Genomic DNA, 72089 nt, shown 5'->3' with positions numbered 1-72089 from the left:
AAGTTTCATCTAGTTCCTGATAACAATACATCAACACTCCTTCCTCTTTTGTTTCTAAATATTTGTAGGGGGTGAAGCAAAAACATGATTGTTAGAAAAGTAGCCGTTTTCTTGTCTCATTTGACAGAAAAATCCGGGAGATTTCATGCAGTAGGGCAGCACAGAGCTAAACCTGCTGATTATATTCAAGGTCTAAACACCAAGAATACAGCTATTACAAAATATTTTTAAAGTTGATTCATTTTCCCAAGATAGGTATCTTAATATTAATTAATCTGGTTTGGGGAACATGAAATAGACTATTTAAAGGTGCTGCATTTGCTATACAACTGATCATCTTCTACTTTAAGAATTTTTTTTTGCAAGATTTATGGCATTTTACATATTTAAAAGAAAAGTGAATAATGAAAGTTTTCTGTGAGTATGAATACAAAACTACCTCAATCCTACACCTTTGCTAGTGCTGAAGAAAGTTCAGTGCTTAGTTCTGGAAGTAAGAAGTCTCTCTTGGATTACTGGAACTGTTCATATTCCTTTTGCCTCTACTTTTTTGTTGTTGTTGTTGTTAATGAAAGAAACACACACACACACACACACACACACACGCACACACCAAAAATTTTAGCAACTGAAATTTAACAGGCTGCTTTTGGCCCTGAGGGCAAACTCCTTAGTTTTAAAAACAAATGTGATTATAATAAGGAAGTTTTTACAGAAGAGCTTCAAAACCTCTTATAAAATATTTTAAAAAAATTGTTTCTTCTCTCATTCTCATAAACAACAGTAAAATAACCAGCACATAAAATTGTAGGAAAGCAGGTGACTTAAACTAGATTTTGAGATGAGGGAGTCTCAGAGCAACTCATCTTTTACTCACCTCACTAAAATCCTTAGCATTATTTTAATTCCTTAAAGCAAGTTCACATTTCTCCCTGACCACTGTGTTGATGCTGCAAAGACTCCCCTGAATTCAAACATATAGCACTTGTCTAATTATCAAAGAATTTTCATGACACTGAAACATATGTCCCCGTCATCTCTGTAGAGAGACTTGTAAACCAAGAGCATTTGAACCCCATGAATACTAAATGAACATTTACAAAAGTGAAAATATATTTCTACCGAGAAGCCAAATGGATTTCGAGTAGCAAAACCTTAGGTCTCCAAACGTCTACTTCAATTTGATCTAATAACCAGAATGAATAGTGCCGTTCAGAAATTCTGGCAGCAGTTCCTTCCAGTTACGCTGCATGCGTTAAATATTCATGGGTGGAGGGGTAGTGGTCATTTTAAGAGAAGAGACTCCGGCTTGAAAACATAGGCACTTTGCAAATCAACAATGAAGGGTCTACCTCCCCGTCTTCAGAGAGCAACGCTCATCGTGCCATGGCTCTACAAACCCTGCGCGCTGAAGACGCACTCCCAAATCCAAAGGAAAACCGTTGAGGTTTACAAACTACTTTTCTTAATCATCCAAAGTACAGGGGGTGGTATTCTTGCTTCATTTGTGGGTCCACTCCCAACTCCAAACAGATCTGAAACCATTACAACGCATGGCAGTTGGTCGGTGGTGTGGAAAAACCTCATTTACTGACTGGCCAGACAGTTTTAAAAACCTTCAGATTTTTCTAAGTCTAGGTTATTAACTGTCTGACTGTAATCACATCTTCACCATAGGGAGCTTCAAAAGCTTTTCATTTGCATTGAATCAGTTGCCTTCCTCCCTGTCTTTTTTTCCCCCTGGAAATAAGCTTAAATAATTCAACAAACTACACACATGGCTAGTGATTATTGAACCATTCTGAAACACTCGAGGCAAATGGACCATTATGTGGTGGGAATTAAAACTTTCTTCCCAGTCGCTGGGAGGGTATGTGTTCATATGTACAAATATATGTGTCTCTGCAGCACTTCCTCCATTCTTCACATCACCCTCAAATAATGGGAAAAGCGCCCACCTTTGTGTCATAACTTTGATTCCCCAAAGCTGGTTTCAGCAGCTATTCGGCCAGATAAAGAGCCTTCAGGTGTGCATGTATATTCAATATTTCTTTGCCCAGGTGTGGAGACTAAGTTACTTTAAAAGAAAATACAGGGGCGCCGGGGTGGCTTGGTTGGTTAAGCACTTGACTTCAGCTCAGGTCATGATCTCGGGGTCCATGAGCTCGAGCCTTGCATCAGGCTCTGTGCTGACAGCTCAGAGTCTGGAGCCTGCTTCGGATTCTGTGTCTCCCTCTCTGACTGTCCCCCGCCCCCGCTCACACTCTGTTTCACTCTCTCAAAAATAGTAATAATAATAATAGTAATAATAATAATAAACATTAAAAAAATTAAAAGAAAATACAGTACTTTTCATAGCCACACAACAGATGAATAAGAATAAATTATATTATTTTAATCATTTTAAATGTTCACAATACTTAGATCACAATATGATTAAGGACGTTTGGCAACTTGACTTAGCCTTGATTGTAAACATTTCTATTTTGTTAGGTCTCGGTAAAAGTATTTAGGCATATTTTGCATTTATAGCCACAGAAACTTTTGAAATATCCCAAACCTGGAGAAATATTTTGTAATTTATTTTACCATCTGTTTCTGTGGATGTTTGATGAATGAAGATAAAAACTGTGGGCGTCATCAGCCTACGGTAGAAAGTAGGATTTTATGGTAGATTTTAAAAAAGAAAAAAATTAATTTCAAAAGACATAAATAATGTTTATTGATATAGTGCTTTTATTTCTCTAAGCAGATAGCAATAAAAACAAGGAATAAAAGGCAGAAAAGTCACATATTTTCATAAAAACAATAAATCTTCAATGTAAAATATCATAGAACATTGAATTAACGGTCTCTGACTGCATAGCGGAAAATTTATTGGGAGTAGAGTTATTTTTTTTCTTTAAACATTAACTTTGAAGTCTTAAAGAATGAGTCCTACTTCACTGCATAAGACTAATTCAAATAATTTTTGTAGTAAAGCACTAGCTATCAGATACGGTATATGTCCTAAAACTCACCAACTTTAAGAATATGCCTACACTAACAATTTCATATACATATGAGTTGTGACTATTTTGTGATTATGTGTGTGTGTGTGTGTGTGTGTGTATAAATAAGTTTTGTGATGTGTTTTAGTATTTATGTAGCTTTGCGTATTCTTTCCAGTAGTGTGCACCTTTGTCTAACTTATGACACATTTGTCTAAATTATGATGTATATAAAAATGTATGAGTGCAACAAAAAAACTCATGTGTGTAAAATGAGTAATAAGTGACACCATTTGTTGTTCTGTTTCTTATATCTTTAATCCTCTGGATGTCTTTTCCCTAATTCTCTCACAGAATGAGCCTAATTCATGATTGGCTCTTAACAAATACTTGCTGTTGAATGAACCCATCTACTTTATTCCTTGTAGGCTGGTATAACATGAGAGCAGTTCACAGCACTACAGAATTTTATTTTATTGTGTATTTTGCTGATTAGAGTACATTTATTTGAATATAGATTTTTTTAAATGATATATTCTGTGCTATTATGTCTTTGCTGCTTTAGCCCTGAGGTGGCTAATTCTTCTTAACATTATTCCATCAGCTTGAGCATCCTAACTACTCTGCCGTTAATTACTATCTCTATTCAAGACAGATTCATGTACTTTTTTGAGAGGTGCTGGTGGTAAGAAGCGGTTTATAGACAGCTTTGAGGTCTGATTTTTTAATGTATCCTTTTCCCAAAATATTTTAGGTGGATTTTTCAGAGTTCATAAGCCCACTGAAATCAACCCATGGAACCCAGATTAACAGTACCTAATTTAATAAATAAATACTTAAAAAAAAAGAGTACTGAAATTTAAGGGGATTTGTGCACCTTGGAGCATTGATTTAAGACAAGTAATGTGACGCTATCAACTCTAATCAATAAGACCAGGAGTGGGCAAACTATGACCCTGAGGCCAAATCTGAATGTCAATTGTTTTTATAAATAAAGTTTTATTAGAACAAACTCAGCCTATTCATTTACATATTTTATCCGTAAATGTGGCTGTTTTCATGCTACAATAGCATTATTGCATAGTCACAACAGAGGACATATGGCCAAAGTCTACAATAATTATTATATGACCCTTTACAGAAAACAGTTTGCCAAACCCTGGAATAAAAGTGTAGTCTAAATACAGTGATTTTTGGGGGGTTACACAAGAAGCTAAGACTCAAATTTAATATGAATTATGATTATTAATGTAAACAGCTGTCTGAAAATGCAAGTGACTTTGACTTTAGGAAAGTAAAAAAATAAAAAATAGTAAGGATAATAGTGTGAAGGCAGCAGTGTTTACCAGGGACATCTAAAGAATATCATACAGTTCTGGATATCGCATTTTAGTAGGGTTACCAAATGAGGTGTTGTTTTGTTTTTCCCTGGGAATGAGACCAAGATGATGAGAATATAGAAAACAATAAATTTAGAAGAAGCAGTTAAGACACCAAGGCTGGTTAGCCTGGAAAAGCAGAGGTGGGAGGGTAGTCGAGGAGAGGCAGAGGGAAATGATACCTGTTCTCAGATATTTTAGTGATCTTCGTAGAAGTTGGATGTAATGTGTTATGTCACCCCAGAGGCAGTGGTATGGTGACAAACTTTGAGCTAAAAATAGCCCCGGTTTGTACGTTTGCCAATTTTTGTGGCGTAAATATGCCCACTGTGGCTGATTTCAGCCACCAATAGGAAGTCACTGAGAAGGGGTGTGCACGATTGGTTTCACCAAGCACATCAAGACAAGCTCCAGCACACCACTGTACAAGGCAAGAGTAAGTAAGGCATGTGGCTTAAAACTACAGGAAGCAAACACAGCTCACTATAAGACACTTAAAAATTGAACTGGGCTTCCTCAGGAGACTGTCAATTCCTTTTCTGAGAAAATGTTTAACAGAGGCTGTGCATGTACTATATGAATATACCAATGAACTGAAAAGCATGTAAGAAGAATGTGGGGTGCCCAGGTGGCTCAGTCAGTTGAGTATCTTACTCTTGATGTCGGCTCAGGTCGTGTGATCTTGTGGTCATGAGATCGAGCCCCACTTGGGTCTCTGTGCTGAGCGTAGAGCCTATTTGGGATTCTCTCTCTCCCTGTTTCTCTGCCCCTTCCCCACTAGAGCATGTGCTCTCGCTTTCTCTAAAATTAATAAATAAACATTAAAAAAAAGAATGTGTTTTTTTAATCCCATGCAATTGTTTATGATTCTGTGATATTTGAAAATTTGTTAAATATGCTATTAAGCCCTCTGCCATTTTCATTCTGAGATAAAGTTTCAAGTGTTGTAATCTCATGGGAGTAAGGCATTTATCTGTTGATGTCAAATCCTATATAAAAGGTTTTTTTTTTAATTTTTGTTTAATGTTTATTTATTTTTGAGAGAGAGAGATAGAGAGAGAGAGAGAGAGAGAGAGAGAGAGAGAGAGAGAATGCAAGCAGGGGAGAGGAACAGAGAGAGAGGGACACACAGAATCCGAGGCAGGCTCCAGGCTCTAAGCTGTCAGCACAGAGCCCAACATGGGGCTTGAACTCATGAACCATGATATCATGACCCGAGCCAAAGTCGGACACTTAACTGACTGAGCCACCCGGTCGCCCCTATGTAAGAGGTTTCTTGAGCATGGCTATATTCAAACTTGCCAGAACACATGACTTTTCCATCTATCTTTGTATAAACTTCTCATTTTATCTCAGACTGGCTCTCCTTCAAGGTATTGAAACTGCCTTTATTTCCTTTTGTTGCAAGTGTCTTTTTGATATGAAAGGTGTTCGTTGTAAAACCCAGGGAGATAATTGGAGGTGGTATCTTATATTTGCTTGCCTATGGCTTCCTCAGGGAAGGCATTTCAGGAAAATTCCCCAAACATCCCTGAGATGTGGTGCGAGAATGCCTAGATACACCATTGATCCACAGGATCAACTTTCTTAGGTGACTGAAGAAAAAAAGTCTTAAGATCACTTTTCTCGCAAAAATCCAATTCTACAAGATAAAAAATAAACCAACATGATGATACCTATTTCTCACCACACTGAAATATTAAAAGTGAGAGCAGGTCGTGGCTGACTTTGTTGGCTGACTATCCAACAGCTAATTCCTACACTTGCAGAACTGAATTTTTTGTTGGGTAGCCTTGTATATTAGGAGGATCTGGACTCCTGCACAGCCTTAGTGGGGAAATGTTGTTAGTGACAGTCTCCTTATTAATGATTATTTGAAGAGTGAGCATATAGTATAACCCAAGCCTACAGGCCATGGGAAAAATGTGCTCTTGGTATTCAGGGAAAGGACCCAAAAGACATCAGAACTATGAGACTCTTTGGGCCATGACTATAAGGAGGCAACTCAAGACACATTTCCAGGTTGGAAGACCATAAGATAGGAAGAAACCGGATGCAGTATGATGCTTTTTAAATCACTGGTTTAATCATTCCTGGAAACATGTTCCATCTGAACTGCTTTTTGTGTAAAATAAAAAGGAAGATTACATAGAGACTTTTTACAAACAAACGAAAGCAGAGAAAATTATTTTCCAGAAGAGAAGCACTATAAGAAATAACAGAAAAAGTTGTGCAGGCAGGAGTGTACCAGCTGAAAGTTTTAATCTCAACAAGAAATGAAGATGTCAGGATTTGTACACTACGAGTAAATACATGAATTTGTTTTATTGTGTTTAATTTCTGTAAAAGATACTTGTCTTCAAAGAAACACCAAATTATGGATGTATTGTTTGCTTTCTAACATACAGAGAAATAATATCTGACAATAATAGCAGTGGATGGGAGAGAAGAAATTTAACTATACTATTATAAAGTTCTTATGCATGTGAAGTGGTATAATATTATTTGATGATTAGCCTTGATAAGTTAAAGATGTATATTATAAACCTTTAAGCAATCACTAAAAAATTAAAAAGAGGTATAACTAATAAGCCAATTATGGAATCATTTAAAAATGGTCAAGGGGCACCTGGATGGCTTAGTTGGTTAAGCATCCGACTTCAGCTCAGGTCATGATCTCACGGTTTGTGAGTTCAAGCCCCACGTCAGGCTCTGCGCTGACAGCTCAGAGCCTGGAGCTTGCTTCAGATTCTAGGTCTCCCTCTCTCTCTGTGTTCCTCCCCTGCCCATGCTCTGTCTCTCAAAAATAAAATAAAAACATAATTTTTTTAAATGGTCAAGAAACCCAACACTAAAAGATAAAGAAGAATAAGGAGAACGAAAAGATTAGGCAAATAGAAAACAGCTAGCAAAATGGTAGCTTTAAATCCAGCCATATCAATAATTGAATTAAATCTAATCATATCAATAGTTTCATCAAATATACATAATCTAACTAACTTCAAATTAAAAGACAAAGATAAATAAATTTGATAAAATAGCAAGATTCACCTATGTGTGTATAATAAAATTACTTTAAATATAAAGACACACATAAATAAAAAGGAAAAGGATAAAAATAATATACATCATAAAAGTTCTAATAAAAAATAAGCTGGACTGGCTATATTAACATTAGAGAAACTAGGCATTGAAACAAGCAATATTGTCAGTGATAAAGAGAAACATTACATGATAAGAGATCAATTAATCAAGAACTTATAATAACCCAAAGTGTGTATATATCTAATAATGAGTTTCAAATTTTGAATTCAGCATGTCCTGAGAACAACCCTGTTTGAGACATAGTTCTTTGCTTCAGAAATATATTTTATTCCCCAAGAAATAATCATAGCATTCTACACATCCACTGACATAAATAAATACCTTGGTTTTATTTGGTGAAATATATTTCTAAAATAGGAAATAATATGAATAAATACTAAGTGTTTTTTTTCCCTTAGTGCTCTGGCAGTTTGATAGCTTTGAGAGCAGAAGTCATTCAGAGTTAGATCTTTCAGAATGCTTGGGTTCAGATATGGGTCTTGAATTTGTCTCTTAGAATACTGAATCTGAAAACCAAGGCAGAATTAAGAAAACTCAATCTGCAAAATACGTGAATTAGGGAATCAGTCTTATTCAACAAAACAAATCTCTGGTAGGCATTAGGTTTAGCAGGATTTCTTCCCTTATGCTTTCTTTCTCCTATTCAAATTAATATTCTAATTTTAACTTGGGATATTGCTTATGCAGTTTAATAAAGAAGAGTTAATCAGATTAAAAGTAAAATCAACCTGTTTAATTACTTTTTTTTAAACTAAAACAGATTTGCATTGGTCTCTGTCAGTTTCTGCCATTTTATTTTTCGCTATTATCTGTTCAATTCAATTTTATTATATTTCCAACTTTTAATACTAAGATGCTTCTCCTATCTTCGCTGCATGTCAGAGCATAGGTCTTTATTAAAAGCCTACATTTAGAACAACTTTTTTGCAGGTATTTTCATGTGCCTTCAAACAGTTTCTTCCCCTTGATTGTAAAAAACTAAACAATTTTTCTAAATTGTTCACAATCGGAGCCATGTTTTTTCACAGAAAGGACAACTTCCAAATGCCATCACTTTCACAATTACTTTCATCGATAGTCTGTTAAAGGTTAAACATCTTTCATTATGCATAAAAACTATAAATTATGAATAAACATACAAAAATGTGATTAATTCCTTTAGAAAGAATATTGTATTTTTTTTTCCAAAACTAAATGTAGATGTCAGGTGAAAAACTTTCATTCATTTAGTTGGTAGGTTAAGATATATATTGATTGTGTTTGTGCTAGCTACTGTTCCAAACACAGGGAAATACATGAGTATAAAGACTCACATTGGTCCCTACCCTAAGAAGCTTACTACAGGGGCCAGAAGTACTCACTTCAAACACAGAGAAACTTCAGCTTTGAAAAGTGCTCTGATAAAGATATATGCCAAGAGTCACTAAAGGAGGACTTAGCCTGAAGAAGGGATACTTGATCTGAGGTTGGAAGAATGAATTAGAATAACTAGATGAGAAGGAAGGGGAGAAAGGGCCAGGCTGAGACATCAGGGTATGCAAAATCCCTGTGGTGGGAAGGAACATGGTAAATAAAAGGACCAAGAGAAAGTCATTTTGATTGAAATGCAGAATAACGAAAATCTGGAGGGAGATGTAACCAGAGAGGGGGATAAGGCCAGAACATCCTATAAAAATTCATTTACTTTTTTCACGTCAACAGCAATTGGAAGCAAATGTGAAGTTTAATTTAGGCAAAAAAATAATGATCAAAGTTGTGTTTGAGAAGATTGCTCCAGCATTAAAAATAGAATGGCGAAGGGTCAGGATTCATTTTGGTACAACTTGCCAATTATGGTAAACAGAGTTCTATGATGGCCCCCGAAGTCCTCACTTTCCTGTGTATACACCCTGAATGATAAATAACATTTGTGAATATAATAGGACTTAACTCTCATGTTTGGGTTATGTTATATGACAACGGTGAAGGGATTTTACAGATGTAATTAAGGTCCTTAATCAGTTGACTTTGACATCAACAAAGGAGAGACTATCCTGGGCCTGACCTGAAGATTCAAGAAGGTTCAAGGAAGGAAAATTATCCTGCTGGCTTTGAAGAAACAGACATCTATATTTTGAATTGCCAGTGCAGATAGTTACTTGGCAAGGACTTGAGTGTAGGTTCCAGGGGCTGAGAGCATTCCCTGACCAATAGCTAGTGACATTATGGAGTCCTTATCCCTATGGTCACAAGGAACTGAATTCTTCCAGCAACTTGAATAAGGTTGGGATAAGACCCTGAACTCCAGATGGGAACACAGCCTGGCCAACACTTTGCAGAAGTCTTGTGAGACATGGAACAGAGAGCCCTCATCTACCTAAACTATAGGATAATAAATGCATATTGTTTAAGATGTTAATTTTGTGGTACTTTGTTACACAGCATAGAAAGCTAATACACTAATTATCAGTAGACCAGCTGAAAGATGTTGGTACATTGGTCCAAGGTAATGGTGGCAGAATTAGGGAGAATTAGATATATTTGAGAGATTAAGGAAATAGAATCATTAGTACTTTATATATATATATATATATATATATATATATATATATATATATATAGGATATGAAGTATGAAAGAGGAGTGTTAAGGATGGCACCAAACCTTCTAGTTTGATCAGCTGGATTCATGAGGGTACCAATCACTGAGATTTAAAAAAAAAAAAAAAAAAACACCAAAAGAGAGGCACCTGGCTCAGTCCGGTTAGGTGTCTGACTTTGGCTCAGATCATTTTCTCACGGTTCCTGGGTTCGAGCCCCATGTCCAGCTCTGTGCTGACAGCACAGATCCTGTAGCCTGCTTCAATTCTGTCCCCCCTCTGCCCCTCCCCCACTCATGTTCGCTCTCACTTGCTCCCTTGCTCTTTGTCTCTTTCTCAAAAATAAAATAAAACATTAAAAAAATTAAAAAATAATAATAATAAAAAAAAAGAACACCAAAAGAGCAAAAGACTGGCTGATGACCTGCTTGGATTTCAGCATTTGAAGGTGAGAGGCCTTTGAAACATTTGGGTGTAAGTGTTTCAAGGTGTTTTTTTGAAAACTAAATGGCATATCATAGGGTTTGGCCCAGAGTGAGTATGAATCAAGAGAGAGAGCAGCCAAAAAGGTCTTAAGAAAATAGAGGTAATTTGAAATTGTTGGGGAAGGTGTAAATATGAGTTGACCAGAAACACAGTGGTAGAATTAATGGTAATTTGAGCATCCTTTGAGACTGATGATTAGGAATTTATGGTGAGGGGCACCTGGATGGATCAGTCTGTTAAGCGTCTGACTTCACCTCAGGTCATGATCTGACGGTTCGGTTTGTGGGTTCGAGCCCTGTGTTGGTCTCTCTGTGCTGACAGCTCAGAGCCTGGAGCCTGCTTGGGACTCTGTGTCTCCCTTTCTTTCTACCCCTCCCCTGCTTGTGCTCTGTCTCTCAAAAATAAATAAATGTGTAAAAAAAATTAATGAGAAAAAAAGGAATTCATGGCGAAATTAATAAGCCTGTTTTGAGACTCCTTTAGGCAACCGTAAGTTGTTCCCCGTGAGCTCTGAGAAAGGGGACAGCGAGGTTCATTCTAAGATAAAGTTTTGCGAGATGATTAAGATAGAAGAAAAGTGGAGGAAGCACCCTTGTAGGAATGGGGAGGAAAAGTAAAGAAATAAGGCAATAAGAAGAGGGGAGGTAAAAAGATGAGGCTAAATCATTTCAAGGAAAGCAAATAAACATAAGTCAATATAATTAAATAAATAAATACCATGAAATGTATTTAATATGTAGTTCATTAGGTTTTGAGTTTTTGAGGTTTGTTATCTACAGCAATTATTTTAATACGAAATCCACAGAAAAGTAGTAATGTCATATATAAAGGAAATATTTTATAAAAATTATTTTTGTACCCCTTTCCTCTTGAATATTAAAAAGAAGAAGAAGAAAAAAAGACAATTAAAAAGAAAAAGCAAAAACCCAGGCAGTCGGATATTAGGTAAAATGCAAATTAAAAAACCTTATGTGTAACTTCTATTCTTTGTTTATATATAAAAACAACTTTAGTGAACTTGGCATCCAGATAGTACATAATAGTGGTTAACGAATTGTTCTCCTAAGTATGGCTATCAGAGTTTGAATGTACCAATTAGCAGTGTGGGGTGACCTCAGGCAAGTTATTCAGCTGAATTTCCATTTCATCATCTCTAAAGTGGAGATATCAGTACATAACAAATGGGGTTTTATAATGATTAAAAGACAGAATGTACTTAGCATAGAACTTGACAAGTACTAACCATGAAGTAAAATTATATGTTATTAAATTGAACTTGCTTTAATTACAAAAGGTTCATGTGTTTTGAGTGACTGGTCTAAAATATTATAAAAATTTTTAAATGGCTGGAATCCCAATACAAATTGGCACAGTGACAGTAGGTAGGGGTATATGTAGTAGGTGGTCAATAAATCTTTAGTAGATAAATAAAGAGAAGAATACGATGCTGATTGTTATTATATGAAAACAACTGGTTAACATTTAAGCAATCACCACATTGCATTTAATTATGTGACACCATTAAAAAATACAACATGATCCAGGTTTTCTTTAAGTATGATTATGTCCTACATTACAGTGGGAAACTAAAACAAAAGAAAGAAAAACAGAATCAGTTTTTTCTTTTAATAATTGGCCAGTTAGAAATTGCTCTCTTCTCATGTTGCAAACAGAATAATTAGTGTTAAGCAATTTGAGTTTGTTAGACAGTGTGATTGGGTAAATCAGAACAATAATTCATAGGGCACAAGGGCTACCAAATTAGTTATTCAGCAAATGCACCTTTTATAGCACCCATGGGGCCTGATTTCTCATTTTTTATTTATTTTCTGTGTGCACCTGTTTAGCTGTTAGATTTCTTCCCTCCCCTGTTACAGCCTCTTGCTCCATTTCACGTTTCTTGAGGACTGCACACACAGCAATATTGTAAATTAAAGAAATACAGTGGAAAAGGGGGAAGAAAAGAGTTCTCGAGAGAGAGAAAGGTAAAAGACACCAGAGACTAAGTATATAGAGTGATTTAATGTGCTACATTCCTATCAGAAACATCTCTTCAGAAGATATGCCACTTTTTGTAATAATGTTTTGTCAAATTTTACTTTGACATTTTTTTAAATAAGAAAATAAACATGTGCTTACCTTTGAGCAAGATATGTAACAATAATCTATTTCATTTTCTTCCAAATACCTTGCAATAACTTTTCCTGTGCCATAAGTGATTAGTCATTATCCACTCTTCTCTAATACATGACACTTGCGTTGTAAAGTTAGGTTATGGTATGCAATTGACTCATTTTTTTTTTCTCCTGGTAACATCCGCAAAGTACATTGATGGGAAATCATCTTGATCTGTTTCATCCGAACATACTTGCTATAATACCATCCTACTGATCTAGAATAACCTCAGTCCAAGAAACCCTCTAGGCAACAAGAAATGAAATCAGATAGACTGCTGGTTGACCAGACCCACTAAGACTCGGGGTGAAAAAGATAAACTCTAGAAATACTGATCAGGGTGAACAGCCTGGAGTTTCTTCAAATTTTTATTTCTCTGAAGACACAGCTATACTTAATAATTTATAACTCAGAAGTTAGGTATTCTTCCTCCTTTTGTTGTTGTTTTGTTGTTGTTGTTGTTGCTTTTCCTGAGCATAATGGAAAATTAGCTTTAATTAACATTCTATGCAAAGGCCTTAGAGTCTTGCCCAGGTCAAAAACAAGTAAGCAAACAACACATTATCAAAAAGTTTTCCCTATCAGCATAGGGTGTTAAGGCATTTAAGACTGAATAAATTATAATTGGAAAATAACCATTTGGATAACTATATAAAATGACATCAATTTTTCCTTTATTTAGTTCTTGATTTTGAGTTGATTTGACACCAGGTTTATGTAGAATCAAATTTGTGTTTACACTGAAGTAGAATTTTTTTTGAATATTTATTGAAACCTATACTCATCATAAGCAAGCTGTCCTAATAAAGCCAAGGTTTTGTTCTTTCTTCTTTCCTTCCTTCCTTCCTTCCTTCCTTCCTTCCTTCCTTCCTTCCTTCCTTTCTTCTTTCTTTCTTTCTTTCTTTCTTTCTTTCTTTCTTTCTTTCTTTCTTTCTTTCTTTTTTCTTTCTTTCTTTCTTTCTATCTTTCTTTCTTTCTTTCTTTCTTTCTTTCTTTCTTTCTTTTGTTAATTCACTCATTGGTTTTTATTTTAAAATCTGTATTTGATTCCACTATGCATTCCTTTGGTTATCTTTATTAGAGGGAGAAAGGAATATGGCATTCTGAAAATGAGGCACATGCTTCATTTGATCCAACTTTACAATTTACTTTTAGTGATTTTTGGTAATTTATTTTTTGAGCAAATTATTTATTATATTTTATTGAAAACCAGTGACTCTTATCCATATTTTACTTACAAAATACTTGATCAAACAAGCACTTCTCTTTTGATCACTATAAATGTCAAGGTAAAATTATAGAATTTTGTGAGAATTTGACAACTCTCTAGAAAACCAAGGCTCCATCAAATAATGGAAAAAATATCCCTCATTAAAAGATCTTAAAGGATTTGTTCAACCCAGTTCTTGGCATATAAAAAGTACTGAATTAATGTTTAAAGAACTTGGTAGATTTTAGTGGAGGAACATTCTTGGATTGGTAGGGACCATAACTTTCAATTTTCTTTTTATAGAGCTACATAGATTAGATTGAGCATGTTATTTAATTTTTTCATGTATCAGTTTGTCATCTACAAAATAGTTTTTAAAGTAATAGTAGTAAGTAATCCATTAAATACATATACACATGTATATTCTGTCACAGTAAATGATACTTCTATCCCTTTCTGTAAGGAGAGCATAGTTTTTAATCAAATCAGCTCTGAAACCTATGGACTCGTTTAAATCCCATTACAGTAAGTAACTTACTAGGTAATAGACACTAGAAGAGCTATATGTCTTAGTTTACTCTGTATAGTACATAGTATAACAAAATACTACAGACTGGTTAGCTTGTAAACAATGGAAATTTGTTAGTTCTGAAGACTGGGAGGTCCTCAATCAAGACACTAGCATTTCAGTGAAGGCCCGCCCTCTTCCTGGTTCATAGCCAGCACCTTATTTCTGTGTCTTTACATGGTGAAAGGGGCTAGGGAGCTCTGTGGGGTCTTTTTTATATTTATCCCATTTATGAGGGCTCCACCTGTATAATCTAATCATCTCCCGAAGGTCCCACCTTCTAATAACATCACATTGGACATTAAAATATCAACATATGAATTTGAGGGAACACAAACATTCAGACCATAGCACTACCTATGTTCCAAACCACAGTTTCTCCTTATGGAAACTGTATAGCAATACATTTATCTCTCAGAGTTCTAGGAAGTCCATATGGAAAATTGATATGACACTTAATACAGTGCCCAGCCCATGGAAAGTACTTAAATAGTGGTTGCAATTATTATAATATTTTTTATATCACATTGTGAAGTAATGTCCAATTATTCTTAATATTTGTTCACTAATTGGTTTTTGGAAGTTTTGCCTTATTTCCTTCTTTTGGCAATCGAAAAGTAAGATGTTATTTTTCAGTATAAACTCAGAAATACATGAAGGTAGCTTCCTAACCATAACCAACCCAGTAGCCTAAAACAATTCAGTCATATTTCTGAATTGGCACCTAGATCTTTAAGACAAATAGTGTTTCGAAGATAAACAGGTTCTTGTTTGTGATGAAAACTTGTATCCAAAGTATACTTGTTGCTCGAGAGGTAAGCCAAAAGGAAATACGGAGTATAACGGGCAATCAGTTTACGGAGCTTGAATAAATAGCATGTGTAATGGTTAAGGGGTCAGACTGCAGAGATTAAAATGCTAGCTCCACTTCTAACTATTTATGTGACTATGTTTAGAGAAATGAAGGTCTGTACTTTAAAAAACACAATACCTTGAAAAAGACATTGGACGTAGGTCAATGGAGTTTTGGTTCATAATTATAAATAATAATAATAATAAACCGTGGTAATGTGGCAATGAACTGAAATACAAACAACTTACTGAAATGGGCTTTTGTGAATATTCAATTTATATAGAATATCACATATTTAAAGCCAATAGATCTTGATAAGTAACTATATTGAGCCTTTTGATTATCAAAGATGTTTTGGATACGTTTTGTAAATGATAGAATATTTGGCTGATGACTTTAAATTTGAAGCCATGGAATAAAATTTAAAAAATACGATTTTTCCCAATAAAGTACAACACAGGCAAATTAGTTTTGTTTGCCAACATTTCCAAATTTGTAATTATTAATTTTACAATACGACAAGATTTGATGCTATGTTTTTGCTCAAGTACCAATCAAAGTATTGCTTTTCTATTTGTAGTGGCAGCCATTTATAATAATATATAGTATCAATATCCTGGAAAATTCCTCTGAAGTTATCTTTGCTAGCTTTTTTTAAGTTAGTGAAGAAATATGGAAAAAGATGAGTCATGAATTTTCATTTTTCTCCTGCAATACTCTTACACTAGCATCGTAATGACTTAGGTCAAATAATAATATTATGTATCCCACCACATATGTATTTTGACTTATAGAATAAATACCAAAGAGGACAATGATTCATGCAAATATGATGTCAATCTTTTAAATATTAGCAGACAGAATTCTATTGCTACAATCTGAAATTTCCACTTGTTTTGTAGCCAAAATGAGAATGTACCATGAAGACAAAATATCAATAGCATTTGAGGACAAAAGACCTTACCACTGAAAACAAATATCCACCATTCTGTAAAGGTAAGAGAGAAATTCTTGAACATCACTTGCTTTATGTTGAGTTCTGTAACACATAGAGTTGCCTCTCAAAATTTCTCAAGCTACATAATGATAGTAAAATATAGTAATAGCTTTGAAGTCTGAGAAGCTAGGACACATGGATGTATATGAAAGGGTGGTTTATGATGTACATAAACTGCCAGCACTATGTAAATTGATTTTTAAAAAGTAATCTGCTCTGTGGAAAATAAATAAAGCAGAACAATCAAACATTTGCAATAAGCAAACCAAAGCAAACAAATACAAAACAAAATAGCTTAGGTAAATTGAGCACTTGCCCCCGAATCAGAAGATTAGGGTTCTAATCTCAGTCCTGATAAAAGCCAGCTCAGCACCTGAAGCAGGGGATTGGATGGGGTCATCACTTTAGGTTTTCCAGGAATAGGAAGGAAGGAAGGAGGGAAGGAAGGAAGGAAGGATGGAACGAAGGAAAGGAGGGAGGGGGTAGGGAGGGAAGGAGAAATTGAAGAAGGGAGGGAAGGAAAACACTTAAAGTCAAATGACCAGCATATTTGGTTATAGACCAGAGCATAAAGAATCTCAGGGCTACCAAAAGTCAACAAAGACACAAAAGCACAACAAAGAAATATAAAATCAGTGAAACCAAACAACCAGTTTCTAATGAAAACAACAAAAATCCAAAACAACAACATGTATGAAAGGAAAGAGTGAAAGTACGTGATATTTTTAAGTTGATAAAACAGTGACAAATTATTGATCTGAAATGTTTGCTGTTTTCATCAGTAACTGTTTTGTGGTTTAGGCTGGATCCTTGGCGTGTCCATTGTGAGAAAAATAGTTTGATGATGTGTTATATTTAAACAACATGATATAACTGGATTTTGTGGAGTTTTATAGTCCCAAATTGAAATACTCTATTTCCAATACTGTATGTCTTATCTCAGGGATAAAATAGAGATCGTATTTTTCACTGCCAGAAATAGTGGGTTGACCAACTGGGGATGTGGGTGTGAAAATGCTCAGCATACTACATGGCTCAAAGCAGACACTCAATAAATATTAAAACTTTCTTAGCACCATTGTCAGTTTAAAAAACTGACAATAAAACAATCTGGAAATCAATAATCTAAACAATGTCCTTCACTTAGATAAATGCCACCTAAATTATGGGACACTGTGGCTTTATTTAATATGATAAATAATTCGTGAAAATATTTATAATTTCAAGAGAAGTGAATCAGGAAAAGCATGGAAGGATAGAAATGCATAATTTCCAGGTATACAGAGTATGACCAAAGAGGAAAGATACCTTATACAACTAGGAAAAAAAATCTGCATTACTTAATAGAGCAGGGAACCAATTAAGAACAGTCCCCTATCCAGTTTAATTAGGCTAACTACAGGTAAGGGAATCCTATGGTACAGGAAGGAGCATTAGGTGGTGAATTCTCGTTGCGTCTCTTTCATCTATGACCCCTCCACTGTGACAGTGTTAAAGATATGTAGTGCTTGACTTTCACCCAGGATTGCCCTTTTAATGTGGGATTTAAATAAATTAACACTTTCGCATTACTAGAAACTGAACTCCCAATGTACCTCAATGCTGTAAAAAGTAATAAATTATTTGTTCTCTCATGTTTTCCCCAGAGTACCACCGGGTTATAGCATATTGATGTCTAATTTCAGCTTTAGTAAATTGCTATCTTACAAAAATCGGTGTGGTCAATGAAAAAAGAATATCCCACACATTAACCATCAGTGTCAAGAGTGAAGCTTTAAAATACTGCTGAAAGACCAAATCAGAAGTTAGGAAGAATAACTTTAGTTTTCTTTCTATGTGGTTTAGGTGCAACTCTGACTTGTTCTTAATTTGCTCTCCTTCCACCTTTCCAAAAACACACTCCAGATAAAAACTGGATCTTGTTTCTTTCCCCTTTATGTACTGATTTTAGTAATGAAGCAATAATAAAAATCCACCAGGGGGCAGGGACCTAAAAAAGAGAGAGAGACAGACAGAGAGAGAGAGAGAGAGAGAGAGAGAGAGAGAGATCTTCTAGCCTGGTCTAATATATATATATATATATATATTTCTTTTTTTTTCTGGAGTCAAAACATAAAGGAACTAACTCTGCACATTCAACTCAACTTGTTTAAGTTGTTTAAGACAGAGGTGGTGAGGTTAGAAGATGGGTTATTTATCTGAAATAAGTAAAGATGCTTATGTCAGGCAACTACAGGAAAATGTAAGACCTAGGAAGAATACACTGTTTCTCTTTAGTAATTTCAACCTACATTAAATTTCTTAATTGATGTAGATTTTTCTGTTTTTATCAACTGACTTACCCATATTTAATGTGAGATATTTAAAAAAAAAGAAATTCTTTTATAGAACTTTGGGAAACTTCAGGGGCAGAAAAACAGGATGGTACAGGGATGGAGGAGATTTTGCTGTGGGAAATTGCAATGTGAAAGGTGAAAAACTCTTGGGTCACATTCTTGCTGATGCTGTGCTCTTTAAGCAACGTTTATTCTCTTGCTTTGAGCTGGAACACAAACTCTCTTGCTTTGTGTTCCAGCTGAACACAGGAATTATAAACTCTATATTAAGATTCTTAGGGGAAATAATTACTACATATTAATTTTAGACAATATTCCAAATCATAACACACATGCATATCTATCTTCTATCTATCTATCTATCTATCTATATCTTAAAATAGTCTATATCTACAACTTTACCTATAGCCATCTTTTTTTTCTATCTAGCTCTTTGAAACATCTCTTTGGTTTTTGTGGATATGCAGTCAAGTTATGATAATACTAGCAAAGATTTTAAAAAGAATGTGTCTTAGAACTTAGGACCATGGGAGTTAAATCAGAGGAGAGAAAAAGTATCAAAGTTGCTCATTGTTTTCTGAATGCTCATTTTTACCTGGCCATATAAGTTGATATTCTCCTGGGCACAGTCTTCTTTTATTTACACCATTTCAGTGAGTCTTATTCTTCATAGCAGTTACATTTTACCGGTTAAATAATTTTGTCCACTGATTTCAGAGTGAAAAACGTTTTTAGAAAGAAATGTTGTGATTCTTACCTGTATGTAAATGGAAAATGTCAACATCAAGGCAACAAGAGATTATAATTTTATAGTCTCTTCAAGTATTCTCTGATGTGAATCTGTAACGTCTTTGTATCGACTAGTACAACAATGAATGATACTCCACGGTTAGACATTAGGCATAATATAATAATACATGTATTACTTCACGTAAGTATATTTTGAAGCCATTCATTTAAAGCAATTTAGCTTTTCGTATTACTTTGCATGTGGAGAGCAATATAACTGACATCCATTCATAAATTCATTCAAAAAACATTTATTGAGCATCCACTCTACATACTTAAAATATGCAAGGCATTTTGAAAGGATGCAGAAAATGTGAACATATTGATGTTTCCCAAGAAGAAACAGAAATTTAGCATAATTTTACACATTATTACTGAGTGATGCAGGGCAAATTCAAGACCAAGATTTGTGTGATTTGTCTAATAATGTAGTCAGGTCTCTGGGTTTTTCTCTAGTAAATACCAAATGAGAAATCTGAGATACATTCTCGGTCAGATGTGATTGTCCGATTGACTCCTGTAATGCAAATGTCGGAAACTCTCCAGTTGTGAGCTAAATTTTAAACCATTTTATACACTTGTACATACAAATTACTAGAAACTCAGGTTGGGAATTTATATGGGAAGCATACAGCAATCTGTAATACAACAGAAACTAAATTTTGCAGAAGTGATCCATGGGTTTCCTTCCAATATTGTAATTATCAGTAGCAGCATTGTTTTAAAAGCCTAAGGTGAAATTAAGGAGGGCGGTCGTGCATCCAAAACACACAAAACAAAAAATAAAAGTTCATTTATAAAATAAAGGGAAAAATGTCTTGCGAGGAAAGTCTACAGTCCTAGTGCGGGGAACATTGCAAACATATCATCATCTATACTGAGTCATAATAATAGGCCTTTCAAATGTTAATAAAAAAGACTTGGAGGCATATAAACACTGTTCAACATTTAAGGAGCGTGGTAAATCAGATTGTATTCCTTTTGAAAAGGCTTTATGACGCAGTTGTTTATTCAGCAAAACAAAACTGTTCCCTGTGTCCGTTAATGAGCCTGGCTTTGTGCTACGCAGACTTCCGCGGGGCTGACTCCTGTTTGGAGCCATTTCACACTAATTAGAAATAAGAGAAAAGGCGGTGTTCATAAGCGCCACAGCTCTGGGCCTCTTTGAACAGCTCTCTCCCAAAATTAACTCGGTTGTAACCCTGCGTGAATAATAGCTTTGCGGCAACAGTTTAGAGAAATATATTGTTAATAATTGCCATCTTGCTGAGCAAAATGCTAGGGCAAATTTTACATAACAGCACAAGATGAAATAGAAAGGTGAGTTTGTGAAGCTTTGAAAGACACAGCTGGCAGTTCGGTCTTATTTCTAAGACTCCTCTTATAATGATTTTGAAGAACATCACAAACAGGTAACACGAATAAACCAGTGGCAATAAACACATGGTCGTTTACTTTTAAAAATTATATTTAGGATGTTATTTGTATCGATACCAGTCTCATTGAGTTAACTATCAAAAGGCAGTTTCTTTTTTCAAATAACACATATGAAACAATAGCATTGCATTTTAGTTTGATATGTGTGAATCACTAAAGAAAAATGTAGGTGGTATTTATGGTTGGTAAGAAGCAGAAATTTTACAAAGTTTCCAAAGTAAAATAGGCCTTAGAATTCATGCTTTATTCATAGCACAGAGATGGGGAGGGGGGAAAGGACAATTTTTTTGAGAAAGAGAAATGTAAAATACAATATAGGGCTTGACCTAGCATCAACAAACTGTCAGATAAAGGCAAAAAATAAAAAATTAAAAAGAAAATACAAGAAGGATGTCACCCTTTGAAACAAATGACTTAACCCATATGCATATAGGTTTCCCTTATTTTTTTACATGTTTTTATTCTTGTTATTCTTTTTTCTTTTAATGTTTTATTTATTTTTGAGAGAGAAAGAGAGCGTGAGCAGGGGAGGGACAGAGAGAAAGGGAGACACAGAATCTGAAGCAGACTCCAGGGTGAGCTGTCAGCACAGAGCCTGACACAGGGCTTGAACTCAGGAACCATGAGATCATGACCTCAGCCGAAGTCAGAGGCTTAACCCACTGAGCCACCCAGGCAACCCTTGGTGTCCTCTATGAAGCCAGGTTTCTAAAGATTACTGGTGTGGACTGTGCAGGGGACTACAATTTCCCATTCCCAAAAATCTTCTTTCAAAAAACAAAACAAAGCAAACAAACAAACAAAAAAACAAAGATCTTGAAAAGAATTGAAAATTGACAATATAAATTTGAAACCCAGTGCAACAGCCTCAAAGAAGTCCTATTGGCTACATGGTCGTCTTCTGATCAAATGCAAGGTAGAGAGAGAAATTAGGTTCTGATTGCTAATATAGCCAAGAAATTGGTTGAGATTAATAGTAGAGATGGGCTGTCTCCCAAAAGATTCTCCCATCCCTTTCTATAAATTAAAAATTTTTTATTTTTAATATAATTTATTGTCAAATTGGCTAACATACAGTGTGTAAACTGTGCTCTTGGTTTTTGGGGTAGATTCCTATGGTTCATCACTTACATGCAACCCAGTGCTCATCCCAACAAGTGCCCTCTTGAGTGCCCATCACCCATTTGCCCCTCTCTCCCCCACATCTCTTTAACCAAAGAATTTTTTCCCATGACAGTCAGGTCCAATTTCTCAGTATACAAATATGAATAAGCATAACCCCTGCCTACAAACAGCAAATATTCTTTGTTAAAAAAAAAAAAAAGAAAGAAAGAAAAGAAAAAGAACAGTGAATAATTTGCACAGTGTACTGTGGAAACACAAAGGGGGTCAATTCTGGAAGTAGAAGAAAGGCAGAATGGCATTAGGAAAGGCATCACAGAAAGGTGAACTTGAGATGGATTTTCAGATCTGAGAGGTGTTATATATGTCTGTGTGTGTGTGTGTGTATGTCTGTGTGTGTGTGTGTATATGTCTGTGTGTGTGTGTGTGTGTGTGTGTGTGTGTGTATATATATGTCTGTTTGTGTGTGTGTGTGTGTGTGTGTCTCCAAAGTTTTTTCAAAAACAGACTTACTTTCTAAGAAATTTCAACCAAAGTTTAATATGAGTAGAATGTGAGTGCACCAGAAACAAAAGAATGCTTTGGTAAGGAAGAAGTATTACATTTTACTGCACATTTATTTCATACTTTACAGACAAATTTCTAAATTCAGTTCAGGTAATTGTTGCTAATATATGTGATGCTTTATACTATTAAAAAGGTATACACAAATGTACTGGAAATTGAACCTAAAAGCTTACGATTAAGTCACAAAGATAGCCTGATGCATGCTAAATACAGTAAGATTTAAAAGACTGGGAATCTGCAAATGAAGCAAAATTTTATTTTAACTAGGGATCAAGGTATTATTAAGAAAATGTCAGAATTCACTGTATCAAGTTATGGAGATGTAAGTATATTTAAAGGCACAAAGGTAAAATGAAAAAGGAAAGGCCACCAGGGAGAACCTGTAAATATTCTCCCAGGCACAGAAAGACAGCATAGTTGGAAGTCAGTAAATGAGAAACAAAAAGCAAGTGTGAATCATTAAAATCACCTAGGTTGGGGGAAGGTGCACTCAAACAATAGCATTGACAGAGTTTCCTCCTAGAAGATTCTGATTTATTTTGCCTTGAATGAGATCATATCATTAATTTTTTTCCCCTTAAATCCTCCCTATGATCCTAATGTGTACCCAGGATTGAGAACAAGTTGACTGGAACTGTTATAGGCCCGATCCTAAAAATGTTAAGAGAAAATCTATTTCCCTAAACAGTATAATTTGTAAACATTTTAGATACATTTAAAGTGAATTTACTGAAAACACACTGAAAAATTAACAAACATCATTGCCCCCTTTGTACCACCCCATTAAAATTTTTAAAAAGTGTTGTGTATAAGATATTAAAACAGAGAAAAGATTCCCTTTTTAAGAAGTGAATCTCTATTTCCCCTTTTTTTATGCAATTAATACTTCAAATACTGCATTTACAGTAAACACTGCCTTGAATTTAACAGTATCCAAACTAACTTAAAAATTTAAAAGAAACAATGTTTTCTGTTAGCACATTTCACCCTGATTTTCATTTGAAACTGTAATTATGCTGGAAAGTTATTTGGATTGATGCATTTCAACTTAATTGAATGCTGAAGTTGAACCAAATGACGAAGGACTCCTCCAGCTCTAAATTTTTCAGGACTAAGAGTCTCCTCCAAGCTCTGGTATATATAGAGAAGCAACCAAGTAAAGGTCATAATTGAGGTTCATTAACAGAGATTTGCAAATTTAAGACAAGGAAACCCTTATCTTGACCTTAAACCTTAAATGCGCATAGCACACTTAGAAAAACTAGGTCACAGCTCTTTAAAAGAATCCTATAGGTTTCCCTGCCATTTTAACAAGTTCATGATAATCCCATTCTTAGGCTAAGGAAAAAGACAAAGATTTCAAAATGCTGGAAGGCAGGTCACTACATTTTAGCACATTAAAACTGTCAAAAAAGTGTCTTCCAAAGTTAGTCCTGTTAGTGAAGGGAAGGTCTACATTAGTTAGTATCCAAAAGGTAAGGCTGTCCTTAGATGTATGTGAAAGAAGGCAGAGTTGCCTGGTGGCAGGTGAGCAAACTCTTGAGGCAGATTGCCTGGGTTCGGATTGTGCCCTCTTTCTTACTAATTGACATTTTGAGCTGGGAAGTTAGCAACTAAGTATTTCCTCACCTGTAATTTGGGGTTTTTAAAAGGCATCTAGTTCACATAGCATAATAGCATAAGAAATAATACATAGTGTCCAGCACCAAAGCAATTAATACATATTAGCTGTGTGTTATCTCATAACCCAGCAGGATAAAAAGAATTCACGTAAAGCTCATTGGAAGCAAATTTCCCCAAGGTATGGTTAAGCATATATAATGTAATTTTTAAAATACATAAAGAAATCTTATTTTAAATATTGGTCAATTTTAAATATTTTAAAATATTTTAAATATTTATTTTAAATAGTTTAAATATTGGTCAATTAAATATTTAAAATATTATTTTAAATATTTAAAATTTAAATATTTAAATTTTAAATATTAAATATTTTAAATATTGCACCATTATCTCAGACCCAAGAAAAAAATTGCATTTTGACCTTAAAATTACAGTAAAAATATAATGTAGTGGAATAAAATTTTGATATTCATTTTCCTTTAAAATATAGCTTTAGGATTGGCAGCTATACCAAAGTCTTACGCTCCTTTTTGTATGATACTGAAAACGTTATTTAATGCTGAACATTAACCTTGGTCTTTTCTAAATAATTATATTATAATTGAGATGTTTCTTTAAAATAGATATAAAAATCAATTATAGATAAGAAATCTGCTTATACATACATATAATCAAACTGTTCGCAAAATAGGATTTTCAGGTTAGAGATTATCGGTCTGTAAAAGTATGTAATTCTTCAAATGTTTCGCTGCTAGTTAATGGCAGGGCTTAGAATAGAAACCAAATTTCTTGGCTTATATAGCTTTGTACTTTTGCATTTATAATTCTTATTAGGGTTTGTAACTATATATTGTGGAAATAGGAAGATACTATTTTACAAAGATATAATTTCTAAATTAAAATACTATAGGCACTAATTATATTAATGGCTTACTAATTAGTTGAGTTCTTTCTATTATTCTTACATATTTTTATCATATATGGGTAGTTCTAGCTAGAAGCTAAGGGATTCTAATATGAAACTTGTTAATACATACAACAGTGCCCACTTCAAAAAAAGGTGCCGAATGGTTACAAAGATGATGATGATGATGATGATGATGATGATGATGATGATGAAGAATGTGATGGGGCACCTATGTGGCTCATTAAGTGAGCATCTGACTCTTGATTTTGGCTCAGCTCATAATCTTGCAGTTTGCAGAGCCTGCTTGGGAATTCTGTCTGTCCCTCTCTCTGCCTTCCTCCTGCCCACTTGCTCTTTCTCTCTCTCTCATTCTCAAAATAAACATTAAAAATGTTTTTTAAATTTTTTTAACATTTATTTATTTTTGAGAGAGAGAGAGAGAGAGAGAGAGAGAGAGAGAGAGAGAGACCCAGCGTGAGTGGGAGAGAGGCAGAGAGAGAGAGAGGAGGACACAGAATCCAAAGCAGGATCCAGGCTCTCAGCTGTCAGCACAGAGCCCGATGAGGGGCTCGAACTCACGAACCATTAGATCATGACCTGAGCAGAAGTCGGATGCTTAACTGACTGAGCCGCCTGGGCACCCCTAAAAATATATTTTAAAAACAAGAAAATGAAAAAATGTCCTTCATCCTCATGGTTTCCTTCCAACAGAAACTTAAACTGTATTTCTAAACTTTTTGTGTGTGTCACTAATATAGATGTTCATAAACATTCATTGACTAGGGAAAATCTAATCTTCTGTGAAGATTAGAAGGAACCATGTGTCAGATTTCAGAAAGAAAATGAATTAAAACAATGAGTGCAAATAATTTTTATAACTTTTTCATATTTTTATAACTTGTTATTGTTTAACAGTTTGACTCATGAGAGTTACAAATATTATACAGTTACCTTGTCCACTTCATCCAACTTCTCCTAATGATAGTATCTTACATAACCATAGTATATTGCAAATGACTATTTCAAATGGCGGTTTTAACTTATTTTCTTTGGATTTAGCATATTGGTCTTCATAAGAATTTTTTTAAGTGGGAGTGAAATCAGTATGTTGTTAACAAATTGAGTATCCCCCCCAAAAGAGTTTGAAAAGCCCCAAAATATTTTTTGACCTATTCCTCATCTCTATGAATAGACAGTGAACAAATATGTCAAAACACAGTCACAGAATATGTCCTTTCCCATTGGGGGAAGGCTGAAGAAAAGTATCTAAGAAACCAGTGTGTTCAAGTGCTGATCAGCTCAGCCCCTATGCCTATAACCTTGAAAATATTCCAAATAGTGATGGTGACATTATAATAGAGATAACTCCAGCGTTTCCCCAGTCTAAGAACTAAACAAATTGCCTTGAGAGACAAACTCAAATTACATACTGCTTTTTGTAAAGTTTGGTAGATTTCTGCATTCTCTTACTCTCCTTCCTCTTAATATTTAATGATTTAAGGAAACGTGCGAAATGCAGGGAATATTCACAAGAAAGTCTCGGCCTAGGTCAATAGCTCTCTCTCTTAAATATTAAATCACTACATACTGTATATGACGTTTAAAAATTAATGTGAAGTCAAAGCATAATGACAAAAGCATGGGATTTGGAGTTAAGCTTGAAATAAAAGCATTTTACAACTTCCTTGCTGTAGGACTTTGAGCAGAAGACTAAATTTTACTGAAGTTTAGATTCCTTTCAAAATGAGAGTAATAACAACTACCTTGTATTGCTAGCATAAGGATGAAATAAGGAATTGTATCTAAAGTATCTAGCTAGTCCTATGCCCACTATGTGGAGTACAGCACACAGCTCTAAGGATTGTACACTATGCCTCAATCCCTGTTGCCACACTCATAGCTCATGGTTCTGTTTTAAAATAATGAAGTAATAATAATGATAGCTATCGTTATTATAGACACTAATGCAGATAATAGTAGTAATATGTATCTTAATATACAGTATAATATCACTGAATGCCTTTCCAAAACTATGTAAAATTTTATAACACCAGTACTTAGAGGAATAACTTGGTTGGAAGATTGGAAACAATACACCTAGGCCAAGTTGAGGGCAGCAAAGAATAAATTCCTGGAGAGATGAACATGAATGGATGGTTATTCTTTTCACCTCTGCAACTCAGGGTAGCAGATAGTCACAGTTAAGGACAGGGCATACATCAGAACAAGAGTTGGATACCAAGATCAGATAGAAATGGAGAGAGATAGGTCATGAAGTCCCAAAGAAGCTACATTTAGGGCACTAGATCAAATGGATACCAAAGTTGGGGCAAAGCTCCAGGTAAGAGACAATTTAAAACTGCCAGTGTTTAGTGTACTGAGATCAATCATTTAAGAGCTATAAAGTCATTGGATTAAAAAGTGCATTCTCTTTGAAGCAGAACTAGTAGCCCACAGCTACTGGCCATGCCACCACGACATGAAGGGCCCTCAGGAAGCAGCCTGAGATGGGGCAATAGTAGTGAACTATGTGGTTTCCTAGGTGATTGACTTCCATCCTCTGTGATTGATCTTAGTGTTAAGGAAATAAAAATTTCATACCCATTAACTCCATTCCTAATACAGAGTACAGATAGACCAACACAATTCCGTGCCACAGCTAAATAAACTGAAGTGTGTAAACTGAGTGTGCAAGGAACAGTTCCAACTTTTTAACAAAGCAGGTGAACAGGTAAACATATTCTTTCATGTTTTCCAGTCCTGTTCCAGTGTTTTTGAAGGGTACAACTTCATTGTGTTTATAGTCAGTATATTTTGTCACCGTCTTCTGTGAAATTATACAAGTTGTAAATAACCAATTGGTAAATAAGATTTATGTAATAAAATTTCATCTATAAATGGAAAATGGAAATTTCCATTATGAAAAAGAGCATTAGTCTTGGGTTCATAAAGGCAACAAATGATTGAATTCTAATTAGATCTATGTGATGTATCACAAGATGGTGTGCCAATATTTATCAGGTGTCTGTGTTTTGGAATAGAGCTATCAAAGACTTTATTAATTTATCCATATAGTCCTTTTTTTAAAAGAACGGCATAAAATGTAGATCAATTATTTTTCTGCTAACTCTATCAAATGCCTTTTCTGGCTAATTATTTCCATCCCTTTACTGCACATTAGTTCATTATATCATTTGAAATCCAGTTTCTGCCACGGAAATTATTTTAAGACCACTATTTCCCATTCTTTCTTGGCTGAATACATTTTGCTGAGAATAAAAGTCATAGAAAAAAGTCCTTGGCTGCATAAAAGTCCTTTGTTGGTGCTTTTGAACTCCCTGGTCGTGGACTACAAAGAGTCCGGCACTCTGCCTCTCACCCCTGTAGAACAGAAACGTTGCCTTTTGTGGATCTTGATATACAGGATACATTACTGAGTGCCTTTAAAAGCTTTGTGAACCTTGATGGAAATCAGAGGTGAAAATGACAGTTCAAATGTCTGGTCTGGGTTTAAGAGATCCATGGTAATATATTTTTCTTCATAACAGATGCAGATAAAATAGTGAGAGTTGTTCTACCAGTAAAAGCAGGCTCAGACTTACGGTCACTACTCTTTGTACTCCCCAAAGCTATAGCCCAGTGGACTTGGGAAGCAGACTCACTGCCAGGGGTACTTCTAGAAGCAAAAATGTTATTATGCTCATCAGGATTAGATGAGGTTTGGATCATTAGTGTCTTTATATGCTGAAATGAATTTTGGATTGAAGTAACCCATTGGAAAGTATAACTACTGTTTAATCATGATTAAATTATTCCTACTAATCTTGAAGACCTTTGAGTTATCAGTGCTTAAGCCAGCACCTAGGTTAAGATAGGTGCCCAACAAATGTCTGTTTCATTAAAAATGGGGTTAGTTTGGAGTTGTAGGAGTCAGGGCTCATTCAGTAAAGCAGAGGTACAAAGAGTCCTCTGTGAATGGAGCATTTATTCTATAGATTAGCCCTTCTGCAGAAAGAGAAACTGAGAAAGTGAAGATATGTAAGGAGAAAGGCAGACGATCAGAGAAAGTTAATAATTCCTACTGAAGCCCTGCCTTGGGTGAATAAGTCAGAATTTATAGAGAAATCTGAGGAGCCAAGTATATTCAGCCTTCAAAATGGAGCTGCAGAGAGATGTTCATGGAAACAGACCTGGAAAACCATTTACTGTGTGCATCTGCCACCTGTGTAGCTCCACAAGCCAGCAACTTTTGCTGAGCTGGGAACCCCAATAGTCAGCAGGGCCACCAGTCAGGATGATGAACCAGAGGTAAAGCAGAGAAGTCTGAGGGCAAGCAAGGATGACTAAGGACATCTGTGTCTGCCTGTCACTCTTAGATGACCCATGAACTTCTACCAGTAATACTCTTTACCCCCATGCATTTCCAAATCCCACGTTTTCCTCTTTCATCCAACTTTCACTTTAAACCTTACAAGGAGGAAAAGTCCAGAAAATGTAGTTTCCAACTTCACTGACAGTTCAGCCCAAGGGTTTTCTTTCCAATGGATACAAAAATACTTGTGCACTTAAAATTATATATCAGGGTGCCTTTGGCTCAGGTTATGATCTCATGGTTTGTGGGTTTCAGCCTTGCATCCAGTCCTGTGCTGAGAGCTCAGAGCTTGGATCTGCTTCGGATTCTGTGTCTCTCTGTCTCTCTGCCCCTCTTCCACTCATGCTCTGTCTGTCTGTCTCTCTCTCTCTCTCTCTCAAAAATGAATAAACATTAAAAGTTTTAACTATATATTAAAGTAATAACAAAAGGAAGATAAAAAGTCTTCTGTGTCCCTCCTAGATGAACACGTTTCATTCACCTGACAAAACAAACAAAACACTAGATGTATGCTACATCTCATTAAATAGAGCTGTATGTGTTGACAGGATGCTATTTCAGCAGCGTATCTTTGTCTAGAACACTACATAATCTGCTCAAAAAATGCACCATTTTATTTGTGGCCCAGCTTTAATGAGATCATAATTTATATTTACAGTTTATAAATGCATGTGTAGAATTTAAGACAATACTTACCTATCTGAAATTCATCTTGCTCTTGAACAATTATTTCCACTGACTATGGAATTATGTCTTACTAATTTATGGAAACTTACTGATTGAAATCTTTATCTCTATAGGTAAAATGCAAGAAAAAAAATCAGTATTCTCTCATCCACTTTGCATACCCTTCTGGAAATATGAAGTCTTCTTTGGTGGGTTTGGAACACACAGGTGGAGTTGTATCTCTTCTATATACTATTCTGCGTTCTTTCTGATTATTCTTTAAGAAGAACTTGTCTTTCTTGGTCTTTGCTTCATCCTTGCATATGCTCTTAATTCTCATAGCTTGCCTTGGTCTTTAGTTGTCAGTTTCCTAGAGATCGTCCATTCTCTTTCCAAACTTCACTTCTGCTAGCCATCTTAGCAATTCCAGAAAATGTAGTTTTCATCCTTGAGAGGATGAAAAAATGTTGGCCACAAGCCTTCTCAGCCTTGGGAAGCTCAAGAACTCTTATCTGCTTTCTCCAATCTGTTCTGCACTCTCTGAGAAAACTGGCATTCACATTTACCTAGGTGGGTGCTTGAGCCTGTGATATTTGACTTAGCTTGCAGTCCTTATACATCAGAACCTGAGCCCAAGGTTTAAGTTCATGTACTTTATTTAGGAGTGCCACACAGAGAGTAGAAATCTGGAACAGGAAGAGCAAAACAGGGAATGTTAAGGAACCATTATCAAAAAGCTTTATTACATTGGCCACTTCTACAGGCAACTGGATGCTTGATGCCATGGGCTGTCTGCCAAAGGTCCTATCTTCAGAGACTTCTTGTGTAGAGAAACACCATCAGTCAGCTCCCCCGTTCACTGACTGAGAGATGCCCCACAGTGTATTGACTTTTTGCACTTCTGGATTATACATATGTAAGTGCTCAGTCCTGTAATAAGAAATGAGGCACACAGTCCGAGCCTACACTAAAGTGCTGTCACATTTCACTGTGTGAAGCTGACTAAACAAAATAGAACAGGTCACCACAGCAGAGGTTGTAATAAGATTAGGGGGAGAGTATTTGAAGAAAAGTTCAAGAGGTATTTATCCAAGCAGTCTACTCTTTGCAGCACTCAGATCCCATGAGCCCCCCATTAAATCCAATTCATGCAAATCCTCTTGAAGGTAATAAGCAGGAATCTTCTAGATATATATTCAATATGAGGGTTAATAAAACAAGCTGTAGCCCCAGTCACTGTAGTTTAATTGATCCAAAGCCTTAAATGATATTTTCAATTTTAGTTCTCAATCAACCATACTAGCATTCTTTTTTGTTTGTTTGTTTTTATTTTGAGAGAGAGAGAGAGAGAGAGAGAGAGAGAGAGAGAGAGATTGAGTGGGAGTGGGTGAGGGGCAGAAAGAAAGGGAGAGAGAGAATTCCAAGCAGGCTCCATGCTGTCAGCACAGAACCCGACGCGTGGCTCAATATCACAAACTGTGAGATCATGACCTGTGTCAAGATCAAGAATTGGATGCTTAACCAACTGAGCCACCCAGGCACCCCCATACTAACATTCTTTACCTCCAATAAGCACTTTGAAAAATATGCAGTCCATGAACAACGAGGTGGCTCAGCCTTTTACCTGTGAGACATGTGAACTTTATAGTTAACTTGCCTTTTGATGGGACTGTTACCCAAAAAGTGTTATTATTAGATAAAGAAATATCCAGACCATCCATGCAGTCCCCTAGCCTCAGATATATTTCTCTTTGCCCGTAACATGTAGCATATGTATACTTTTTATGGTAGTCAGTCTATCATCTCTGTAAGCATCATAGCTCTTATTTTTCCCTGCTGTTCCAGTGGCACTAAGTGCCAAAGCTATCAGATGTCATTTGATGTCTTGAGCTTCAAGATATTGTGTGTCCACTGGTGGATATGTTCCTTCTGCTCTCTCTCCTCCCTCCACCAATCCCTTTCCCCAAAAAAAGGGGGAATATCTAGAAAAATCTAAAGTTGAGGGATTTAGAGCAAACATGTACAAATGATTCTTTGGAAATGCTGGTAAGAGGGTGAGACAGGCCAACCCTCATCTCGCCTCATTGTTTCTGGATCCACGCTCAAGTTATTAGAGAAAGGACTCTGTACAATGGCCTTCGGTTCACAAAGGCTACATTCTGGAGGACAAGACTCCAACCCATATGATGCTATATCCCCAAGCTGGCACTATAGCTTCTTCCATTGTATTAGGCTACATGATTCTCAAAAGTGAGGTGTAACAACCAGTAGATTCCACTTTTAGGCACCCGTTGTTATATCTTTGCCAGAAAACGGGCCCCCTGGTTTGAGGCATGTTAGGCAGGATATTATGCCATTATGAAAACTTCAGGTAATGGCTTTGATGGAATTTCTGTAGGCAGAGAAAGTAAATCCATACCTGAAGTATACGGATATTTTTGGAGTGATAGACATGTCTTTAAATTAGATGATATTGGGGGGCGCCTGGGTGGCGCAGTCGGTTAAGCATCCGACTTCAGCCAGGTCACGATCTCGCGGTCTGTGAGTTCGAGCCCCACGTCGGGCTCTGGGCTGATGGCTCGGAGCCTGGAGCCTGTTTCCGATTCTGTGTCTCCCTCTCTCTCTGACCCTCCCCCGTTCATGCTCTGTCTCTCTCTGTCTCAAAAATAAATAAACGTTAAAAAAAAATTAAAAAAAAAATTAGATGATATTGGTTGCGCAATTCAGGTAATTCATTAAAAATCTTTAAATTATACATTTAACACAAGTAAATTTTATCATGCAAAACCTTTTTGTTTTCTTTCTTTTTCTTTTCCTCTTTTCTTCTTTCTTTCCTTGTTTCTTTCTTCCTTCCTTTCTTTCTCTTTCTTTCTTTCTTTCTTTCTCTTTCTTTCTTTCTTTCTTTCCTCTTCCTTCCTTCCTTCCTTCCTTCCTTCCTTCCTTCCTTCCTTCCTTCCTTCCCTCCTTCATTAAATATTCCCAGAGCAGTGGAGCTTCTGTCTGACACAACTCACATTAGTCCTCATAATAAGAGATGAAAGATAGATACTTTTCAAGAAGTGAAAGATTTTCATATAGCATAATAAATAAGGCTAGGCTGCAATGACAAAGAGGCATGCAATGTAGCAGATCTCCGATGGCGAGTGGCTCTGCTCTGCTTCACAGGATTATTCTGAGATCCAGTTTCCTTCTAAGGTCTTTCTCTGCATCCCCTGTACCTGTGGACCTTTGTATGGTAGAAGATTTTATGTCCAGGCTCCAATTGGCATGGACCATTCACAATATATTGGTTACTATATACAGGTAACCTGTCCTAACTGCAGGAAGAGATGGGAAATGCAGTGTGGCTGGGCAGTCATAGAAGCAGTGTGGATGGGAGGGAGAAGGGATTCTAGTAGAGAGGTTGCAATCTGTACCACAGTGATTAAGACTAGGACCTTAGAAATTAAGCAGTCGGTTTTCCTCCCTAGCTATACCTTTTCCCAGCTGAATATCAAAAAGCAAGTCAAAGCGATTTACACATTTGAAAAAAGGAAGATTAGGAAAACAAATATACAACAACAAAAGATCGATGTGCCTGATGTTCTAATATTTCCATTATATTACTCTTCTGCTGAAGAATTTGCAATAGATTCTTCTTTCATAATCTGAAAATTGGACTCAATCTACCTAAATTCATCAGACAAAACTTATCCATTTTTCCCCAAAATAAACATTTTCCCTCTAAACATGCTATATTTATCTGCCTTTGTTCATGTTTCTTTCAACTCTTTCACTCCAACAATGAGAATCGTAACCTTTTCTCTCTTTTTTAAGTTTATTAAATTATTTCAAGAAGGAGTGTGAGCAGGGAGGGGCAGAGAGAGAGAGAGAAAGGGAGAGCAAGAGAATCCCAAGTAGGCTCCACACTGTCAGTGCAGAGCCCTACAAGGGGCTCGAACTCACAAATTGTGAGATCATGATGTGAGCCAAAATCAAGAATTGGACTCTTAACCAACTGAGCTACCCAGGCCCCCCATAACCTTTTCTTTAAGAATCACCTCAGTCCTGGGGCATCTGGGTGGCTCAGTTGGTTGAAATTCTGACTCTTGATTTCAGCTTAGGTCATGATTCCAGGATTGTGGGATCAAGCCCTACATCAGGCTTTATATGTTCACCAACTATGGTAGCACAACTTGATATTTCTTTCACAGTTAAATGGTTAACAGTATTTTTTTTAAAAAATTAATATATTTCATTCTGACACTTTTGTTTGAAATGTTAACAGAGGTAAGCAAAACTATTGTGTGTCATCAGTTGTATGAATACACTTTTTAAAAAGAATGAGGGCAATATTATATTGATATATCATCAAATTCAAAGATTCTTCTCCCAGCCATGTCCACTCTATTAATAACCCTTTCAAAGACTTTTTTTCTTCATTTTTGTTACAGTATTTTTGATCTCTAGCATCTCTTTTTGGTTCTTTTTTTAAAAATGTCTATCTCTGCTTACATTACACATCAGTTCATCCATGCTGCTTACTTTATCCATTAGAGCCCTACATATTAATTATTGTTGCTTTAAATTTCTGTTCTGATAATTCCAGCATCTCTGCCATGTCTGATATTGGTGCTTGCTCTGTCTCTTCAAATTGTGTTTTTTTTGTATTTTAGTATGTCTTGTATTTTTTTTTCTTGATAGCTGGACATGATGTACAGGGTAAAAGAAATTGCATTAAATAGGCCATTGATGATGTGGTGGTGAGGTGAGTTGGGAGAAGGGGGGTGTTCTGTAGTCCTATAATGAGGTCCTAGTCTTTTGGTGAGACTGTGCCTCTGGACTGTGAATTTCAGGTGTTTCTCAGTATTTTTTTCCTCCCCACTTAGGTGGGTGAAGATGGCTAGAGTGTGCTATATTTGGATATTTCTCTTCCCCCAGGTTAGTTAGACACTGATAAAACCCAAGCAGGTTTGGCTCTGGTTAACTAGTTTCCCCTGAGGATGCATCTTGTTAAGGACAAAGTGCTGTGTCATATTTCAAAATGGTTCCTTTCCCCCTCCCCCTGGCGGAAGCACAAGGGGACTTTTCTCCCATATTTACTGTGGGAACCTGGGTGAGCTCCTGGAGGTAAATCTCACTATATTGCAGGGATCCCCCTGGAGTTCTTAACTTAGACTTGTCCACACAGAGCCTCTAGCAATTCATCAATGACGGTTCAGGTTTTCCTATGTTTGTACTTGTTCCATGGCGGTCTCTGCTCCTGTCTACTCCAGTAAGCCTCTCCTTCTTGTATCCACCTACTGTCTCTCCAGTCTCGACAGCAGTCTTGACAGTGGTTTGCCTTGTGTCCTCCCATCTCTTACAGACCCAAGATCTGTTGATTTTTCATACTGTTCAGCTTTTTACTTCTTGGTAGGATGAGTTGTGATTTTTAAGTTCCTTACATGAGGATCCATACAAAATTATATCTAGAATCTTAACTTTATAGTCTCATGTCTGTCCTATGCTTTGCTCAAATGCCCATACATATTTGTTGAATTAATATACTTTAAGCTTAAGTATGGAAACTTTATTTTATATGCCTTTTCTATTTTGCCCAGAGTTGAATTGCATATCTTAAGTTAAGAATTTGGACTTTAGGGCTGTGATACCTTGACTACCTAACATCCAAATCTTGTTTCTAAATATCTTTCCCGTATAAAACAAATCAGTGTACCTTGGAGAAATGATTGCATCCAGGCCTGGGTTTGAGGAAGTACAGAATAAGGCTGGATCACCTTGTTATACTAGAAAATAAAACAACAGTTACTATTATTATTTTTTTAAATACTGGGCAGATGTGAAAAATGTGAAGAAATCTCTTGAAGGGATTCACCAAAGCCAAATCTTAGAAAGTTTGAGCTTTAAATAAGTAATTATAAAAATGAAATTTTTTAAATGTTTTATTTATTTTTGAGAGAGCGCAAGCAGAGGAAGGACAGAGAGAGGGGGGCAGAGGATCCAAAGTGGGGTCTGTGCTGACAGCAGTGAGCCCCATGTGGGGCTTGAACTCATGAACCATGAGATTGTGACCTGAGCTGAAGTTGGACGCTCAACAGACTGAGCCGCCCAGGTGCCCCACAAAAATGAATTTTATACCATTGGAAAAAAAACAAAAAGAATCCCTGTATCCTACTGATAATTTCTATCCAAAAGGAGAATGCTGCTTTAATAAAGAGTATCCATTAATAAATGAAAAAGGAACAATACAAGATCACCTTTTTTTGAAACAAGTATAGTAGTAATTTTTTGAAGCAGGGATCACCAAAGGATGCAAAGATAATCGAAGATACTGACTGATAGCTTGAAAAGGAATAGGGTGATTTTATATGTTGTAGTTGACCCTTGAAAAACACAGGTTTGAACTGTACATCCACTTAAATGCAGGTTTTGTTTTTAGTAAATTCAGTACTCTAAACATATTTTCTCTTTTTACAAGAAAATATGTTTACAGTACTGTAAACATATTTTCTCTTTTTACAATTTCTTAATTGTATTTTTTATTTTTTTTTTAATTTACATCCAAGTTAGTTAACATATAGTGTAATAATGATTTCAGGAATAGAATATCACTTACATGTAACACCCAGTGCTCACCCCAACAAGTGTCTTTCCTAATGCCCCTCGCCCATTTAGCCCTTCCCTCCACCCAAAAGCCCTCCAGCAACCCTCAGTTTATTCTCTGTATTTAAGAGTCTCTTACAGTTTGTCTTCCTCTCTGTTTTTATATTATCTTTGCTTTAATTGTATTTTCTTCTCCCTGGCTTACTTTATAGTAAAAATACCGTGTATAATTCATATACATACAAATATGTGTTAATCTACTACTTATGTTCTGAGTAAAGCTTCCAGGCAAAAATAGTCTATTACTAGTTAAGTTTTTAAGTAGTCAAAAATTATATGCAGATATTTGACTGCATGGGGGTTGGTGTCCCTAAAACCCTGTGTTGTTCAAGGATCAACTATTTATTAAATGGAAATGGAAATATGGTAATGTTTTAGGGAAAAAAATTTACATGAAACGATTTAATCAAATGATCAAAGTAAGCATTACAGATAATGCTCAAGCTATAACCAGGTACCCCTAATATGATACATTGAAAAGAACATAGCATCACTTATGGGCTGGTATTCCCACCAAATATAGATAACCTGAATGTAACCATAAAGAAACATTAGAAAACCCCAAATTGAGAGACATTCTTTAAAACAATATGCTTGTGCTTTTAAAAACATATTCATGTCATAAATTCTTCCAGCTTAAGGAAGAATAAAGGTGCATAGCAAGTAACTCCTATGTTTGGCTTTATAGTAGGTCCTACCTACCTCAGTGAAAATTATAATAGCTATTCACTGACTGTGTTGGGACAATTAATGAATTTCAGCATGTATTTCACATGAAATAATAGTATTGTATAAATGTAAACTATCTTGAATTTGATAATTGTACTGTGTTTTATAAAAAATAGGAATACCCTTGTCCTTAAGAAAAATATGATAAAATCTTTAGAGGAAAAGCAAATGCGATAAAGTTAGTGTGGCAAAAAATTGATTGAATTGGGTGTTAGATATATGGTAGTGCCTGGCAGTATAATACATTTAAAAAGGTCAGCTATAATTATATGTAATAATAATAATAATAATAATAACTAACTGTATCAATAATTTATTATTGTTATGAGATGTTTGTTCATTATAATCTCTTATGCATTCATTGTGAGACTTTAAGCAATCCTGAGAAATATTTCTCTTAAAGAGTTGGTCTCCTAGTTTAATATTGCATAGCATATGAGCCAACATATGCCAAATTTAAAAGGTAGGTTTATTAGATACTCCAAACATTTGATTATTGGGTCAAATCCACGTTCATTTCTGATCATATCTGTTTTCCCCAATGAATGGGTTCCTGAGTATGACTTTTAGAATAATGCTTTCCCCATGTATCTGTGTTCATAACCTATGATATAAAATACAAATATTTCATGTTTTATGTATCAGTGCATATGAAAATAGTCTAGTCTGATATTCACAATTGGATTATATAAAAATATGTTAATTTTATATTCCCACAAATAAATTTTATTTCCATAGTTAATACTTTGGCATGCTGAAATAATAATCAAATTGAATCTTGTACTATTTATTTAAATCAAAGAAAACACTGTTCTATTTAAAATGTAGAGAAACAAGTTGCACAGACCATTAACAATTATTTTTTAAATTATTATAAGCAGATTATTTTAAGAAGTACAGTTTACTGAAGGATATTCTGATTGTATATAGTTATTAAACAGATAAGCATATACTGTTAAATAAATTTATAATAAATGTGTAATTTATAAAGTAGGAAAATGCTATCCATACACTCATGTATATATTTATTTAAATATTATGCTAATAGAAGATTATTATAAGTATGACTTGAAAATGACTAGAAATTATTTCATTACAGAAATAATTTTATCACAAATTACCGATAATTTCAATTATTACTATTAAACGAAAAGAACTCATTTGTTAATTTTCCCTATAGCCTCTCCTTTTTAAAAAATGTTTATGTACTTTTTTTTGAGAGATACAGGAGAGCAGAGGAGGGGCAGAGAGAGAAAGGTAAACAGAGCCAAGCAGGCTCCACTCTGTCAGCGCAAAGCCTGACAGGGGGCTCAAACTCAGAAACCTGAGCTGAAATCAAGAGTCAACTGACTGAGCCACCCAGGTGCCCCTCCCTTTAGTATCTTTAATTTTGGATACGTGTCTTAGTGAAGGATTGTGTATATACAAATCCCTTCACACATCTGATGTCTTGATTGTTCTGTGATTACAACTAGCATGTAAGTAGTGATGCAAAGGGGATAGAGTTTGGTTGTGCTTCTAATACCTATCAAATTATTATGGAATGGTACATAGTGATCATTTAATTTAGTACCTTTGTTTTTGTTTTGAAGAAATTGTGGTATAGACAATATGATTACAAGTCAGGATAGCCAGGCAGCTATGGGCTTTTCTAAAGTCTTAGCTCACAAATTAATATTCATGTGATCATAATTGTTGATGACAAGTGATCATCTATTTGATCATATTACTTCTCAGTATTATAATTGAAGACAGCCACACCAATTGCTTCAAACATTATTGTGAGAGTTTAATGAGATAAAACCTCTTAAGTGGTACTGACAATTCTAGAAATAGTAAATACTCAGAATGTTGAGGTTGCTGATCATGATAGTGATGTTCATGAATGATGCTGTTCCAAGGCCTGAGAGCTAAGAAGGTAGGTGCCAGCTATAGTGAGTTGATTCTATATACCCTACAGAGGGCATTTTATTAAGGAGATTTTTCTGTAAAATAAGAAAATTGTGTTATAAAAATTGATGGTATTAAAGATTTAACTCAGAAAAATGAGATGTGGGTCAAAATTGTATAATTTGTTAATGAGCTGGCACTCAAGAAACAAAAGATGTTGTTAAATAAGAATGATAAAATTGGTTCAAAGTATGGCATTGCTCTCTACATAAAGAATATGAGAAGAGTTTAGAGACAAACCGGCTATGCAAGTCATTTTTTATGCATTCTATTACATGTCTATATAAAGCATCCCACTGGAAATACATTCTAAGAAAAGCTCTTTGTTTTAAGAAAAGAAACCCTGTGTTTCATTGGAATAAGTTATCAGACATCAATTTGGAATTTGAGTAACGTAATTCTTTGCATGAATATATATATATATATATATATATATATATATATATATTACATTGAGTGTCAGCACTTTTATTTATATTCTAAAATTTTCATTGATAATTATTACTCATTAATGGAAGCTCAAAGTAGTATTTATATATTTCCTAACCTTTAGTCTAGTATAAAGTGCATATTGGAAATTTTAAATTTAAAGAAATGTTAGATATTTTCACTTATCATCTGGCTAACGAATATGAATGGTTTTACTTTATTTCATTTACTTATAGTTTTAATTTTTTTAAGATGCTTAGTTTTTTGGTAATTTCTATCTTTTTAAAAATTGCTTTCTGACATTATGAGCACACTTTGAAAAAACAAGTCATTTTTAATTTTTATTAAAATGAGTTCCAGGATTACATTCATCTTTCTTTGCATTTAAATGAGTAGATTTTGTAAAAATCGAATGAACATGTTTTAACTGTATCATTAATTTAGGTATGGTTTGCATCAAAACATCAACCATTACCAGAGTCCAAACCAATTTATTATAAAGTTTATGTACACAAACTGAGTAATCAGAAATATAAAATGAAAGGCTTTATAGGCCTGGATGGATGGTTTCTATGATAGCACAGCTCAGAGGCTCATAAACAAGTATTATTGGGTAGCCTTCAGAGAGACATCAGGGCAAGAGAGCATTGGAAGTTTCCTAAAACTATCTGATCTCAGTATTTGAAGAACAGAACAAGTATATCTGCATGCTGTTATTTGTTAACTGAATGAAATCAGTAGCTGGGTCCCAGATCATGATAGTAAAGTGTCAAAAATCTGGAGAAATTTAGAAAAGGAATGAGCAGATTTAGGATAATTGGAGCTGATTCTGTTAAATACAAATATGTTAAATATGAGAACAAACATCTATTCCATACACTTCATCCCTCCTTGTATAAGAAAATAAAGCAGGCAACTTCATTTATTTTCACTGTGCTTTTTATTTTATTTTTTGAAAAGTTAACACAACCCTAAAGATACTCTTATTGTTTGATGCAGTGCAGATTGCAATGAAAGCACCATGTGAGTATCTAAACTGCAGTTTTTCAAAATGATTACCACATGCAGAGTAGCCGTTGTAATATTTCTATTTTCTATGCTATTAGTCTAGAAACAGTAAAGTTCCTGCTGACACTCTTATAAGAGATGTGGACAAACCGGAGAAGGATCAAGATCCCCTTTGGTAAAACAAGATGAACATCTCCACACTATCTGGTAGATAAGCAGCACTGTTTTGTATAACTTGATAAAGAAAGCATCAGAGAACAAGCACAAAGAAGTTTTGATCTCCAGACTCAAATCCTTAATTTTGTCGCTGCAACGCATTCTGCACATTTTAAATATAATGCCTTTGTATGAATCATAAACGGTATCTCGCTTTTGAGAGATAAATTGTATGAGATCACAGTATACATTAGGTGAGCATTCCTTGTACCAACAAAGAAATTGACTTGTATTTTAAGCTAATGTTTGGATTGGAACAAAGTGATTTTTTTTTCTAAATCTTAAAAAAAAAAATAATTTCTATAACTTCAAGCATTAACAAAGAAGGTATCAGTAAGTTTAGTCATAAAACTCTTTAACCTCAGAAATGCTTATCCGTTGTAGTACCATGCATGGAAACACACTGTATATTTAGGAAAAAAATGAGTTCTGTGGGGGAAAATCTCAGATTTGCAGTAGTGTTTCAAAATTACTATGGAACAAATAAGTTTGGGCTCTAATTTGTCAGCTTTTACATGTATATATATTATAAAGTTGCCAAACATGTATCTATGTTACCAAAATGGTCTTACAAAATGGATTTTTAATATATCATATTTCTGGACTATTCTTTAAAAAAATTTTTTTTATGTTTATTTTTGAGAGACAGAGAGACAGAGTGTGAGTGGGGAGGGACAAGTAGAGATGGAGACACAAAATCCGAAGCAGGATCCAGGGTCTGAGCTGTCAGCACAGAGCCTAACGCAGGCCCGGATCTCACAGACCGCGAGATCATGACCCAAGTGGAAGTCAGATGCTTAACCTGACTGAGCCACCCAGGCACCCCTCTGGTCTGTTCTTTGCATCTGGTTTAAAAATAGCTATGGGTAGTGGGCTCTCCATGACTTTGGCTTCCTCGAGTAATTTAATGGATGAATCTTACTGCTTTCTTCTCTTTTTTCTTGATTTACATGCCCATGCCTTAAAATTTTCATTTTTGTTGTCTATATTGATAATTGTATGAAATATAAAACGTTAGTAATTAAATTACAGTAAGCTAGCCTTTGAAAATTCAGTGAAATATGAAAATAAATTTCCATTAATCATTAGCTATGCAGAGATAATCATTTTTTTTAAACTTTGATGAACCTTCCTCAATATTTTTTCAGGCCATATACTACTATAGGATTGGGAAGTTAGTGTATGTTATAATTTTGCCTCAGGTTTATTGGTGTCTTTATTTTCATCTGATATTTTATTTCAGTGTTGTAACAGTGCTTTAAAAAATGTTTCCTGTGGCTGCAAACTCTTTCTATTGTTATTATGTAATATTGTCTATTTTTGACATTATTTGCAGTATTTTTTTTTTGCTAAAATAAGTAATAGTTTAATGAATATCTTTATTGATAAGTATCCTACCATTTTCTTAAAGGATGGTACTGGACATAAAATTTGCTGGTTGAAAGGAACACAGTTTTATAAACAAATGCAAACTTCTAGTAGAAATAACATGTTAAGTAGACTTTCCTAGTGGGACTTCTCCATTGTATTCTGAACCACCTGTATTTTTTCTTAACCTCCTCCTGGAAATGAGATGCCTTAAAACTAATCTCTGTATTCTAAAGGACCAGAGACAATAAATATTAAGCCTCGCTTTGACCATAAGAATGTCAGGGATTTAGAGAATGCATTTTCAAATCAGCTGGACTTTGTAATATCACGAGCCAAATGATGAAACCCCTGACTTTTGGCTGCTTCTTGAATAGATACCAATTAGCACAGCAGCTTTAGGGGCATCTTGCTCTGGAGTCTCCTATGTAGTCTAAGATTTTTTTCTCCCCGATGAATTTCCCAAGTTGGATAGATCAAAATGAAGTTTTGACCAAATATCAAACCTGCTCCGGGCTCATTATTGCTTTTCCAGTCTTGGGGCTGTGTGAAATATTTCCCAACTTAGCACAGTCTGTGAATTTAATTAGCATGCTGTTTACTTCCTCATTGCCACCATTAATGAGCCTGTTTAAAAGAAATGGACCTACCACCAACCCATGTAAGCAGTTCTCTAGACACTGCCTCCGTCCTCGAAAAACTGCCATTTATTATGAGCCCTTTTATGTGATACTTCAACCAATTTTTGACTTGATATGAAAGTATTCACATCCAAGCTAATTTAACCTAATTCTTTGAGTAAATTTTTATAAGATATGCTATCCTTTTGCTTTGCTGAAATCAAGATATACCACATCTATTGCTGCTTTCATCTATTAATCTCATAACTTGATCCACGAGGAAAAAAAAAAGCAATTAAATTTGCCTGGCATGATTTTTTTCTCTTAAAAAAATCATACTGCTTGCTTTTCATAATTCATTTATCCTCTAGATGTCTTCCAATATTTATCTTAGGATTTGTCTCCTTATTTTACTAAGAGTTGAGATGACTGCTGCTCTCCTTTAAAAAAAAAAAACAGGGTCTTGTTTGCTCAGAGATTTTCTCTTTTATAGTCTCGAGTTACCTATGAAAATAAACAAAGCTGCACTCATCATTGAGAAGCAAGCTCACTGAGCAGATAATGTCTCCCTATTCTGTCTTGAAAATGTGGCACAAAATCTCCTTCTGTGTGTGTGTGTGTGTGTGTGTGTGTATTTCTCAACATTCTAGACTGTATGGTGGAAAAACAAAATGGTTGATTTCTAAAATGACCCTGTCTTCCTTGTGTTTAACAAGATCTCCATTGCATGCTAATTGTTTCAACTTCCTACCCATGCTTTATTTATTTATTTTTTTGGCTTTTTTTTTGTATCTTTTGTTAAAGATGATTTTAGAAACCAGGTCAATATCCTAATCATTTCAAAGTCTTTGTGGATTTCATTATCTTCTCCTCATTAATTAGTGTATATATATATATACATAATCCTTATTTATTTTTTTGAAAACCCCTTTGGATATCATTAACATATCGTTTTCTTTTTTTTATTTTTTTGAGGTTTCCTTTTTCACTAAAAAGCTTATCTCATTATTTGTATTTTTTTTTAATTTGGATTCTATTGATCTTTCCTTCAGCTGCTATAGGTTTTCTTCATTCCTGTAGTTCATCCCTAAAATAACATTATTTATGTTTATCACTGGTATACATATTTTACAGCATTTGGAACTATTAAATCTCTTCTTCAATCCATTACTTTTTATTTTCTCTTAGCAATAATTAATACATTCCAAATCTCTAAAAATTTTCAAAGTGACTCAAATACACTCTCCCTTACACATTCCCCCTTCCTAGATAGGCTAAGTCATAATTGGATCATTTCAAATCCGAGTGGGGGAAAGTGGAAAAGGTGAACAGTTCAGAAGTTATTTTAAGATTCCTGGCAAGAGTGGATACAGGCTAATTCTTGTAAAGCGGAATTAGAACAGAGAGGAGGGAGTAGATGTTAAAAGTATATAAAAGTCCTTGGCAACTGAGAATATTCAGGAAACTGGGTTTTCTTCTTGCTGTCATTTCTCTTTCTACTGCAATAGGCCTAATCAGTGCTTTTCACAATTGTGCACATTACTTACCTCCTGGAGATCTTGTTAAAGTCGGAATCTGACTCATTGGGCCAGGTCTAAGCCTGAGATTCTGCATTGCAAACAAACTCCTGTGAGAGGCCAATGCTGATAACACCGGTTCCTCAAGGCAGACATTGAGTAGCAAGTGACCCAATGACTGACTGTAATCTCTAAGGAAAGTACCTTATACTCAGTCTAAAAAAGAAAACTTCCCAAACCACTGACAAGTAAGCATACCTATTTCATGTTCCATTCCTAAAGAATCTAACATAATGACATATAGATATGAGTGACAATATTTTAAAGTATCATCCGTAACGCATAACATATTTGCACCCAAAGTACAACGCTTCTACCAGAATGAATCCATTTATTTATAGAAGCTTCAGACACTGAGACAGAATCTTTAAGTCCTTCCAAGAAAACTGCCATCTGAATATAGGATCTGCCATGTTCACTGTCCAATTACATAAATTCAATGGAGAAATTTAAATTCCTCACAAGATAATGATAGGAGATTGGTTAGGGTTGTGTTTGGGGATGGAAGAAGAAAGAATTTTGGTGTGTAGAGAATTAAAAAAATATATATTGAGGTATGACTGGCATACAAAAGTTGAAGATATTTAACATGTACCACTCAAGTTGAGGGGTAGGTACACATAAAACCATCACCAACATCAAAGCCATAAACATATTCATCACCTTCCAGAGTTTACACCTGCCCTTTTATTATTGTTGTTGTTATTTTGTATATGTGTGTGAGAAAACTTAACATAAGATCTACCCTGTTAGCAAATTTTAAGCATATAATACAACATCGTTAACTATAGGCATCCCCCACCTTTGGAAACCACCATTCTTCTCTGTTTCTTGAAGTTAAGCTTATTTATTTATTTATTTTTTAAGTAGGCTCCACACCCAACATGAGGCTCAAACTCACCATTCAGAGATTGAGAGTCACATGCTTTATCAACTGAGCCAGCCAGGTGCCCTAAAGTTAGGCTTTTTTAGATTTCACATATGTGTGAGATCACATAGTATCTGTCTTTCTCTGCCTGACTTATCTCACTTAACCTAAAGACTCATGCACATCATCACTAATGACAGGATTTCTTTCTTTGTTTATTGCTGAATAGTATTTGTGTGTGTATGTATGTGCGTGTACAGTAAAACCTTGGGTTGCGAGTAACCTTTTCCGTGAGTGTTTTGCAAGACGAGTAAACATTTTTAACATATTTTAACTTGATAAACGAGCAATGTCTTGCAATACGAGAGGTATGTGATGTCAAGTATCACATGATCACAACTGAGCCAATGGTTCTTCTCCCTCTCTCGCTGCCAGATTGTGAGTGATCATCTCCCATGCTCGGCTGCTTGGTCTCAGGCTGCAGTGGTTAGTAGAAAGTAGCGATTTTTCAGAACATTGGAAGGTGCCCGCAACTGGCACTGGTGTCCTTTTTGTCACTTCAGAGCACCTACAGGCAGTCCTTTGCTTTTCCATACAAAAGTAAGCTTAGGAATGGTTTGCTTCATTCTGGGTCAGGCTGCCTGCAGGTAAAGACCTTTTCCTCTGCAGCCTGATTGCCAGTTACATTAAATACAGTGTATGACAAGAGCTTATTAATACTGTACTGTAGTCAACATCCGTGCTCACATATACAATGGCCCCCACACAGAAAAAGTTTTTCTCAATACTGAATTTACAAAGTATTTCACCCATAGTTGTATCAGTATTTTTTTTTCCTTATTAATTTAGATCTTATATTTGGTGTGTGATAAACAGATTGATGTCTTTATTTCTCTGAGTGGCTATTAGGTGATACAAGTACTACTTATTTTATTTTATTTTATTTTATTTCAATTGTTGAGTTATTTTATTATTGTTATTAGTTTTTTTTAATTAAATGTAATTTATTGTCAAATTGGTTTCATTACAACACCCAGTGCTCACCCCAATGAATACTACTTATTTTAAAAGTCCCTTGTTTCCTGCATTATTTTCGTTGTTGTTCTTGTCAATTAGTTGTCTTTCTGGGTTTAAATCTAATTCTAGTGCTGTTTTCCCATTTTGCTCATTGGTCTATGACTTCATGCACCAGTGTGACACCTTTTAACTAAAGAGGATTATCACTGTGTTTAAATATCTGGTAGAACTACTCCCACCTCATTCTCTTTCCAGTGTTGTTATTTCAATTTTGAAATGTCTACTTTTATATATGAACTTAATAATAGCTCTTACATCTCATCCGTCTTCAAATGTTTGGAATATCTATCAAGCTTCCATGGAAGTTATAAATTAATTTAGAAAAAAACAGGAACTTAATGATTGGGACAGGCCAGCTTTAAATAATATTATTTTCCATGTTTTCAACAATTTTCAAAAAATACATTTTTTGTATTTTGGTTAATTGATTTTATCTTTGTCCAATGATACTGAAAATCAGATTTTCTCTACCATTATGTCTTCTAACAACTATCTTTTTAAGTTTATTTATTTTGAGAGAGAGAGAGAGAGAGAGAGAGAGAGAGAGAGAGATGCAAGCAGGGGAAGAGCAGAGAGAGGGGAAGAGGGAATCCCAAGGCTCTGCACTGTCAGCACAGAGCCCAGCGCAGGGCTGGAACTCATGAACGGTGAGATCATGACCTGAGCTGAAACTAAGAGTCAGACCTGCAACCCAGTGAGCCACCCAGGTGCCCCCGCTATTGTTTTTGAAATATGAAAATATTTTGAAACTTACTTCAGGCTAGCGGTAGTTTATTGAATAATTTACTTGATAGCAGCGTTTTTTAATATAATTGTACATTTCTGTAAATTTTTACATATATTGACTTGGGTAAGATAATCAGCCAAATCAAGATAAAGGTTTGCTACTATCTGTAGGTGTAGGTGACTTGTCCCATGGCCTTTTGCCTTTCTAAACAGTTTCTTTTGATTACCGTAAGTTTTAAATTTTAATGAAATCCAACTTGTCATTTTTTTTTCTTTTGCAAATGGATTTATTTGTGTGTTAACTAAAATAAACTTTACTTATCTAGGGGTGTGAAGATATTCCTCTATGTCTTCTTCTATATGTCATACAGATTTAACTTATTCTTTTTATTCTGTTAACATTGTGAATTATATTAATTTATATTCTAATGTTAAACTAGTAGCACTTTTCCTGTTTAATCATTCAAGATATACTACCTACTTTATATATTATTGGATTTATTTGTTTCACCTATAGTTGAAATCTTTGCAACTACATTCACAATCTTGATTTGAAATTTTTTTAATATCCTTTTCAGGTTGTGTTATCTGCATCATGCTTCTTTTACACACATTTTACTTTTTCTTTATTGTTTTAAAGTATGTGTGTAAGTTTACTTTTATTATTTTCCTAAATATTTTGTAGAATGAATTATTAAGGCCATCTAGGAATTAAGTTTTATACATGAGTTTTAAAATACAGATTAAAAATTTCAACAGATTTAAGACTATTGAGTTCTCCTATTATTTTGTTAGTTTATTAAAGTTGTATATTTCAAGGAATTTATGCATTTGTCTAATTCATTGAGCATTTTTGCAAAATTTTGTTTATCTCATATTGATGTATTTTTCTTTTATAAATGAACTATAATGATGTCTCTTTACACTTCTGTTCTCAAATTCTGCTTTCTTTCATATTTCCTTGATTAGTATTGGTAGTCTCAGTAGCCTTGATTTTATTAATCTTTTTCATAAAGACAAGTTTGGACTCTATTCATTTTATCTATTGCTTATAGCTTTTCATTTTACTGGTTTTCACTAATATTTTTATGGGGGGATGACATCATCAAGATCGAAACATAGGCTGTTACCAAACTTTAGCCTTATACAAGAAGACCAGCCAGCAACTATCCATAGATAAGACACCATGGTGAAAAACCCAGAACACAGAGGTGAGTCTGAATCACCCCTTGGACCATATATAGCAAGAAGGACCATATTAAAAGAGTAAGAGGAACAGCTACACTCTGACCACATCATCCCTCCTCCAGACCAGCACAGTGCTGCACTGAGACAGTTTGCCCAGGCTTACACTTATTCCAGTAGGATAAAGAGAGCCCAAGGTGGACATCCAACTCCCCCTAGCATTGCAGGAGACTTCTCAGGAGGCTCAGTCGGGCAGTCTGTGAAGCTTGACCATTGAAGATCAAATTGAAACAGAAAAGCAGGTGGAGCTTACAACAATCGCACTCAGATCTTGGCAGACCACAATCCTCCTTGCAGTGATGCTCTAGTAAGGATCCCAGCCAACAGTTCTACCCAGCTACAGAGCTGAGCTGGTATCCACTTCTGGAAAAAATAAGCACAAATAAACAAGTGGGACTACATCAAACTAAGAAGCTTCAGCACACACACAAAAAATCAACAAAATGTTATGGCAATCTAAAGAATGGAAGAAAATATTTGCACACCACATATCTGATAAGGGGTTAATATCTAATATATATAAGGAAACCATATAATTCAACAGCAATCATCATCATCTGATTAAAAATGTGCAAAGGATCTGAATAGACGGTTTTTTCCCCAAGGAAGGTATTCAAATGGCTAATAGGTACATGAAAAGGTAGTCAGGGAGCACCTGGGTGGCTCAGTCGGTTGAGCGTCCGACTTCAGCTCAGGTCACAGTCTCGCAGTCCGTGAGTTCGAGCCCCGCGTTGGGCTCTGGCCTGATGGCTCAGAGGCTAGAGCCTGCTTCCATTCTGTGTCTCCCCCTCTCTCTACCCCTCCCCCGTTCATGCTCTGTCTCTCTCTGTCTCAAAAATAAATAAAACGTTAAAAAAATTTTTTTAAAAAGAAAAGTTAGTCAGTATCACTAATCATCAGTGAAATGCAAATTAAAACCACAGTGAGATATCACCTCTCACCTATTAGAATGGCTCTTATCAAAAAGACAAAAGATAACAAGTCCTGCCAAGGATGTGGAGAAAAGAGAATCTTGTGCGCTCTGGTGGGAAAATAAATTGGGATAGTCACCATGGAAAACAGGGTGGACATTCCTCAAAAAATGAAATATAGAACTACCATATAATCCAGCAATTCTACTTCTGAGTATATATCTGAAGAAAATGAAATCATTTGTGGGAGAATATCTGCATTCCCATGTTCCTTGCAACATTCTTTACAATAGCCAAGACATGCAAACAACCTCATTGTCCATCGATGTGTGAATGGATAAATATGGTATGTATAGATATGTATATGTATCTCTATACATATATAGTTACATCACTAACTACAATTAACAATACTGTACTATATATTTGGAAAGTGTTAAGAGAGTAAATCTTGAAATTTTCATCACACACAAAAACTGTAACTATTTGAAAACTAAAAGGCAACGCTCAAAATAGAAGATATTTGCAAATGACATGTCTGATAAAGTGTTAGTATCCAAAAGCTATAGCTCATTAAACTCAACACCCAAATAATAACCCAGTTAAAAAAAATGAGCAGAAGACATGAATAGACATTTTTCCAAGGAAGACATCCAGATGGCTAACAGACACATGAAAAAGATGCTCCGTATCACTCATCATCAGAGAATGCAAATCAAAACCACAATGAGATATCACCTCATACCTGTGAGAATGGCTCAAATTAACAACACAGGAAACAACAGATGTTGGTGAGGATGCTGAGAAAGGGGAACCATCTTATGCTGTTTGTGGGAATGCCAACAGGTACAGCCACTTTGGAAAACAGTATGGAGGTTCCTCAAAAAGTTAAAAATGGAACTACCCTAGGATCCAGCGATTGCACTACTATATATTTATGCAAAGGAGACAAAAATATGAAGGAGTACATGCACCCCAATGTTTATAGCAGCACTATCAACAATAGTAATTATGGAAAGACTGTAAATGTCCATTGATGAATGGATAAAGATGTGAGATACACACACACACACACACACACACACACACACACACATTGCGGAGTATAAATGTATATATATATGGAATATATATGTATATATGTATATATTATATATACACACACACACATTGTGGAATGTATATATATATACACACATATATATGTATGTAATGTAATGTACATATATATATGTATGTAATGTACATACATATGGAGGAGAGATGGGTGAAGGGATGGATTAAATGGGTGATGGGGATTAAGGAGGGCACTTGTGATGAGCATTGGGTGATGTATGAAAGTGCTGAATCACTATATTGTACACCTGAAACAATATTACACTATATGTTAACTAACTGGAATTTAAATAAAAACATAAAACTAAATTAAAAACAATTTAAGTATAGGAGAAAATGGATGTGTTAACAAACTTATTGTGATAATCATTCATATATCAACATATCATTATGTGGCATACATTAGACTTACACAATATTGTATGTCAATTATATCTCAGTAATATTGGAAAAAGTAAAATACCTATATTTTTCTTTTATTTTCCTTTGCACTTTTTAGGGTGAATTTGCTCCTTTGAGGTGAAAGCTTAGTTTATTGACTTTAAATGTATCCTCTTTGTGATATGTGGATTTAAAGTATCAGGGACGCCTGGGTGGCTCAGTCAGTTAGGCATCCAACTCCGGCTCAGGTCCTGATTTCATGGTTCATGAGTCTGAGTTACGAGTTGGGCTCCACACTGACAGTGCGGAGCCTGCTTGGGATTCTCTCTCTCACTCTCTCTCTCTTTCTCTCCTTCTCTTTCTCTGCCCCCCACCACCACTTGCACTCTCAAAATAAATACATTATTTTTTAAAGTATATGTTTCTCTCAGCACTGTTTTAGATACATTCATGATAATTTGAAATGGGTGTTTTTCTTAATATTTAGCTCAAAATATTTTCTAATATTCATAATGAGTGGTTCTTTCATCCCTGGGTTATTTAGTGGTATATTGTTTAGTTCCCAAAGAGTTAGATATTTTTGAAGTTAACTTTTTTATTGGATACTAGTAAAAATGTATTACTATCAGAGCATATACTCTGCATGGTGCAATCACTTTGAAGTCATTGAGTTTTTTATGATACAACATTTGATCTATTTTGATAAAAATTTTATGTGAACATTAAAATAACATGCACTTTGAAGTTATCGGTCATGGTGTTTTATAAATGTAAGGGTGGTCAATTTAATTAATAATCTCATTCACATTATTTTATATTGTTACTCATATTTTGTCTCAATTTAATTTGGGCTACAAAAAAGAAGTATTAAAATCCTCAATTATGATTTTGGAGGTATATCTGGTTCTTTTAGTTTCATCAATTTTTGTTTTATATATTTCAAAACCACCTATTGGTGATGCACAGTTAAGATTGTTATTTCTTTGTAACAATCTTCCTCGTGATTATTATTATTATTACTTCAGTGGTATATTTTTTTCCATTATTTTGCTTTTAAATTTTTGCTTACATTTTAAATCCTTCTGTTATAAAAGCAGGTTATAGTTGAGTTTCTTTTCTATTTAGTGTGATAATTTCTGTCAGTGAATTGGAGTGGTTAGCCCCACATACTTGGTTTATTGATAAGATTGCTATTTACTTCCACTATTCTCTTTCGTAGCTGTAATTTTCCTGTCTCCTTTTGAGTTAATCAGTATTTTAAAATATTTTTTAATACTTCTAATGACATTTTAGCTACCTCTCTATCAATTTTAATGTTAGTCTAGATATTACTATATTGTCCTTAACTTTCCATAGTTATTAAAAATGTCTTTATTTCATCTTTATTGTTGAAGCATATTTTCACTCAGTACAGAATCCTAGGTCTACCTCTTTTTTTTTTTTTTTTTTAGTACTTTAATTGTAACACTGCATTGTCTCTTGTGTTCCTTTTCTTTTTTTTTTTTTTTCGATGATGTATCTGTGTCATTTTTATTGTTTTTTCCTCAAGACAACGGGCTGTTCTATTTTTCTTAAAACTTTTAATGTTTTCTTATTTTTTTCCTTTAATTCTCTATCATTAGTGTGACTATGATCGGCATAGGTGCAATTTTCTTTTTATTTACTTTGTTTAGGGTGTGCTGAGACTTTTGGATCTCTGCATTGTTGTCCATCTATTTTAGAAACAAAAAAAAAATTGAGCCATTATTTTTTTCTTCAAATGTGTCTTCTGTACATTACTACTTGATTCTCTTTCTGGACTATAATTCCTTGCATGTTAGACTATTTGATATATAGACCTACATGTTATAGACTCCTCTTTTTAATTTATTACTCACTATTTTTTCTCTCTCTATGCCTCAAATTGCATAAATTACACTACCCTTTCTCTTTTTTTTAAAGTTTTTTGTTTATTTTGAGAGAGAGATAAAGAAAGGAAGAGAGAGAGAATGAGCAGGGCATGGGGCAGAGAAAGAGTGAGGGAGAGAGAGGATTACAAGCAGGCTCCGTGCCATCAGCACAGAGCCCAGTGCGAGGCTTAGTCTCATGAACCCTGAGATCATGACCTGAGCCAAAATCCAGAGTCAGACACTTAACAGACTGAGCCACCCAGGTGCCCCAGGTACCCTTTCCTGAGTTCACAATTATCCTGCTGTGACTTGTCTGTGACCAGGCACATCTAATGAATTCTTTATTTCACATATCTTATTTTTCAGTTCTAGAATTTTCCAATCTTCCACAGGGGTTTTACTTTCCTGGTTAAATTGCCCGCACATTTACGTATTTATCAACGGACGATTTGACGTACTTTTAATGGTTATTATAAAGTATTTTCCTGTTGATTCTGACAACTGAGTCAGTGGTCTCCCACTGACACTTGTAAACTCTTGAATATGTGTCCTATTTTCTTGCTTCTTCACATGTCCAATGCTTTTTCTTACTTTAAGTGAGACGTCATGAATTATACATTGTAGATTTGCATTATGTTCTTTTTTTTTTTTCTACGCGTGTTGAATTGTGTCTGGCAGATGGTGAAATTATTGGCAGATCATCTTGTCATCTTGTCAAGACTTGCTTTTAGGCTTTCTTAAGGCAGGCCCATTTCAATATTCCTGTTCGTCCTATCATGTAGTTTCTTACCCCTAAGTTGTAGATTCTCTGGTCTGAATAGTATCCTTAGGATACTCACCCCAGTCTTTCTGCTGTGGCTGCACTGAAAGGCCACATCTCTGCAAAGGGATTCTTACCTGTGAAATCTCTGTTCTAGTTTCAGTCCCCATTCCCCAAGAGCTGTTCTCTGTTAGGCATTTTTAAGTTTCTCTCTGCACATGCACAGTTTAGGATTGAGTCCAAGTCCTAAGAATTCTCTATGTAGATTTCTAGGCCTCCTTCTTTTGAGGATCCTTCCTCTCCAGCAATCTTCCCTACAGATTCCAGACACCTTACCAACCTTGAAGACAGACTTATGTTTCTTTGGCCCAGCATGTTTGCTAAGCCACAAGGGACTTGGGAAAATGTGCATATTTGTATTACTCCTAACCTTAGTGGGAATGCTTCCTTTTCCCCCCAATTAAATAGGATGCTGGCTTTATATTTAAAGTTTCTAATTTTACAAGGTTAAGAAAATATCGATTAATTCTTGTGAACTTTTTAAATAATATCATTACTTTTTTCCAAATTACTTTTCAGTACCCATGGAGATAATTATGATTTTTATCCTCCTACTTATTAATATGGTAAATTACCTTGATGATTTTTCTAATGCTTTTCCCAAGAATTGAATCAGTCTTGTTCACCAGAATACATTCTGCTTTGTTATGATCTATGAGTTTATTAGCTCTTTTTTTCTAGTATTTTGTTCAATATTTTTTCACCAATATTTCTCAGTGAGTTTAGGGTTTTTTTGAGTATGTATGTGCACTATATTTATTAGTCGTAGGTAGCAACATAATCTTGCTTCATAAAAATTATATGGATGTGATTATTTAGTTTCCATGCTCTAAAATAATTTTGTATTCTTTTGATACTTTCTGTTTGGAAAAATTGGCAGAAATACATATGAAGTCATTTGGGCTTATTCTGTGCATAAATTTCTAAATAATATTAATTCTTTTTTGGATATTGATCAGCTTAAGATTTCTGTTTCAAATGGGACATATTTGGTAAATTATATTATCCTGGACATTATTCAACAAAATTTTTTAAAATATATATGCTTATAATTTTTATGATTTTTTAAAATTAACTCATATATTTCACTTATTTTACCTTTGGTGTTTGGTGTTAAAAAATATAAAAATTTGTGCTTTCTCACATATTTTCCTTACTTAAGTCATCTAATATTTATCTATTTCATTATTTTTTCCCACTAACTTTTTTCTCTATTTTTAAAAAATTTCCATATTATTACTTTTCTGATTTTTCAAATTTTTATGCTCTTAATTATGATTTATTCTAGTTCATTTATATTTAATTAAAAATACATTTTTATAACTATAAATACTAAATTCCCTCTGATCACTGCCTTAAATATATCTCATAAATTTACTAATGTAGCACTATATTTTTGATTATATTTTTAGAAATTCTCTAGTATTGTTTTGCATTTTTCCTTTTACCAAACAGTTGTATACTATTTTTTGTTAATAGTGATTTAATTTTTTTCTTAATAACATCTAGCTTGATTCCTTTACCGTAAGTAAGTTTTGTTTGTAAGATTTCTACTAGATGGAAGTTGACAATAGTTTCTTTGATAATAGTATATGGACAATTTTTGTAAATGTCATCATGAATTTGAGGAAAAGGTGTATTTTCTACAATAATGTTAGAATTCAGAATACATATCCCTATATTTTTTTAATATGCTTTTAAAAGTTTCTATATGGGGTGCCTGGGTGGCTCAGTTGGTTAAGCTTCCGACTCTTGGTTTTGATTGGCATGATGATATCACACTTGTGGGATGGAGCCCAGCATCAGGCTCTGTGCTGACAGCATGGCGCCTGCTTGGGATTCTCTCTCCTCTCTCTCTGCCCCTCCCCCACTCATAGGCTCTCTCTCCTTCTCTCTTCCCTTTCCCACTCCCGTGTGCATGCTCGCTCTCTCCCTCAAAATATAAACAAACAAACAAACAAATAGTTTAGACATACTTATTTTTGATCGTATGCACTTGTTTTGATCTGTCTCGGTGTGTTAGGATTTCGCATCGTTAGTGTACTCTTCAGTTGATCCTTGCATTTCCTTGAGTCTCCGTTTCATGGAGGTACGTTCTTGCACTCACCTTTCTTGGTATGGTCAACTGCAGTTTCTTTAATCAATGATGTGCTAAAGGGTACAATATCTTCTGACTATTTGATAGTCTGGAGTTCTGCAGTATCCTTAATTTACACCTTTTGCTCCCCTACTCCCAACCCCTTTTACCTTAAGTGTCCGAGAAGTATCGCCATTTTCCGTGACAAACATTCATCTCTCAGAACCGGCACCTTCCCACGACTCCCATCTCTTTTCTCCACGCACTGTCAAGCTTCTTCATCTCAGTTCATATGTACTCACTGATCTCGTGTGAGTGTTTTGTCACTAGAGTCACACTTCCTCTTTTTTGAAATGTTTGCAACCTAATCGCATTATGCCTGGCCTATCTGCTTTCCTGACTCCTTGTCGGTACCATCTGCTTCTAACTCTCATGTCATTCTGATTTTACTGGAAAGAGTGTTCATATTACTACTTAGATCAAATTTGATGTTCATACTACTGTTTGTTCCCTAATTATGTTATAAACATAGGTTATGTATGCATGGTTTATTTGTTGACCTGTATGTTTTTTGTTTTTGTTTATGCCAATATATGAAAAAGATTCCCTTTAAGTGATCAACATTATCTTATGGGTATCCAGAAGTTCTTAAATTCCTTATTGTATTGCTGTGTAAAAGAATGATCACATCTTCTCACAGTATCCGTGTAATACAAGTGCAGCTGAGTGGGTGACTCTGGCTCAAGGTCTCTCAGGAATTTGCGCTAGAACTGCTAGAACTGCAGTCTCACCTGAAGATTTGACTGGAAACATTCGTTTCCCAAGCATATTCGCAAGGTTACTCATAGGCTGTTTCCTGAAAGCTTCAGTTACTCACTGGCTATTGGCTGAAAGTCTCTCTCTTTCTCCCTTGCCTTATGAGCCTGTCCTTAATTTATGACATGGCACCCGGCATACGTCTGTGGGACCAAGCAAGAGAGCAAGAAAAATCATCCACACAGAAGCCACAGTCTTTTTATAACCTACTCTTGGAAGCAACATCCTATAATTTCTGCCACATTCTGTTTACTAGGACGAGTCACTAAATCTGCTCATACTCAAGCAGAAGAGGTTAAACAAAGGTGTGAATACCAACAGGCAGAGGTTATAAGAGGTTATCTCAAAGTATATCCACCACAAATATCTTATTAAAAATTTTTTTCCTGATCTTCTCACCAAAAGGGCTTAGAAGTAGTGATACATGAGAACAATTAGGACACCTGACACCCATGTATATTTGTGTCTAAATACCCCTTCTTAGGTAAAGAAAAATAGAGCTTGTTAAAGAAATTCCTTTTCTAAACCTGCAGCAGGGGAAATACAAAGTGAGCATGAAACACTTATTTTGTGATCAAAACCAAACCAAAACAAGCAAACAAACAAAAAAGATTAATCAGGAGATGTCATAAGAACACAGAAACCATCCTGAAAGGGCTCCCCCTAGCCACACTTGGGACAGAAGGTATGATGGTTCTAATAGAGTACATAATATTGAAGTGAAAAAAAAAAAAAAACAACTTTGAGTTGTAGTAATTGGGAAGGAGAAAAGGAGGGAAGTAGAGCTCTTCTTAGATATATAGATATAAAAAACAAATAGTAGACATATCTCCATAAATATCCATATGTGTGTGTTTATGTATGTGTTCACATACAAACACAAACATATACACCTAAAGAGTGAAAGTCAATCAATGAATCTAGGTCAAGAGTATATGAATGATCCTTGTACTATTCTCTTAGCTTTTTAATAGATATGAATATTTCAAAAATAAAAAGTTGGAAGAGGAGAAAATAAGACCTTAATACTCTTAGAATAAAATGTGAATTATGGAGTCACAAAAGAAAATGCTAACCATAAATGAAATGATAGATTAATTTTAGAAAATTGATTACATTAAAAACAAAGAACTTCTGTTAATCAAAAAATATGTTTTAAAAAGTGATACTAAAAAAATACCAATTGACACACTTATAACTGAAAAATGAAAACTATCACAAATATATAAAGAACTTATAACATCAAAGGGAAGGAAAAAACCCCCAGCAATTGATTAATTAAATAAAACATAATAGGCTCATGACTGGGCCTTTTCCTTATTGGAATAGATTTTGGCTTTGGAGTAACAGAGAAACGCTTACAAAGTATGGAATGAAATGTAACCTCAGAGGAAACCCTTTGGGTTTCCTAATTTTTATATCCTCTTTGTTATGTAGATGAGGTATTTATATTACTCACTTTTACTCTTAAGCCAGCTACGTTTTATAAATCCATAATTTTCCAGTAATTTGCAGTAAGTATCCTAATCAGGTAGTAGGCATCAGAAAATCAGGTATTTATGATAAAACATGCCTACATAAGAACTCTCCTTATCTTTTCAAGAGTAAATGCCATTGACCTTTTATAAGGATGTCTGGTGAAGAACAACAGCTCAGGTGTCAAGAGAAAGGGAGAGTGTGTAACAAACCCACTGTTAGCTTTTTTCATCTGATCCACAATCTAAAGTCCTTCTAATGATGTAAATCAAACATCTTTGAGAAAAAATGAAATCTCATATAGCAAGGAGGGTAAAAAAACAGATTTCAAATCCTTAAGAGCCATAGTAGTGTCCCATTTTCCAATCACTTAAAATGTAAAAACCATTCTTGGCTTGCAGTTTGTAAGCAGTAGGCCAAATTTGGTCATAGTTTGACAACTACTGTTCCACAGCTTAGGAAAAAAAAAAATTCTTTTCCTTATAGAAAGTGAGTTTGGGAATGTAGGGCCTGATCAAGGAAAAAGATAGGACCATGAGGTAGCAGTGGTACGCACAAGCTTTGAGTAACACTGACAGGTTTGAGTGCAGTTGGGAAGTCCCTCACACAATAGCCTCCAGAGCCCCTGGCACTGAGTCACCATCCAGAAGGGGAAGAGGACAGGGAAACTTCTATCAGAGAGACAGAGAGACAGAGAGACTGGAGAGGAGAGTTATCTGTCTAGGTAATGTCACTTAGCTACACGGTGTGAAATCTCTGGGTCACAAGATCCCAAGGGCAGTTGCGTCTTCTGGGTTTATTTTTTGAGGGTTTTTGTTTATTTGTTTTTTTGGATGGGGGGTGTTTATTTGTTTTTGTTTTTGTTTATGTTTTAAAGAGACCCTGGGGTTAATCTGGGACGATCAGATGTTGGGTTCCATCTCCTGGGATATGCAAAGCAAGCAGGTCTAAATGGCTAAAAATCTGCTTTTTGAGGCCATATTTAAAACAATGGGATTTATATTAAAAAAAAAAAACACTCGAGTTTGGCTCCAGCAGACTTTAGAGCTAATGAATCTCAGCCTACTTTGAAGAAATAAATGACACAGGGGGCAATATAGAGGCCATTATTGGCTCAGTTGTATAACATTCTTGTAACAACATCAAAATGTGAAGAGAAAAGAGGGAAATTTCTCACATATTATATCTACTAACATAGAAAGACATATTCCATCCACCTCTGTATTAGTGGCACCTCTTACCAGTTCTATCTCAACTGTTGGCAGGATGTGGGGAAGGTTTACAAATGGAGGCTTCTGACCTATAGTCTGTTTCCCTTCTCTTTCCACCTCAGTCTCCGTCTCACATCATCTTGCCTGCATGTATGGGGACTGTGGAGACCCTACAATACACATCCTAACTTTTTCACAGTAACTCCCCCTCTGAACAGGTATAAGTCAGCCACCCCTCTGGGCTAAAGAGAAGCACACTGTTGTCCTGTCAGCCCTGACTAGAACAAAGTTGATTATATGAGCCTGGAAGGGGGCTCAGGGTTGTTCAGACAGGAAATTCCAGCTTCATGGTATCCAAATTATGGATTACAAGGGGGAGGTACATTTCTTTAGCTCCACAGACTCCTCGTTGCTTGATGTACTAGGAAAGAGGCCCCTTCTTCTGTGTCTAGGGACATGATATCTCTTAGAGCACTTGCCACACAGAGAGCTCAATAGATGGTAATTGAATGAACAAGTACGTTGGTGATTGATGGAATGAAGAAATACCTGAACAAAAAGCATGGAGATAAATGATTGAAAGTAGTGATCCTGGTTCCATAAAACATCATAAAAGATACAGTTTAAAAATTAATTGGCCTGGGTAGATGCTGGTACATGGCTTTTTTTTCACCTGCAGTAATAGTGCAGGCCATTCTCTGGTGATGAAGTCACATTAGATAACTCAATCATCCATCATCCCATGATGTGTAAAGCACAAGTTCCAGAGGGCTATATTAAGAAATTGATCCCTCCACCCTGAATTTTCTCTCTAACAGATATAGATCATAATTTCTTCGTCTACGTCATAGTCTTCCAGAGTCATGTATGTTTACAGGTTATTGTCATTCAATGACTCTGTCTTCAGTACACAGGGCTAAAGGATTAAAGATCTTGATAGATGAAAACTAGAGGTCAGTGTTAACACAGTTGATTTTTCACTTTGCAAAACTTGTCTGTGGGAAAGAATGAAACATTTTTCTACTGCGGAAGAAACTGAAGATTCTTGACTTGGGAAAACATTTCCGCTAAAATCAAGCAGGTTGTGATTTGAAAGTGCTTGGAGAAAAGAAGCATGCGGTTTACTTTTAGACAACCCTTCAATAGCAAATAAAAACATGGGCGCACAGAGAATTACTTTATGAGTCTTTAAATTGGAGTTTAAAATTTCTGGGGAAATGGTATTTTGCAAATACAGTAAAACCTTGGTTTGTGAGCATTCTTCATTCCAGAAACACGCTTGTAATCCACAGCACTTGTATATTAAAGTGAATTTCAAGAACCATTGGCTCAGTTGTGATCATGTGACATTCACCACCACATACTATTCATTGTATTGCAAGGCATCCCTTGCTGATCAAATTAAAATGTGTTAGAAATGTTTGCTCATCTTGCAGAACACTCACAGACAGAACAAGTTACTCGCATTCCGAGGTTTTACTGTATTAGGTTGGAAGCTTCATTGGTTCCCTGAGACTGAACATCTGTCTCCTTCTGACTAGTAAATAGGCAACTTTAATTTTAGTAAAGCAAGCTGTACAGTAGATCTAGTAATGGAAGACTCACCAGGGAGAGAAGGACTGGAGTAAGATACACAGGATTCTGTAATGAAAGAGAAACAGAAGAAGGATAATGCGGTAAGGGTAAAAGCAAAGAGAGGTCACAAGAAGAGCAATGGGTCTTTGTGACAGGGAAGAAACAGAAAACTGAAGACATTTCTTTTTTTTTTTTTTTAATTTTTTTTTTCAGCGTTTATTTATTTTTGGGACAGAGAGAGACAGAGCATGAACGGGGGAGGGGCAGAGAGAGAGGGAGACACAGAATCGGAAACACGCTCCAGGCTCTGAGCCATCATCAGCCCAGAGCCCGACGCGGGGCTCGAACTCCCGGACCGCGAGATCGTGACCTGGCTGAAGTCGGACGCTTAACCGACTGCGCCACCCAGGCGCCCCATGAAGACATTTCTTATGCTGATACTGGGCGAGGAGCTAAGTGTGTTATTTAATCCTCCATCAATTCTGTAAGAAACAGGTGTTAGACTCATTTTAAAACTGAGGAAATTGATAATCAACAGGATTATATCATTTGTTCACAATTAACTAACCAGATTTGACTCAAAATCTGTATACATTCAACTGTGCCAACAGAGACCTGTGTATTCAATGGTGGCACATCTGGTTTTATGTTATATTGTGTTATTTTTCCTGTTCTTGAGCCATATTGCTGGGGCTGCCATGATTCAGAGCCCCAGCTGGTGACTAGAGGAGCCTACAAATCCCCTAGACTTTGTTCCCCAAGTTTCATTAGAATGCATGCCATTGGTCACTGCCCAGGCAACCATAGACCTGACGCAGTCCAAGAGGTGAACCAGCCCTCATACTGAAGACTTTGAAATTTCCATTCTATCATTTCCCAAGTTGTATGCTTATGGTGTTTCTCATACTCATTGTCTCCAGCCTCTTTGATATTTTTCTTCTCTTCTGGTCCTATGCCCGTTTTCTACATTTTCATTATAATAATGATAATAATCAGCCTTATATGTATCCTACTTGCAACCTCCAAAACACTTTAATCCATATGGCATTTGATCCATGTGCATAGAGAAGCCATTTTATTCCCACTTTTATAAAGAGAGACAATGAAGCTTAGAGAGGTTCAGTGACGTGTCTGAAGTCATCCAAGTAGGAAGTGGCAGAACCAGGACTGATCCCATTTTTCTTTTATTCCTATCCTCTGCCTTTTCATGTATGTGAGGCTCAAATCAGACCTTTCAGCTTTCCTTAATCCCACTGAATACATTCAAGAGTTTGGAAGTGACCAAAATATCCTGGAGCATCTAACCCAACTTCATATACATAGTGGGGTTAAAAGCGAAACAAACAACATCAGCAAAATTACACCTCTTTTTAGCTGTGTATGATAGCCAGGTGGAGGAGCACCTGTGTGGCTCAATCAACTAAGCATCCAACTCTTGATTTCCACTCAGGTCATGATCTTGTGGTTCACGAGATCAAATTCCATGTCGGGCTCTGTGTCTGCAGCGCGGAGCCTGCTTGGGATTCTCCCTCTCCTCTCTCTCTGCCCCTCCCCTGCTCACACTCTGTCTCAAAAAAATAAAGAAACATTAGAAAAAAAAAAAAACTTAAACACAATAGCCAGGTGGAAATCTAAATTTCTTTGAGCCAATTTGAAGAGTACTCTCGGAGAGGGTCCATTTTAACCTCCCTCCGTCAACACTGATGTCACATTTGGTTACTCTTGTGGAGCAGAAATTTTCTGAGGAAAAAACGGATTCTTTTTGAAGAAATAATTTTGTTTTGAAAGCATTTAAAATAATTCTATAAATCATGGGCATTTTACATTATGAACCAACAGGGATCTCTGAGTGTATTTCATTTATTAAAAAAAAAAAAAAAACAGAGGGAGAGCAAATGGGGGAGGGGCAGAGGGCGAGAGGGAGAATCCCAAGCAGGCTCTGTGCTGTTGGCACAGAACCCAATGAGAGGCTTAAACCCATGAAACCATAAGATCATGACCTGAGCCAAAATGAAGAGTCAGAGGCTCAAATGACTGAGCCACCCAGGCGCCCTGCATATTTCATTTCTAACACACAATAGAAGCCAATTCCTGTGTGCACTCTGGTTCAAAGTGGTTTGTAAAATTGAATGTCAGTAGTGAAATTAGAAATTCAGCATTCTAAACCCTAACCAAAAGCCAACCACAGCAATATACCATAAAGGCAATAAAAACCATTGTATAATAGAACTAAGTTATATACATGGCAATTATATGCATATATAATTAATGTATAATAATGCTTACATATAACATAATAGACTAAAGAGTCCGAAGAGTTATCAAAATGACATAGAAGCTGGGAACAGAGGATGATGTGTGAAGAATGATAGGAAACATGTTCCTTGCAGAAGAAAACAACAACAGCAACAACAACAACACTTAACCCTCCCCAAAAAACATACAGCCTTCAACATGCCCACTATGAAATTCTGCGGTGCTCTGGTTCCCTTAGTTGACACCTGCTTTGAAGGTCTGACTGACTTGTTACACTGCAGTGAAGGCAAAATTGCTTCCGGTTTTAAGCTTTAGAGGTCACCACCACGACCACACCGGTATGTTAACAAGCACTACCAATCTCTGTGTTGCTCGACTACTCTGAACCACTCTAGGTGTCACATTATGTTGGGGGCAGAGATAAGTCTTGCAAGAAAGTCATCAAACTGAAATCTTGATATTGTCAGTATCATCTCGTTTTGCTCTGGCAAATACTACATTCAGCTACTGATAACAGTGTAAAACTCAGCAGGGTTGAGTGATCACCTGCGTCCTGATTTTCCTCTGGCTCTGTGAAAATAGCATATGTGATATTTTTTACACAAGTCTCTTTTTCATATGTAAATACCAGGAGAGGGGGCATCTAATAAACCTTAAAATATTTGAAATTCTACGAATGTGAAGCTAGACAAATGTATGCTTTGAAGCAACATGAATTTATATTCTGATATTATTTGTTTAAACATGTAGCATTGGTACCAAGTTTTCATATCAATAATATAGCTCAGAAGAGTGCAGAGTCATACGAGAACACATAATTGTCTATTTAAAGAAGTTTGCGTTCGCATTTACTGATATCTTCTACGTCATATCCTTGATTCTTAAAAAAAAAAGTCTGTACATAGCAAAGTCTCTTATTTTTTTTCAATAATCCTTAAAAATAATACTTCCAGTCTGATAAATTTTATCAACACCAAACAATACAATAGAAAACTTACACGGAATCTAATGCTTGTGTTTCTAAAAGACATCGTTCAATTTATGACATGTTCCATATGAAGGCCAGGATACACACAGCCTCCTAAAAGAGTCCCTGAGATTTAAAGCCCATACTATTTCTTATGGGCTTGGTTTGCCTGCCATTTATAATTTCCATTTATTGCTGCCTTAATTGCCTGGGCATGACCTTATATTTTGTAACCTTTTCCTTTTTCTCTTTAGGGCTTTAAATGATTTGCACATATCATCTTTAATTGACACCTCAGTGTGACATCAGCAAAATAGAGAGGATGGATAGCACAATCCACAAAACATTATCCTTGCAACTACATTTCTAATACTTTGAAAAACAAATTAGCAGAACACACTTGGTTTTAAGCTTTTCTTGGCAATCTTTTCTAGGAGGCTGATTCTAATACTCAAATGCTAGCACTCAAATCTTGTACCTCACATCAATAAACAAAGACTTTTAACTTCAACCCAAAATTCAGTATATGAGGTTTACATAGGGAATACCTTTCTTCATGTAAGTTGATAATAAAGTTTCAAGAGTAAGAGGTAAGAGTAGAGTTGAGCAAGTTTAGCCCAACTTTACTTGGAAATAACCGAAATAGAGAGCAGATATTATAATCATATACTTCTAGAGCTCCTGGCAAACATAGAGACCGTGAGACCAGTCCTCTCAGTACCAAGGACACTGGAGCCTAATGGCTTTCTTAGCATCACAGTTTCTAATAGTAGTTGGAATGACTCAGGAATTACAGCTTCAGGTCCTATGTGTTTTCCACTCTACCGAGCTAAAATAATTAAAGCAGATATAAAAAATATATTGACAACCATAGATCAATGGGGGAAAATGGCACCACTTTGTTGTGACAGAGGAGTACTGAATGATTAAGCTGTTCTATTGTATGAAAGTGACAAGAGGAGGCAGTTCCAGTGACCAAACAGTAACAGATATTAAAGACAACTTAAGTCACTTAGACCCTTCATCCTTCACTCTCTGTTGATCGGATACTTAAATCCCTTTTATAAATCCTAACGATAGAATTCTATTATATGATTAATATGAAGTCATCCAAATTATACTTAAAGCCGCCAGTGATGGAGAACATATTGTTTAGGAGGCATGCATTTCATCTGACTTAACCCAAACCAGTTTCCTTGAAAAGTTCTTCCTTGCTGAAACATACTTGTAGATTAGATAGTGAAATGATAACTACTTGATGTTTAGATTAATTTACTTTTTCTATAATAGAAAAATAAATGTATCAGGATCAGAGATAAAGACAAGAATTTGCTATCCTTTATGATGAAACATGCAAACCCAAAAAGTGAATTAAAATTATTTTTCAACTTTTCAACTGTTAAAGTATGGCAATTGTATTAGGTACTTATCGGTTTGCATGATAGCCTTGAAATGTATATATATATATATATATATATATATATATATATATATATGATCAAATTAAGTAAGAACTTAATAGCATCAATAGAAATTTGGAGCTATAGCTAAGGGTCTTTCCTTACATTACAACGTCACTTACCTTTAATAGCTTTGAACCAAATAATAATTTCTTCAGTATACGAAAAATTCAAGAGTCTTATTTACCTTCTAGTAAAGCAGTCATTTATCTTGGACTGTTCAATGGTAAAATAAGATATTCTACAGAAAGTACAGATGGATGAGTGATAAGTGCTAGCGTGAATGAAAAACATCTCAAGGCAAAAATGCAAAAGCCATACATAATAGAAAAGGATGTTTATGGAACACAATCAATGACCTTGTCTTGAATTCTGTGTCTGAAAGAGAAATGTTCTTAGTAGAGGCTTCAACCAGAGACCATCTTTTGTCTACTGTCACTGCTAAACTTTCCATGCATGAGGAGTCAGATTTAAATTTGAGTAAATTAGATTTCACCCTTTATGATTAGTTAATTCTGATCCACACATCCATCCATACATTTAGTTAATTTTGATCGTAAATGCAAAACCTTCAAGCACTTTCTAATACTTTTTTAGAACTATCATTTTTTACTTTAATGCATTACCCCAAATTTATTATTTTGTATATCTAAATATGAGAACTACACACATGTAGATAATAGATATGTCCTTTCCATGTATATGTATGTGCATGTGTATCTACGATGATACATAACACTTTCATCTCATTAATTCACTATACTGTGGAATGCATTACTATAGGCTATGGTTCTTGCTTTAAGGAATAGCAAACAAACACACAAACAAACAAAAAACCCCAAAAACCTAAAGAGCAATCCCCACCCTGCAAAAATAATAAATAAATAAATAATCAATAGAATGTGTTTTGATAAGCAAAGCCAATTTAGGAGTATTCTTTTGCACCTCAAAACTACAGGTAGAGCAAAGACAGTCATTATGAACTACTCCTTTAGCCTACTGGAGCCATTTCACACCAGCTTATATGAGACGACATAAATTCTCAGAATTCTCAGCCATCCCAAAGGCTACTCTTGCTAAATAAACATTTATAAGCACACCACTGATATCAGAACATGGATGAATATAGTTTAGTGGTCACAGCACAACCTCTGAATCTGACCTTGCCCATTAATATTTGTGTGCCTTTGCACAATTTTCTCAAATGAGTAGTGGCCTCGTCTCGTCATCTGTAAAATGGTTTACAAATCTTTCTTAAGTACTTAACACTGTGTCTGGACTGGAACTTGAAGTGACCAATAAATGCTAACTGTAATTGCTATCAACCATGAGACGTAGCATGAAATACAGAACGGGCTCTAGTGAATTTAGTCTCATATTCAAGAAAATTGGTAAAATAGACAAATTAGGTTTTCATAATTTACTTGGTTCTTTATATAGAACTGTATGCCTTAGAAGCCAAAGTATAGGGAGAAGTCAGTTGCATTCCTTGAAAACTTTACAGATAGTAAGGTTTTTGTACTTGTAGAAAACTTATATGATTACTTGCTTTCCTAATTAATTTTTTATGGTTTTTTTTACTTTTGTAAACACTTAGTATAAATCATTTAAATATGCAGCAGAATTATTTTAAACAAATAAACAGCATGACCCAGTGGAAAGTATCTGGCTGGGCCCTCACAGAACAGAAGTTTCTTATTGATTCTGTTTCAGTTTCCTGTGTCTAGCAGGGCACAGTCTGTCCACCATGGCCTCCAGTTTCTTCAGCTTTACATTGAATTTATTGCACAAAGCTGGATTAGCAGGTGACCTTGAATCCATCTTTTGAATAAAATCTTCCATAGGAGAGTAGTATATGCAGTTAAGATAGCATATGGGATGATGGTGTGAGCACATATATTTACTTCCCCTTCCCCCCCAGAATTCCAGATCCAATAATGAAAAGCTAAATACACATAAAAAGCAATGGGAAATACCAAAAGCAACATCTGCATACAAGAAATTTAGAGGAATGCCCACAAGACATAAAACACACAGGGACAATAATCAGACCAGAGAAAATGATAGTCAAAGACATGCAGAATTAAACTCCACAGATAACACAGAGCTCATGGCAAATACATGTGATGGACAGAATGCTCCACAGCAAACATTGCAGAAAATCACTAGAACCTTCGTTCTGAACAACAGGACCATTTGTCACCCTCTTACTCGGAGAAGTGCACGCTGCTATGGTGTATGTTTTTCTAAGGTCGAAGTTCTTGGCAGTATTTATGTATTTATTCATTATGTTCATTGTTACAGTAAGTCTGAATTTAGTCATTGTTTTAGGCATCTTCCTTGTTACTGGTGGGCCGTGAATATTCTGTGTCTTTGCATGTCTGACCCTCTTATTTCTCACTCAAATTTGAATGATGCTTTTGATGTACTCAGACTCAAAGTTATTTTTCCTCAGAACATTGAGAAAATTGGCCTATTGTCTTTATGCACCTGAGCTGTCAGTAATAAGTCTGACAGATCTATCTGATTCTTGTCCATTTGCAGGTTACTTTTCCCTTCTCTTTTTGGAAGCTTTTAGGATTTTCTACTTTTCTTTTTAGTTTTCACTACCATTATTTTTCAATCAGTGAGACTTTTTACCCTGTTTAGCTCTTAGAGACTAGTTTCAGTATGACTGTGGTTTTTCCTAATGCTGGTATACTATGGTATTTTCTGCTATTTCCTTAAATATTTTTTTCCTCCTCCATTTGTTTTATTCTCTCCTTTTAGAGTCCTAAGGTTCAAGATGGTGACATAGAAAAATCCTGAACTCAGTTCCTCCCCCCAGACACACAGAATTTTCTAAGAAAAAACAAAAACAAACAAACAACCCACCTAAAGTCTGGCTCAACAACTACACATCAGGCTAATGAGAAGAAAACCACATCAAAGAGGGTAGGAGAGACTGGGACACAACTCCCATAAACCCCACTCCAGGCCAGTGAACCGCAATTAAGAGGGAGCTCAGACCCCGAACTTCCCCTTAGGAGTCAGAGTTTGAACCCCACATTGGGCACCCCAGCTTTTCAAACCTGCACCTGAGAGACAAGCCCCCAAAACATCTAGCTTTGAAAATCAACAGGGTTTGTGCCTACGAGACCACAAGACTGCAGCGATCTAAGAAATGGCTCTTAAGTATAAACAGTATAAATCATTTAAATATATAGAATTAATTTAAACAAATAACCAGCGTGATCCAGTGGAACGTATCTGGCTCCAGGATTCACAGAAGTTGCTTATTGATTCTGTTTCAGCTTCCTGTGTCTAGCAGGGCACACTGTCTGTCTACCGCGGCCTCCAGTTTCTTCAACCTTATGTTGAAGTTATTGCGCAAGCCTGGATTAACAGCTCTTAAATGGCTCCTACTTAGATTTATCGCCCAGACTTGCGGTGAAAGAGGCTCATTTTGCTTATGTTGAAGCATTGGCCTGAGGGGCAGGCATCTAATTTAACACACAATGCAGGAGCATGCTGGAACACTCTTCAGGGATGGAAGCTAGAGGGGGCCGGTTTTGCTCTCTTCCTCGCCCTGCGGTAGGAGATGGGAGCCATTTTATTTTTTTTTATTTTTTAGGGTTTTGTTTGTTTTGTTTTGTTTTTAACATTCGTGATAGGGAAAAATCTGTTATAAGATGGCCAACAGGACTGGTAGGGAAATTCCAGTCCCCGACCAAAGACTCCCCTTCCGGGTTCTTTTCCTACCACGCTTGCCTGGCGCAGGCCAAATTACCACGAATGCTGAATGCGGAAGTAAAAGACTATCACTTGTTCCCTCTGCTTACCTTCCGTCTCCGGAGCGTGATCTCCTCTGAGCCGGCCTAAAATAAACCGCCTGCCTTCCAAGATCTCGGAGTGCCTCCTGGTTCTTCCCCGGGGTGATCCAGACCAGGCTCCCTAACATTAGGCTTTCTTTTTCTTCTCTTTTTTTTTGGGGGGGGAGGCACCGTCTTGGCGCTCCCCCTCATCTCACCACAGCCAAAGGATACCATCTTCTCACTCCCCCTTCTGCCGTGCTCTCAAGCCACCCCCTCCCCCCCATCTTCCAGAAGGAAACTTTCACATGCTTTTGGTGCCCTGATTTTTGCGGCCTCTGCCCAGGGGGCCTTCCTTGCTCACAGGGGTTTCATGGCCCGGGAGAGGCCTGGGTCCCACGGGGTTATAACAGTCACAGGTCTGGCAAGATACCACGGTCAGGGCGGTGCCAGAGATTGAAACGCACCCCTCTCTCAGTAGAAGAGGTCGGTTGACTCGTCCTGGACCTTGGGCCTGAGGGGAAGGCTTCAGGTTTGGCACGCATCTAGTGGCGGATGGAGCTGCTCTCAACGAACGTGGAATGCGCACCTACATTTGTCCTTCGTATCTCCCAGAAGAGAGCTTGTACACTCATCTGGAGCTCTTCTTTTCCAACCGCCACTCAGAGGATGCCTCCAGATCACCTGGCCCTGGTAGCCATGAGGGCTGATGCTGGTGGTCCCACAGGACTGATTAGCTTTGCACACTTTAAAAGCTGCTGTCTGAGGGTCTGGCTTCCAATCAGCCCGAATCTAGGTGCTGTGAGATCCTCCCCTTTGGGACACGAACAGGTCTTGGCTCGCTTTCCGCTGCCGGGAGCTATTAAAAAATATAATAGGCGGTTTGGACAATCACAAAAGTTGGTGAGACCACCAAGGCTTGACCAAAATTGAGCGACAGGTTTTGTCACCTACACAAGGCCATGCCTTCAGGGAGAAGTGGTTGTTTCATCTAGCACAGAGAAACCAACACAGAACCAAGCAAAATGAAGAAAAAGAGGAACACCTTGCAAACAAAAGAACAAGGTAAAGCTTCAGAATGGCTCTCAAGTAAGCTTTATAATTTCCGTTTCTACCTTCCCCATTTTTAGCTTTACTTTTTAGACATTTTTATTATTAAAAATAACCCATATAAAAGGTTGAAAAAAGAACCTCACGCCCTTGGTTTTTGTTTTGTTTTGTTTTCCTTCTGTCACCTGCTTGTGCATCTTTAAACAATATAGCTTAGATTTCCTGCTTTGGAACAGGAATACATACATATATATATATATATATATATATATATATATATATATATATGTATCTGAATACATTATTTTGTTTTCCTTTATTCATTGAATAGTATGTTAAATTCATTCATATTGTTGCATATATCTGAAGTTCATTCATTTTTATTGCTTTACAGCCTACCATTTTTTTAGTATACCACAGTTTACCATTGACTGGCATCTGGTGGTTTTCCGTCTGGAATGACAACCGATGCTGCCATAAACTTTCTTGATCAGGCATCTTGGTGCACGTGATCTTCACGCATCTAGATCAGTAGTTCTTAAATTCCAGCATGTATCAGAATCATCTGTATAAGGCTTGTTAAAACATATTGCTGGGCAAACAGATGATCATACACAGTAGATTTTTTTTTTTTACTATGTATTTTTTTCTTTTCTCAACTCTTCTTTGGATTTATTTTGCTCCTCTTTTTCCAACGACCTGAGACAAATTTTCAGCTTATCAATGTCTAACCATTCTTCCTTTCTTTAAAATGCATTTGGGGCATTCAGTTTCTCTATATATTGCTTTATCTGCTCAAACAACTTTGAATAGTTTTTATTGTCTTTAACTTCAAAATATTTTCTATATCCTATTAACATGTATTTCTAGATACACTGCATTTTGTGATTATTTGTTTGATTTTTAAAACTTTTAATTTTGAAATACGGGTTCACAAGAAGTTGCAAAGATAGTAGAGAGGTACCGTTGTCACCCAATTTCTCTCAGGTATTATATCTAATGTAACTTAGTTACCGTATGAAATTCGGGTAACTGATGTTGATACAATACGTTTGATTAGTTCTACGCCCTTTTTTAAATCCTGAGTGTAGATTTGTAAAACCATCACTGCAGTCAAACATTTGACTGCAGGAACATACAGGAACATTTCTTTACAACAAAGATCTTCCTGTGCGCTACTCCTTTATAGGCACATCCACTACCCATCCCCCACAACTACTGATCTATTTTCCATCTCTACAACTATGTCTTTTGATAATGGTACATAAAAGGAATCATACAATATGTGGTCTTTAGAGATTAACTTTTTTTTTTTTTTTTTACTCAGCATAATGCTCTGATCCATCCAAGTTGCTGCATGTATCAGTAGTTTGTTCCCTTGTATTGCTGAATATATCCCCTGGTATGGATGAACTAGTTTGTCTACCCATTAAGCTGTCAAGAAATTGTATCCCATAGAGTTTAGGTGTTGTGTTCTGAGACTGGCCTTTATTTCAGTCTTTTGTTTCAGCAGACACTTCCTGACACTACAGTTAAGGGAAAGATGGAGTAGATGTCCAGATTCCTCATGTAGGTTCCTTTCAGTCTCCTGGGGAACAGGTGCAGGAGGAGAAGTTCAGGCTCCCCATGAGGCCTCTACTTGCATTACCCTGGTCAGGAAGGGCACCTCATTACT

At 35.7% G+C, this 72089-nt stretch overlaps 1 long non-coding RNA gene across 2 annotated transcripts; it reads right to left on the bottom strand.

The window, feature by feature from the left end:
• Positions 1 to 48405: 48405 nt before the first annotated feature.
• On the bottom strand, positions 48406 to 70284 carry LOC123381781. 2 transcript variants are annotated; one of them, XR_006589215.1, is made up of 3 exons: positions 69395 to 70026; positions 60921 to 60956; positions 48406 to 48981 (listed from the first exon to the last, which is right to left on the bottom strand). It is a non-coding gene; the product is annotated as an uncharacterized LOC123381781 (long non-coding RNA). The 2 variants fall into 2 exon arrangements; XR_006589216.1 differs by lacking the exon at positions 60921 to 60956 and having other exon boundaries at positions 69395 to 70284.
• Between the last annotated feature and the right edge of the window lie 1805 nt (positions 70285 to 72089).

The sequence above is a fragment of the Felis catus genome, chromosome D4 (assembly GCF_018350175.1).
Source record: "Felis catus isolate Fca126 chromosome D4, F.catus_Fca126_mat1.0, whole genome shotgun sequence".
Lineage (NCBI taxonomy): Eukaryota > Metazoa > Chordata > Mammalia > Carnivora > Felidae > Felis > Felis catus.
The sequence above is the reverse complement of the archived record's forward strand: the minus strand, read 5'-3'. Positions and strand labels throughout refer to the sequence as shown.